Source organism: Ipomoea triloba, chromosome 3 (genome assembly GCF_003576645.1).
Source record: "Ipomoea triloba cultivar NCNSP0323 chromosome 3, ASM357664v1".
NCBI classification, from domain to species: domain Eukaryota; kingdom Viridiplantae; phylum Streptophyta; class Magnoliopsida; order Solanales; family Convolvulaceae; genus Ipomoea; species Ipomoea triloba.
The window spans coordinates 7853000-7924250 of NC_044918.1; the positions used below are offsets into that span (position 1 = coordinate 7853000).

Below are 71251 nucleotides of genomic sequence, written 5' to 3' on the forward strand. Positions count from 1 at the left end.
GTGAAACAGGGCTAGCTCTCAGCTATCTTTAAATTTATCAACCAATTGAGCTATGTCAAATCTGGCTTAATATTTGGTGTAAGACAAGGCACTATAAAATGGACTATTGTATTTAATGTCTAAATATATCAATCATAGATAGGTCAGACTATTGAGTTTTTTGGAGATTTAAAGAAGCAGAATACATGTATTGTACATTAATTATAATAGAAGAAAATGCCTTGGGAGTAGCATGCATCATAATTCATAAGGCAATGCAATGGGCTTTCCATTTCTGGCCTCATTTGCACTGCATTTCATTTTTCCTTTCTTCCCAAGAAATATGTCTGTGTCTGCACTTCACAGCATAGCTCCTTCCAAGGATTTTTCACTTCTTGCATTACAAAACCGGAAATAAACTGCCCGGTTCAAAAGGTAAGATAGTTGAAATACAATATACGCCTGTCATCACTCACCAATCGCTCGTTTCGATTTTATCTTCAGGTTCTCGTTTGGCAGACTGCAAAATTCTAGAGAATCCTGCATTATATACAAAGTGCGCCCATATCAGGTAATTCAGCATCAGATTGATTGGAACCTGCAACATTGGCAGCTCTACCTTTCTTTCCTTGCTTTTTGTCTTTCCGCCCTTTTCCATATTCAACTGCTTGATTGCTGACAGGGGAATATAATTTGCATGAGAATAAGAAAATAAAGCCTTTCAAGGGGCTTTGAATATTTCCCCAATTACATGTTTCTTCTGTCTTAATTTAGGCACGAGTTTGCCTTTCATGTTTTGTAAGTTGTATTAAATAGAGAATACAGAAAGAAACCTTTTCAGGAATTATATACGAAAGAGAAGTATTCGCTAGCTTACACTGCCAATCTTGCAGAAGACTTCCCAGCAACAGAACCACAACAAGACTTATATTTCTTTTTTGAACCGCAGGGGCAGGCCTTATTTCGTGAAACTTTCTATAGGAGCAAAATACACGGGTTGTGCAAATGTCAGGGAAATTCAGCGGTCAAACATTTTCAGGTTACCTAGTAGAATGCACAAGCGTAATAATTTACCTTTTCATCAAGCTGTGAGCTGCAATTATCATGAGTCCCTTCTATATCATTGTTAGCTGAATCATGTGCACGAGTATTGTCCTCAGGTTGTACAATGCCGTCATTGCAGTTCCCCTTGGAGTCACCTGAGTACACTAAAACCAGTGTAAGAAAATTGAGTTGTGCCGAAAAAATAATATAAAGAGCAACATAAATTATATGGTAACTAGATTACACGGACACGTGCACACAAAAAGGAAGAGTGGGGTTCAGAGAGAGAGAGTAGAATGAAACAGAGTTGTATGCTCATGGATTAAATGGAAATGCATTAAAGTAGATGAAAGAGAAACATGATAAGACAGCATCATTTAAACAATGAAAACGTACTGACCAGCCATTACCATGAGAACAGTTTGCTAAACAAGTGGATTCATTGTTTATAGACAAGTGAATTTCAGATCCTTGTTCTGCTATAAGAAATTCAATTGCAGCATCCACATCACCACCTACTTGTAGTAGAACCTTGAACAAGATACATATACAAAAGGGGAAAGAGGGGGACAAGTCATTTCATAGAATTCTAAAACCAAAAGACTATTTTGGCAAATGGTCTATATACAATATATAAAGTATCACCTGTTCAACTTTTACTGTGTCTTCACACCCACTTCCAGACATAACCATTTTAACAGATCCAGGATGCACCACATTCCTACCAGCTTCTGCTTTATGCTTGGTGGAAACATTTACAGTTTGACTGGATTTTGCTGAAAGATCAGCATCAGCCTTTATATAAGTTAAAGTTATTAGACTTCTTGCAAATAGCTATCCAAAAGTGCATCACAATAATCCTACTATTCCACAAACTAAGAATAGAAAAAAAATAAAAGGATATAAAACCTTGATGATTATAGGCCTAGCTGGTCCACTACATGAGTCTTCTTTCAATCTAACACTATTATAATGCTCCCCGTCATGATAAGAACTGCAAATACATCGGGAGAGAGAATAAAAGTTATACAACATAAAAACAATGCTCAAGGACAGAAGAGTTTTGGAGATGTCACCACCAGAATTGCTAGCATCCTGTCTCTATTTGTTATTTGACTTATTTCTCAATAATACACAAAGTGTTGCCTTAACTATAAACTATAATTTTTGTACATGTATATAATTAAAGAAATAAACACATAGACCAAGAATGGATGTTACTCATTGTTCAGCCAAGCATAGAATTTATCACATAATCCTTCATAGAATACAAATGATTCAATGAAGAATGGCAACAAGGAAGAGATTTATATATATATTTTAATTAAATCATTTCAACCACTAAATCTGACACAATGTCAATTAGTGCGCATCAATTGGTTCATCTTCACAAGGTATTAGCATTATGAAACCACTGAAAGTTATCTATTATGTCTTGTCACTTGATGTAAAGTCAGTATCTGTACATTTGCTTCTATGAAAAACTAACACTGTCCACTGTCCAATCATATACTATTACAGTCTGGTTTATCACCTAATTCTAAATTATAACACCACACAACTATTCATTGAGCCCCTTTAATCTATATTGAACGATTAAACAAAGCAAGTGAAGTATTAATATCTGGAATAAGTACTTACAGATGGATCATCTGAGCTTCACAATTGTCAAAATTTCGTATGTACCAGCGAGGAAACATATGCTGTAAATAAAATTAAAAGAAAGGAACATATGGTTTACCAATCAATCTTTAGTCTTTTGAGAAGAAGTCTAAAAGTTGTTATCAAATTCCTTATAGGGTTTGTTCTCAAAAAAAAAAATTCCTTATAGGGCACCCTTTAACTGTCTGCAAACAAAGATAAAAATGAAGGTCACTTACTCGGTGGATGCAAATGTTACTGTGAGTAACAAGAGAAGTAGCTTGCAGTTCCATGTGTCCTGCCCATGTACCATCCTTTTCCATAGATTCACAATATTCATCAAATGGTACCTCATCTTCAATAAATGGCTCAAACATTTCACGATTCTTCTGTTAAAAATATAGCCCCAACAATCAGATTTTGATTATGAGTACCATCCATAGCTGTGGAGGCTATCAAATATGTCCGAACAGCAAAGACTAGAAATTTCAAGATTATAGTCCTTTTGTATCTGAAAAAAAAATATTGACAAATGTACCCTGATGTATTGCACAACCATACTCCTGTATTTCTCGTGCTTGTCCTCATCACCTTCCAATTGATCAGCTACAGCTCTGCAATGTGAGACAAGAACACCTCACAAAATTAGTACAATCACAAGTCCGGAAGTTTTCGCAAAAGAACAAAGCAAAAAAAGATATGCTACCAGCAAAATTTTCACACGTATTAACATTCACGTTCTAAAAACTAAGGAAAAGGGATCACATAACTACATGAGATAGCAAAAGAATCACAGACCTGAAGAAACAATTACCATCTGCTGTCACTTGAATAATTTTCAAGCCCAAAGCGTCGAGCTGAGCCCGAAATTCAGAGATATCAGCCTGTTTTCCGTGCTTCTTAATCTGTTCTAACCAATGCATCAATCAAAGCACATAGACAAAACATTCGAGCATCAGTCAATAAATATCCTAAAACACCGAACGTTAGCAAATCAATAGTCTAGGATTTGATACAACTCATGTATCTGCATAAATTCTTCTCGGTCCTATTCAGAAACTTTAACAAAAAAATATATTCGAGGGGGAGAAAAAGAAACTGGAACGATAAGAAAAGAATGAAAACGGATCATACATGGTTTTGTTTGTTATTAGGTTTGGACTTTTGATTCCTTGTCTTAGCCATGCTTCTGTAGCCGCTCCTGCAAAATATCGGCTCAATCAGTAATTTCACCTCTCCCCGTCCGGCGAGCTGACGTTTTGCGCGGCGACTGGAGTTTCCCGTCTCACCTAATCCTCCTAACAAGGAAAGTGAGGGACGAGCTGAGTAATTGAATTGCTGGGCCTGTAAAACTCCAAAATTGGGCCTCTTACATGCAACATCCCAATCTAATCAGCAATTTATATCATCACTATTAGGACTCTATATGTTTGAGTCACATTAGAATTATCAATCCTAGCCTAGTTGAGACTTCTTCGGTATATATACTTCTATTCTTTGTCATTGTAATTGTCGAACTCTATTGAATACAGATATACAGTTCTCATCTGGTATCAGCTAGCCAGGTTCCTTTCCTCATGGCTGACGGATCTGTTAATTCCTCCGAACGGACCGTCTCAGACGCTACCCTCTCGACCTTGGTGTCCTCGGGTGTTTCGTCTCTTCCCACCGCTCATCACTTCGTTAGTATTAAACTAACGAACGCGAATTTTTTATTTTGGTGGACTCAAATTGTTCCGTTTCTACGTGGTCATGATCTGATTGGATTTGTCGATGGCTCGTATCCACCGCCCACTCCGCTTCTGCCGTCCGCCGCCGTGCCTGGCTCTAGTGCGGCTGTGCCTCCTCCCCAACCGAATCCCGCGTATGCAGCTTGGGTCAAGCAGGATCAAGCCGTGCTCAGTATGCTTGTTGCTTCTTTCTCGACGGAGGTGATGCATCTGGCGGTTGGGAAGCCTACTTCGAAGGCAGTTTGGGAGTCGGTTGAGCAAGCTCTCGCCTCTTCCTCGCGAGCACGGACACTGCACCTTCTCAGTCAGCTGCATGGTCTTCAATAAGGAGATTCCTCCATAGCGGATTACATTGCTTGGGCACAGGTGGTGGTGGAAGATCTCGCCCTCGCCGGTCGGACTGTTTCGCTCGATGAGCAAAATTTATACGTATTCCGGGGTCTTAGGCCGGAATACCACTCTATCACGTCGTCTCTCTCTGTTCTTGGACGGCCGGTGTCGCTGCAAGAGCTGGCTAGTCATCTGGGCTCTCATGAATTCGTCACCGGTCACGGCTATGGCGGAGCAGCTCCGGTTCCCGCTGCTTTTGCGACTCAACGCGGTGGTGGTCGTCGGCAGTGGCGTGGTGGCCAGCAGCAGTTGGCTGGCAGTGGGCAGTTCAGGCCTGGCGACGGCGGGTCTGGTTCGAACCATGGTGGTGGACAGCGTGGCTCTCGCGGCACTCGCGGTGGTTGGGCGTGGGGCCGTGGTGGATGCGGTGGTGGCTGGCAACCGCGGTGTCAGCTGTGCAGTGGTTATGGTCACACGGCTCCTTCCTGTTATTCGTTTATTAATTCTCGCCCTCAGGCTAACATAATTTATCCTGAAGGTGTTCCCGATGTTCAGTCTGATTCGCACTTGTGGATTCCCGACACCGGTGCTACGAATCAAGCTACTCCGGATATTGCAGCCTTGTCCACTTCCGAGGACTATAGCGGTGGTGATACATTGCGTGTTGGTGATGGTAAGGGATTACCTATTAGTCGTGTAGGTCATGCATCTTTCGTTACCCCGTCTAGAGTTTTTAAGATTTCTGATATTTTACATGTTCCTGAGCTTTCTTGAGATAACAATGTCTTTTTTGAGTTTCATCCTTCTTTCTTTGTTGTGAAGGATATCACCACCAAGGCGACTCTTCTGTGCGGCAGTAGTTCAGGAGGGTTGTATACACTGCCTATTCCTTCGTCGCAGTCTGGTCCCCGAGCCTATGTCTCTTCTCGTGCTTCTTCATTGGTGTGGCATGATCGTTTAGGACATCCGCATCAAAGGGTCTTAAGTAGTATTCTTCCTTTGTGTTCAGTCGATAGTTCAAATAAATTAAGTCGTTGTACTTCTAGTTTATGTTCTGCTTGTCAGTTGGAAAAATCTGCCCGTTTTCCCTTACCTCGTGTTGAAACTGTTAGTTCGAATGTTCTTGATTTAATTTATACTGATATTTGGGGACCAACTCCTGTGTTGTCTTCTAATGGTTATCGATATTTCTTACTGTTTGTGGATGATCATTCTCGGTATACATGGTTCTTTCCAATGAAATTAAAATCAGATCTATATGTTATTTTTGATCAGTTTCGTGCCTTAGTTGAGCGCTCGTTCAATCGTAAGATTAAGGCTATCCAGTCTAATTTAGGGGCTGAATATAGGAAGTTGCATTCTCGGTTTGTCCAGTTAGGTATTAATCATAGGCAGTCTTGTGCCTACACTCATGAGCAAAACGGTCGAGTTGAACGCAAGCACAGACATATTGTTGAGACTGGTCTCACACTTATGGCTCGTGCTTCTGTTCCATCTCGTTTTTGGGATTATGCTTTTGAGACTGCTGTGTACTTGATAAATAAATTGCCTTCCTCTGTTCTTCGCAATTTCAGTCCCCATCATGTTCTACATAAGTCTCCTCCGTCTTATTCTTTTCTTCGAATTTTTGGTTGTCTCTGTTATCCTCATCTGCGTCCTTATAATCGACACAAAATGTCTTACATGTCTACTCCGTGTGTCTTTCTTGGTTATCCTGAGTTATTTAGGGGGTATGGATGCATGGATTTACAGACTAACAAGATATATGTTTGTAGACATGTGAAGTTTGATGAACAGGTTTTCCCTTTTGATCGCTCTGCTTTGGCACCATCACTGCCTGTTCCACCTCATCCTTGGGTTGAATCTGTGCTGAGTGAACCACCTGTTGCTACTGCCCCACCGGCTGATCCTGAGCTCCCTATTACTACATCTGTCCCTGCTCGGCGGCGTGGACGGCCACGTGGGCGGTCTGTCAGACCAACTGTCAGGACTCATGCGATGGCTACCAGAAGTCGGTCTGTAGCACCTCATACTGCTTTGTCTGCTCAGGTCAGTTCATCAGATCCCACGTGCTATACTCAGACTGTCAAGTTTCCTCAGTGGCGTGAAGCCATGGATCAAGAATTCAATGATCTTCTCCATAATCACACTTGGATTCTTGTTCCACCACGATCAGGTATGAATGTAATTGGGTGTAAGTAGGTTTTTTGTACCAAACGAAAAGCTGATGGATCTATAGAGAGACACAAGGCTCGGTTGGTGGCCAAGGGGTTTAATCAGGTGCCTGGTCAAGACTTTTTTGATACATTTAGTCCTGTTGTGAAACCAACCACGGTCAGATTACTTTTAAGTTTGGCTATTTCTTCTGGTTGGGTTATCCGACAATTGGATGTTCATAATGCTTTCTTGAATGGTCACCTAACTGAAACTGTTTACATGCGCCAACCACCTGGTTATAGATGCTCAATTACCTAATCATGTCTGTTTATTGAAGCGGTCTTTATATGGCTTAAAACAAGCCCCCCATGCTTGGTTTAATCGTTTGCATGCGTTTTTACTCTCTGTGGGGTTTGTATCATCCAAGACAGATGTGTCCTTATTCTTTTTCTCTCAGGATGCTGCTTGTCTTTACTTACTGGTTTATGTGGATGACATACTTGTCATTGGGAATGATCCCAAGCTTATGACTGACTTATTGGCAAAGTTATCTGTTACTTTCAAGATAAGAGATCTTGGTGAACCAGGTTTCTTCCTTGGAATCGAGATGTTGAAGCAGGGCACTGGTGTTCTTCTTTCTCAGCAGGCAGTATATGTCTGACATATTAAAGCGTGCGGGTATGGCTGAATGCAAGCCACTGGCCACACCCGTCTCTACTACACGATCTACCTCTTCAGTTCTTGATGCAGATCCATTTGATGATCCAATCCGGTACAGGAGTCTGGCTGGGGCATTACAATACCTCACGGTCACTCGGCCTGACTTGTCTTTTGCAGTCAATCAGTTATGTCAGCACATGCATTCACCTGCAATGACACACTGGGAGCAACTTAAACGTGTCCTACGGTATGTTAAAGGAACTCTATCTTATGGCCTGCGTATAAATCTGTCATCCTCCAAGGAACTGCATGCCTTCTCCGATTCTGATTGGGCTGGTTGTCCTACTGATCGGAAGTCTACTAGCGGGTATGCTGTGTTTCTAGGCACCAATCTTGTGTCATGGCTGTGTAAGAAGCAGAGGACAGTTGCTAGATCTTCTACAGAGGCAGAATACAAAGCTCTAGCAGATGTGTGTGCTGAAGTTACGTGGATTGTGTCCCTCCTGCGTGAAATCAAGATACCTGACATTCCTGTTCCACGGCTATGGTGTGATAATCTTGGTGCTACATACATGTGTGCGAATCTCATCTTTCATGCTCGCACTAAACATGTTGAAATTGATTATCACTTCGTCAGAGATAAAGTAGCTAATGGAGACATTCTTGTCAATTTTATTTCTACTAAGGATCAACTTGCAGATATATTTACCAAGGCTCTCCCAGGTCATCGGTTTTCCTTTCTCAGAGACAAGCTTCAGGTGTCTAGCCCATCCTGAGCTTGAGGGGGAGTATTAGGACTCTATATGTTTGAGTCACATTAGAATTATCAATCCTAGCCTAGTTGAGACTTCTCTTGTATATATACTTCTATTCTTTGTCACTGTAATTGTCGAACTCTATTGAATACAGATATACAGTTCTCATCATCGACACATAGCATTATGAATCCTAGGTCAAAATGACGATGTACAAACTTCATACTTACAAGATATAAAATTTCATAACATAAGACACAAAAAATCACCATACAAGTCACATACACATATTATATATTTACTCTTTTTTTTCAAATCTAGTTTAGGTATATAATTTGTGTTTATAGGCACAGAATTTCATAACACAAGACACAAAAATCTACTATACTAGTAAGAGCCAAAGAAAGTTAGGCTTATAATGGGTAGAAAAAATGACAGGTCAAATTATTAAATCAAATGGATTGTTCAGCTTGTTTAGATTAATATTTTTCTTTGAGATTTCCTAATTTATCCTTAATTATCTTATTTTCCATTAAATATTTTCTTCTCCGTCCGTTAACTTTTAACTTACTCATTAATTTATATAAGAAAGGTCTTAGGTTCGAACCTCATCAATCTTGACAACAAATTTCTATAAGAAAGGTCTTAACTTTTAACTTTTTAATTTACCCATTAGGGAGGATTTATTGACAAAGAAGACATTCAAATAACGCAATAAATTGATTTAAAACTCATTATTAAAAATGTCAGTGTAGGACAATAGAACATTGTGACATACTTGATGCACTGAAAAGATGCTAAAACTACATTGTTGGAATCAATCTTTCAAATTCAAAAAATGAAGAAATTTAAAAAATAGTTGTTGTTGCAGCATTAATTAATCTTGTATGTAAAATACTTATTGTGCATTCTTTAAATATATTAGAACTAATATAAATTTACAATTCATTTCATTTTCTACAATCAACCTGCTTGGATTAAAGACAAAATCAACATCAATCATGACAACAAAAATAATTGGTATATAGGATGTAACCAATATTTAAAAATGTTTATGTACAAAGTGACAAACTATTTAACTGCATGCATTGTGATGAAAAGGTAACAGTGGTACTTCAATATTAGTATCAAATCAACAAAAAAAAATTACACAAAAAAAAAAAAAAACATACACACACAGAGACACATGCATACACAAAATCAAGTACTACACTCATTCATACTAATTACAAAAATATGAACTTCAAAATAAGCATGTGCAAAATGGATGTACAAACTGTTGATGAAACTAGACATATTGCAACATTAGTATTCGGATTACCTGCAAAGTTATTGTTGTTACTATCAAATAAACAAGTTATGAAACTAGAACAAAATGTACTACTCATTAACCTTCTACAAATATAATAAATATTAATATTTTGTTCAATACTTTCACATGAGAATGTAAGACACACATCTCACAGGCTCACAACACATGAAACTATTGCATGATCAAGAGTTCATAGTACAACTAAGATCTCAGTCATATATACAAACACGAGACAAATCCACAACTTCCTACATCATAATCTCATTGCATGACGATGCCCTCTATACTACCACAATAACTCAATTGCACATGACACATTACCAAATAACAATAAATAATTTTTTTTTTTTAAAAACAAGTACTAAAGATAAAGACAAAGACAATACTACTTGAAAGAGAATTAAAAAGACTTAAAGAAATTCAAATGAAAAAGTAGTATTTATTTATATTATCATTTTTAGACTAAGTATTTATATTAGCGTTTTTACAAAGTTGCAAACATTTATTTTAGTGACAATTATAATCAATCTCTCATATATTATCTTGCATTCATAAACTTTGAATTACCGATTTAAATAAACAAATTCAACATTCAATTACATATACATAAACATCTCCTATATAATCTTCCATTGATATACTTTGAAATACTTATTTAAAAATAAATATTGGGCATTATCTCATTCGTGCAATGCGCGTGAAAAACTAGTTTATAACATAAGACACAATTACTAATTTATTTCAGATACATAATTTATACTCTTAAAAATACATAATTTCATAACACAAGACACAAAAACTCACAACATTAGACACATACACATGCACCAGGGTCCACAGTGCATTGTGAACCCTGGTCCATGGTATAAGGATTGAATCTAATCTTTATGGCAAATTGCTGTGTAGATCATGATAAAAAAAATAGTGTTGTTTCTTTTACGAAAAGAAACGACACCTGTTGAGTTTAACTTGACAGTAATAATGTTACAAGAGTATATTCAGATAAGTAATTGTGATGTAGCAATAGTTTTAGTACAAAATATTTGTGTGTCCCCCAGTCTATAACAGGTCTACTATTTATACTATGGGTGCAGCGACTTTTCTGGAGTGTAACGGACTCATAATGGTGAGCCTACATTAAGTGTCGGGCAATAACAATAGGGAGCCGTTGGAGTAATTTCTCTGTCAATGTGTCGTGTCGGTGTAACCGGCGACCGTTTGACTTCCATGCGTCTGCTCGTATGCCTGTGGTTCGAGTCGAGTATTTACCCAATCACCCTGTCATAACTAATTCTATTTTATGACATATTCAGTTTTATTTTATATACACTGTGGTTTAGTTACAACTTCATTTGACAATATACACTCAATATGTGAGATCTGTTATTGAATTTCATTTCATACACACTGTAATTTTATTATAACACACTAAAGTATAACTCTAATTCAACTACGGTTTTATTGCACAATATACACTTAAATATGTGTGATGGATACCCCCGACCGGGGTACTCGACCTGAAGAACCATGGTATCTGGAGCCCGCCGACTAACTAGTTTTACCCAACTTGTGGTCCGGGTCGAAGGACCCATAGTGACCCGTTGGTGGTGGTAGTCGGGAAGCGGTGCCCGACTAGGTGCGCCCTGAAAGGCAGCAAATGTGCGAAATCTAACATTTATGGCGGATCTTTGGGAATTCTTTCCTATTCTAGATTTGGCAAGTATTTATGGCAGTTCTTGTAACTTAATTAAGTAACTTTTCTAATGTCATATTTGGCAAGGCTAATCGTTGTTTCTTTACCAAGGCCCATTATTCTTGTATAAATACTCCCTAGGGTCACATTGTTAAGGGTTCTGATTTAATGCAAGCATAATTATTCTCTCCAATTATTCTTGTGTTATTTCTCATTATTTTCTCTAAGTTTTGCGGTAGTGTTGGCCAGCCGAACGATTATAGCACAACCGCAAACCCAACAATGTGAAATATGTTATTCAATTTCATTTTATATGCATTGTAGTTTAATTACAACAACACTAAAGTATCATTTTAATTCAACTACGTACAGTTTCATTCGACGATATGCACTCAATATGTGAAACTTTTTATTCAGTTTCACTTTATACACATTGCAGTTTCATTACAACACAACTAAAATATGATTTTAATTCAATTACAGTTTCATTTGATAATATACACTCATGGTGAATCTTAATCCAAAATATAACGATTGTTGTTTTCACAAGACACTAAGATAGATAGATAGTATCGAATACAATCATGTATGATATATTTAATATGGAGTATAATTTTATTGCACTATATTACCCAACACTCCAATCATTAATTAATGATTCGATAACTACATCATTGACATATAATCTAGCCACATCAACATATTTAATAGTTTAACAAAATATATATAGTATTATAAGTGCCCTGAAAACGAGTAGATGAAGTAAATTCAAGATATGCTTCAATTAGCATGCATTTCCCCAAATGATTATACATAATTACTTTTAGAACAAAGCTTATGAAATTAATCTTGATTAGTTGACTAGTTAAGCTGTGCAAAGGATTTTTAAATTATAATTATCAGTATGTAAATGGTGGTTTCAGTTGGATTACCTAGAGATTAGTATGGTAATTGTAGATTACCTACATCGTATTCCTTGGTAGAGCCGGAGTCAACAAATTAATAAATGAGAATTAAAGATACCTTAGGTTGTCGTGTTGACAAAATGTGAATTGTGACATGCAACATCAAAAAGATAAAAGGCACTAAATGATAGGCTGTCCCACCATGTGAAAACCAATTTCGTATCCACTCCTATAAAGAAGTGCCATAATGTTGGGAACATTATGCCCTACAGTGTTGTTTTTTCTTTTTTAACCTTTTTAAATTTTTATCCTTGTAAATAATACTCGATACAATAAATATATTAATTTAGTTGTACTTTGTACTATGAGTACCATAATTATACAATATATTATTGAATTATTGATATTTGTAAAAAAAATCTCTACTTTTTCTTTTCAATTATAATGTGTAAAAAAAGTCAAAGTTTCATTTTGTTCATATTGTTTAACTAGTTTTTTCTACGCGCTTTGCGCGAAGACTTGTGCCTAATATTTAAACCCAATTAGTAAATCATTTTGAAATAAATATAATGCGTTTTTTTTAGTTGTCGAAGTTTCATAGATATTTGAGTAAAATTTTTGTTGTGTATGTATTTGAAATTAACACAAGAAATTCAAATTCATTGTGATGAATATATTCCACTGTAATTTTAAGGGTACTCAACGTTGTATTACAACTTTTTTTTCTTTGAAAATGAATAAAATTTGTTTAAATGTAGTCTTATTCTAATTAGAGATAATTCATATATGGATATACATAATACTTGATTTCAAATATCTCAATTCAACAACTTTCACAAATTAATATCTAAACATCTTGTCTCAATTCAACTGCAAATACATTATGCTGTTGAACATTTATAATATTAAAATAATAGTGTATACCTATATATATATATATAATATTTATTTATAATTGTAGAATTCATATTAATATTATTGAAGTAAGAATTATAGAAATAATAAATTTCTAAATATAACTATGGTAATATTTAATTAAAATCTAAATGAATTCAAACTTACCATTGAAAAATGTAAGAAAAAATATCGTGTGTGCATGTGCATGGTAACTATAATGTGAAAAGATAACAGAAATTATAACGGTAGGGACATTTTTGTCCAAAAAATTATGTAGTACAACTTTTATAGCATAAGGTACAATAAAACTTAACGGAAAAAACGGACATAAACCAGGGGTATAACTTGGATTAAAATTTATTATGTTTTTAGATATTAATATCAGAAATTAATATAAGCGGTCTTACTTTTACTAAGGTCCTATTTGATAACATAGTTAGTTTATCTGTTAATTTTGACTTATTTGATCATTATTAACTGTTTGACTTGATTAAATAGTTAATATGAATGTTTGATTAATTAGTTTTTTTTTTATAACAGCTTATTACTCTAAAATTCTAAAATTCAAAAAGCTAATCAAAATAGTTTTTTCGATCAGTCTTTTTAAGAAAACCATCTTGCATGTAATCACCTATCAACTAATTTATCAAATATCTTTTTATAATCAGCTAATATTATCAATTAGTCAAACCTACTAACCCATTTAGCTAACAGTTATTTACCTCCCCTAAATCTTCAATTTATGTCGCTATCAATATACAATAATACCGGAGTGATGATACATGATTTTTGACTAAACAAAGCTGCATATTATAGATGGTCCCTCATTACCAATTTGCTCGTGATTACATCACTATTTTATTATTACTCCGTATTTTTTTTTGGAAAAAGTGTCAAATAGGCCACTGAACTTATCGCTTTTGTGCAATTGGGCCATTGAACTTAAAAAGTGTGCAATTGAACCATCAAACAAGCAAAATTTGTGCAATTGGACCATTTTTACAAAATTTTTTAATTCAATTTAAGTTAAAAATATTTCAATATTGACTCCTAACTAGTATGGTAGAAGAAAATGCCACTCTTAATACATATATGTTAGTAATATACTTGGATTTTACCAGAAAATTTTTGTAAAAATGGTCCAATTGCACAAATTTTGTTTGTTTGATGGTTGAATTGCACACTTTTTAAGTTCAATGGACCAATTACACAAAAACGATAAGTTCAGTGGCCTATTTGACACTTTTTCCTATTTTTTTTGGGCAAGGCTATGTTTGATAGAGCGGTGAATTTAATGTCATTGAAGCAATGAGTTATTGAACCCTTACCCTTTTGATTGAAATTTCTTCAATAGACTGATCTAGAAATTATAATGACATATGAACTTCCATTTGAACAGCAGTGGACTGTCACTCTCCTAAAAATCAATTGTTTCAAAATCCAGTCAGTAATTTAGTATGTGCTATTGTACTATGTTGAATTGAGTTTATCCAAACGAGACATCGATAAATATAATGATGTTGTTGAAACGTATAGCTAACTGTTATAACAGCCCAACCTGCTTTGATTTTGTCCATAATTGTTGGCTTTAACAATTTCAAGATTTCATTTTTAGACGAAAAAAACATGAATGATGAATAAAATAATGGCGTAAAAAAGTAAAGTAGTTGCTGGGTGAGTGAGGTAAAGGAACACGAAAATTGGCATCTTCTGCTCCCTCTCTCTCTCTCTCTCTCTCTCTCTCTCAGTTACACTCATCTTTTGCTTTCCCTATCTGCTTCATCATGCGACACTTCTTTTACTAATAAACTTAATAATTAAGGGATTTAAGGCTGCTCCTATAAATACTATGAGTATGTCGTAGAATCTTTTCTCATTTTGGGATTTAATCTGTGTGTCTTCGAGGACTACGATGCTGCCGGGTTTCGCGGCGGAGCGCATTCTCGGCATGAAGAATCGCCGGAGAATCAACGGCGGCGGCGGAGGAGGAGCTCAAGGTCCCTCTTCAAAAGGGTACCTTCTTCTCCTATCATTTATTCTCTCAGATGTCTTCTTCATCGCCCCATCTGCCGCCTGCTTTAACGGCAATTGCCAGGTAACCGTACATTTTTGTTTTTCAGATTTTGCTGTGAGGATTTTAGCTGAAACTTTCTTGATTTTTTTTTTTTTGATTTTTTGCAGCTTCTTGATTCTTGTGCTTCGGCCACGGACTGTGGGGCTGGGCTTTACTGCGGGAATTGCCCGGTAATGGGAAAGAATCAACCTTTTTGCATAAGAGGACAAGCCACTGTACCCACTTCCATTGTGAGTTCTTTCCCTTCACTGTTGCAGTGTTTTCTTTGATTTTTTTCTTGGTTTTTCTGGAAATGACAGTAATGGGATTTGCCCATTTCCTGCAATTTGCATGGCAATGGTGATTGGGGCAGATCAGTGGGTTACCCTTCAACAAGTACTCATGGCTGGTGACCCATAATGCCTTTTCTATAGTTGATGCTCCATTGCTGACAGGATCTCAGAGAATTACTTTCTATAATCAAGAAGACACTGTTACTAACCAGTTAAGGGTATGTGATATTGTGATTTTGGCATTTTACTTAAATTTATCCTGCTGTTTTTGCATAGTCCCACAAGATGATATAAGTATGATGTTTGGAGTTGAATTGATTTGGGTGTTACTGATTTGATGGGTGATTCCAGAATGGAGTGAGGGGATTCATGCTGGATATGTATGATTTCGAGAATGATATCTGGCTCTGCCACTCGCTTCGTGGGCAATGTTACAACTTCACAGCTTTTGTAATATGCTCTCGAATCTCGATCTCTTTCTTGTGTTATGATTTAGCGTCGGGTTGTTCTTGATCAATTTGTGTAATTTAACTGATGGGTTTTCTCAGGAGCCAGCGGTTAACACGCTTAAAGAAATAGAAGCTTTTTTGTCTGCCAATCCTTCTGAGATAGTCACGATTATAATTGAGGATTATGTACATAGCCCTAAAGGTTTGACAAGAGTGTTCAGTGATGCTGGGTTGGACAAGTATTGGTTTCCCGTGTCTAAGATGCCAAAAAAGGGCGAAGATTGGCTGACTGTAAATGATATGGTTGAGAAAAATTATCGCTTGCTGGTTTTCACTTCTGATTCTTCAAAGGAGGCGGCTGAAGGAATTGCTTACCAGTGGAGATACATGGTGGAAAATGATCGTAAGTGCTAACACGAATGTCTCATTTCCGTGATTCTATGTGTATGTATTGTGCTTAATCATATAGCGATGCTCCTCAGCTGGAGATCCCGGGGTGGTGCCTGGCTCATGCTCCAATAGAAAGGAATCAAAGCCTCTTAATTCGAGAAGTGCCTCGCTCTTTCTAATGAATTACTTCCCTACAATTCCTGCTCAAAATGAAGTTTGCAAAGAACATTCTACTCCACTAGCTGATATGGTTGGCACTTGTTATAAAGCAGCCGGGAATTTGATGCCAAATTTTGTGGCAGTGAACTTTTACATGGTAAAGAAATTCACACCGTTCTGTTTAATGGCTAAGAGTATATAACATACTGAAAAATGAAAACAACGCTTTTACCTCTCACACAATCTATTCTAATTGACGAAAAAAAACTACAGAGGAGCGATGGAGGGGGTGTTTTTGATGATTTGGATCGAATGAATGGTCAGTCTTTGTGCGGCTGCACTACAATAACTGCTTGCCAGGTTCGTGGTTCCTGAACAAATTTTCAGAAACGAAAGCATATATAGTTACTATTTGGAAACTTTTTGTGCCACTAGAATACTACTAACGAATACTAATTTCATTTCACCTTTATTACTTGTTGCATCTTTTGGAATGCCAACCTTTGTTAGTGCGGGAATGTTTTGTTAGATGTTTGTACAAAGGACCGAGTATTTCTCTGAAAGAGCATTAAATTACTCATTAATTCTCATTCCACCTTTATTACTTTGCTGCATCGTTTGGAACAACCTTTGCTAGTGCAGGATTGTTTTGTTAGATGTTTGAACAAAGTACTTATGTGAAAGAATATTAAGATTACTTGTTAATTGTCGTTTGGCAGGCAGGAGAACATTTTGGAGTTTGCAAGAATGTTGCTGCGTCTAATAGAACTCCAGGGACAACTGACCCTGCAGGAAGCTTTTCTGGGTCTGTGCAATTGACAGGGTCTGCTTCAGCCATCAAAGTCGGAAGTATATTTTACGCGTTCTTTCTATTCTGGCCCGTGTTGTTGTTTCTCGTATGATTAGCGGGAAGTGATCGAGTTCTATGGTAGGATGTGTTGCTGCATTGTTGAGTGCTGGTTAGGGCTTCACTGTGTAAAGTTTTGAGTCAGAAAGGTACTCATTTTGGCCTGTTAAAACTAGAAAACATTCCACCTTAGAATGTTAAAGGCAAAAGTCTAGGCAATCAGTGTTATAGTTTAGCAGAGATGGCTACAGCCTACAAGTAAACTGTACTCAACATTATCCAGATTTGTGTTTATAAAACCCCCATGATTTTTCATTTCTTCAGAAATCTTTTTGGATGACGAGGAAAATCCGCAACCACTACTTGAAGGTGTGCACTCAATAAACCCTGCCCTAACTCTAACCAACAAAAGATCACAAGGAGGTGAACCAGTTTAGGTTGTCCATAACTGATTGGCTCAAACAAAGAAAATCAATAGGTCGCTCCTCACTAGGAGTCGAACTTGGAACTTGAGAGTGTGCACTAAGTAAATTCCGCCTTGTGACCCTAACCAGTAAAGGACCATAAGAAGGTAACCAATCTAGACTGTTGAACTTGGAATTTTGTGGTTATTAAGCCGACCAACTTAATTAGGGTTGTCCCTTCAAAAGTCTTCTTTGTGATTGGATGTGGATGTGCTTTCTATATCATAAATATATATTTTGTGTATACTCCAGCACAAGAAAACTTCAGTTTCAGAGATGATGTTAGGCCATGCTTCCTGAAATGGATTGCCAATAGAGATTTCATTTCAGAAATATAACAGAAACCCAAGGTCTGAATTTGCAAATATTTACATCACACAGGGCTGCATCTGTTTGCTTACACATTTTATTGGAATTAGGGGATACCAATAGAACAAAGAAATGGAGAAACAATCTGTACAAATTAATTGAAAATATCATACTTGAAGCATCAATCAATCTTATATGCACAGAATGGGTAGGAACTTTGATCACTGCTGATAGGCAGGTTAAAAGACAAGTGAGAGCCTGTCAATGCTTGGCATCAATCCTTTGGGTTCTATCTGAAGAGCTGGGCTTATGGTAAGCAAAACAATGAAGCAATCCACAGATACCCTCATCCCCCGAACATTAATCGATTCAAGCTTGCGACATTTATTTACAAGTGCTATGAGTCCACTCTCAGTTACATGGCGACAACCCCATAGACCAATAGTCTGCAAATTTAAACACGTGAAAAGAACGGGATCAGTTGCTACGAAAGGGAAAGATTTTATGAACCAACAACCTTGAGTTTGAACATAAGGTTAGTGAAGAGAATGCAACACAAATTGCTGGAATAGGGCATTTAAACCGTGGCCATTACCAAAATTTTCCGAGTTAACTTTAAGAAATGATAGTGGGAATTCACCTTCAAGTGCGGGCAGCTGTCTGCAATGGCGAACAAGGATGTGTCTGTTATAAATGTACCACCAATATTCAGATGTTGTAGAGAGCGAGCTCCCGAGATCTGTTGAAGGAAACACACAGACGAGTAAAACCAGGCACAATATACTTTGAAGCTTGAGAATGTCTAGATGACCTAAACTCAGAAGATTCGTAACACATAACAACAAAGCAGAACCAAAGATGCAGCCATCCTCTTCGTTTTACAACAAGTTTTCATTTTTCAAGACATATTTACCTAGTCGAAAAGCTAAAATCAGAGCGATCTTATTAGCATTAGGAATTTATGCATCCTTGGAACAATAGAGGTCTGCCATTCAAGGAACTGCATTTTGCAGTAATCATAGTTTTCTTCATGGGGAATTCATCCAAGACAAGAACTTACCAGTTGAACAACACCTGTGTCTGTGATCCCCGTCGATCCCCACAGAGACACCGACGACAGATTGCTAATACATTTCGCCATAGACAATTGATACAGCCCGTGATCTGTTATCTGGCAACCCCAACAGCTCCTTGAACTGAAAGAAAAAAAAAAAATCAGAAACACTACAAAACAACAACATTTCTGATCACTCCACAATCTTCAACCACCATTACCCACCAGTAACTAATAATACAATTTAGAACAACATATCTGCTAATCAAGGTTCATATTTTTAAAGGGCAACCCAGCTAAGAACCTATGATAACTTTAATTGAGACTAATAATTTGTCAGAATATGATAAAAACATCATCGTACAAGAAGTATTGATTGCTGGAAAATGCAGGAGAGAGAAAGATGGGATTTTTACATATCAAGTTCTTTAAGACTGTAAGCATGGAGAACAAGGCGAGTGGCGGAATCATCATCCACTTTCCAGCCGGAAAAGCTCAGTCTTTGTCTCCTCGCCAACGATTCTTGAACTCCCTGCCTCCATTTCCGGCTAACACTGCTCGCCCTGTAAATGCCAAAAACAGTCAAATTGGGTCAACATCAACACAAAACAAAACAAACCAACAAACCAAAAAAAAAAAAGGAAATTAAAAGGGAGAAGCAAGAAAGATTACTGAGCCAAATCTTTGAAGCAGGTGAGAAGAGTTAATATATGAGCCAAGAGGTCAATGGGGAGGCGATCAATCTCCGCCTCTTCCCCGTCTCCCCTTCCTCCAACTCGTCTCCTCATGGTTTCTCTCGCAAAAAAAAAAGAATCAAAGATTGAACCAATTCAGGGAGCTAAATTAAACATAGAATATAATTGTTAAAGAATCGTGGAGAAATATAATGGAGGTTTCAAATGCAGAGAGATATAGAAAGAGAGAGGAGAGAGAAGATGATGATGGGGGGGAAGAAGAATTCAGAAAGTGTGGTCATATTTTCGTCATGTTATATACATATGATGTTTTTGAACGTATCTCCAAAACCAGGTAACGAGGTTGCTTTTAGAATCTTCCGACTGAATCTGCGGACTACGATTCTCATCTCTTTTAAGCTTTTACGTTTTACTACGAGCGTTGATTTTGATTGGCTAATGACGTTTTAATGTGCCTTTTCTTGTTTTGGATGGTTTCCGGCATCCCACGTGGCGTCTGCTGTCTCTCCCACCCTTCCTTTACTTTTATTCATTTTATTTTAGGTAATTAGATCGGTGTACAGGTTACATACTGTCAACATTATGATAGAGAGAATGATGTTACAGCATTAATGATCAGAGTAGAAGGTAGGAATTGTATAAGGAATGTTTACAAATACAACAAAGATCGAGAGATGGAGCTTATTAGAAAATCAAATTGCTCTGCTCAATGTATTTATAGAATTATGAGCAACTTTTTTAATTTTAGCATTTTGGAGCAATAAACTATTAAAAAAACTAATTAATCAAACACTTATATTGGATGTTTAACCAAGTCAAACAGTTAATAGTAGTCAAATAAGTCAAAATTAGTTGATAAGCTAAGTATGCTACCAAACATGGCCTATACCTATAATCCGAATACTAGTTAAGCTTTTGATGTTTTCTTGGTCTCGAGAGATGAGTTTTTAGCGCTCCGCTCTGGCGAATGCAGTTAGAAGTGATCCCTAGTATGATTTTTATCGTCTACTTCCTTGTGCTAACAATTCTCGCATCATATGAAGTGGAGACTAGTGATGGGGCTATAGGGAAACCCTAATATATTTGATCTATAATTTGAATATCGATGATTTGTTTCCAGTCTCGGTATTTTCATGATTCTTAGTCTTGACATATATGTTGATTATTCAATTAGACTTCAGCATATGAGTTCTGACAAATCTGGTCAAGAAAGATCCTTAATGCTAATTTCTTACGAATTGTATTATACCATCAATTGGAGTTTCCTAACCTCATATGGTCGAACTCTTATATTATAACTAAGTGGCGTAGATCATAATTCGTATGTTTATGATCTTTTTACGTCATCAATTGTACTGAGCTGCAAGACATTAATCTAGAATAATCAATTGATGGAGTCCTTATACGAAATTCAAGTAACCTGCAGCATGACCACATTTGCAAGCAGGTTATTATGAGTGGTAAATCAAACAGCTTGATAAGTGACATTCAAGTGGGACAAATAACTACAATGGCATAGAGCATCCCCAATATAGGATTGTTTATGGTTTTTGGTACACTAAAAATTTGATGGATTGGTTTTAAACTAATGTGGATGGATGGTTTTTTGGATTGGGTTCTCTTACAAATTTGAATTTTTGTCCAATTTTTTTAAAAGAAAAGTAAAGTAGTGATACGCAACCAACACGCGCACGCTGGGAGTGTTTCAGAGTGGCTGCCAATTGATTCTTTTACTCTTTTTTTTTTAATATTTTTTTAGCTTTTGTGGTTGTTGCTAGCACATCAACGGCTACAATTGTATTTTTTTATAAAATTATTTTTATTTAAATTTTTTTATTAACTTTTTTTTAGTTTATATAATAAAAATGTAGACATGTAGTATATAAAATTAATTTATATATTATGTTTATTAGTAGTTTAATTTTAATTTTATAATTATCATTTTAATTAAATGTAGGTATGTTAAAACATTTATAATTATAAATTATTTAAATTTTGATATGTTTAATTTAAATATAATAAAAATAATAATTGTAATTATAATTTTTATAATAATAAATAATGAAATAATCAAAATATAGTGGAGTAAATGGTGGATCCACAAAAAATTGAGAAAAACTTAAAACTAATGGGAAGAAAGATTTTTGAAATTGAGTGAGATAGTGAATGATGAAATAGATGTTAGAGCTCACAAAAGACTAGGGCTCTGTTTGAGAGCTTATTTAGGAGCTTATAGCTTATTTTAAGCTACTAATAAGCTATAATTTCTGTTTGGTTATGTTCCTAAAATAAGCTAGTAGCTTACCCAATTAAAACCTTTTTGGCTAAACATTTTTGGCTTTTTCTCGTCAATATGTTTGGTTGTAATTTCAATTTGACATTTGTGTTTGAACATTAATTTTTGTATGAACTAATCTTATGAATTATAAATATTTTATTTTACTTTATATGTTTTCAAATATACGTTCTTACTTTATATTTTATTAAAATATATTGATTTCACTATTTTATATTTTAATATATAAACAAACCTATTTAAATTTAAAACAATTTAAATTGTATGAAGATGTCATTTTTAGTCTTTTTACATTTATTACCTTATCAAAAAGCTAATTTTACCAAACAGTTTTAAGCATAACAGCTAGCTTAACCGCTTTTCAGTTTTCAGCTACTTTTCATCTTTCAGCTACCATTTCAGCTAGGTTTGCCAAACATAGTCTAGGAAAAAACCTCAAGTATTGATGATGCCCTTATGAATGAAAATTGCGGAACAAATAGCTTCTTCCCATATAGGTACATTAAAAATTAGAGTTAATTCCCTTTTTGGTCTTAGATTTATAAGTGTCAGTCCATGTTTAGTCTTTTTTTTATCAGAGCATCCATATTTGGTTTTAGTATTAATGTGTCATAACTATTTTTGGTCTTTTATCAATAAAACAGTTTTAATGCGATTAAATACAGGGGTGGAGGCTGTTAACTAATCCCCACTCGTTGGCAGCGCAGTTATTGAAGGTGAGGTATTATCCGAAGGGAGAGTTTCTGGATGCATGCATTGGGTCCAATCCGAGCTATAGTTGGAGGTCGATTCTTGCCAGGCAGGAAGTTCTTCGACGTGGATGTTTCAAAAGGATTGGCAATGGTAGAAATACGTTTGTTTGGAATCAACCATGGCTCCCTGTTTGAATAATGATGAGAACTTAAAGGCCAGTGATCTACTCAACCCTGTGACAAATGATTGGAATGGTGAGATGCTCAATGAAATTTTTATTCAGCGTGATGTTGATCTTATTTTAAGAATTCCTCCTGCTGTGCAGTTTGAAGACAAGTGGTGTTGGAGGGATGATGTTAGAGGCATGTATACTGTGAAAGCTGGGTACCGGTTGTTAGCAGTGTCTCATGATCAAAGTCTGGTTTCTCCGGGTGCATGGAGTGGTATTTGGGGTCTGAAAATTCCTCCTAATATTATCAACTTTCTATGGAGGTGTTTTAACCTTGTTGTTCCTACTAAGGTGGCACTTTCTTGCCGGGGAGTGGATGTGGATGTAGTTTGCCCTCTGTGTAGTAATTCTCCAGAATCATTGAAACACCTTATGCATGTGTGACTGCATCCAAGTTCAATCATTATGGTCTGGTTTTGTGAACTGCCCCATGCCTGGTTATGAGATGGAGTTTACTGCATGGCTATCCGAAATTTTATCTAAAGGGAGTAGGTTAACTCAATTGCGATGCGTTGCATTATGCTGGAGTATTTGCGATGTGGGGTAATAAGCCTTGGAACTCTACTGATATTAAGAATGAATCTGTTGGGCTAGTTCATGCATGGCAGGAGACTGCTGATATGGCGCACCAAGGTAATAGCAGTATGACTTATACGCATAATTTGATGTCAATTCCTGATGACGGAGTGAAATTGTTTGTAGATGCTGCTGTATTCCCAGACGACGGTCGGGCTTTCTTTGGTGTTGTAATCACAAGTAAAGATGGTCAATTCCTTGGTGCTAAGAATGGTTCGATTAGAAGCTTGGGTAATGCTCATTTCGCGAAAGCTACGGTTATAAAGGAGGCTCTGTAAGAGGTTTTCTCAAGGTCTACCTCTTTACGGATTGCCAATCAGTTTGCAAGCTTATTAATGGAGCTACTATGGACTACTCCTATGCATGAAGTGTGATTGATGAATGCAGAGATTATAGTAGACACTTTGAACAAGTGTCCTTTATGTTTATTCCTAGATCAGTGAATAAGTTGGCTCATGTGGTTGCTAGAGCTGCTCGTTCGCAATCTGATCATTTAGTTTGGATTTATTCTATTCCGAATTGTATTGAACATTTAATTTAATAAAGTCTAAGTTTTCCTTTCAAAAAAAAAAAATACAAAGGCATTTCGGTCTTCATCAATTATGAATTTTTTTTTCAAAAAAAATAAACATAAAATTATATTGGGGTCAACTCACTTTGTATAAAAATGACAAAAAATGTTTTGGTATTTAACGATATTTTAACCATTTTGTTGACGAAAGACAAAAAAATTGATCATGCTACAATAATATGTACTCAAACCAAATGTGGATGTTCTAATAAAAAAGAACTAAAAGTGTTGTCACCCATAAATTTAGGACAAAAAATGAAATTAACTCTTGAAAATTATAAACATGCTACAAATTTGGTCAAATATTTAGGCTATAATACCCACATTCATATAACACAAATTATAAACATGTTACAAATTTGGTCAAATCTATTTCGGCTATAAATATCCACATTCATATAACACAAATTTTGTCGTTAGTCACATGTTATCATTGTTCAATGCTAAGCGTATTCAATTTGGTAACTTAATTGTAATTTTCTTATAAGAAGAAAAATTGATTTGATTTTTATTTCTTTATTTATATTATGAGTTAATTTCATTTTTAGTTTTAGATTTATAAGTGGCGGTCCACTTTAAGTATTTTTTTCATCGGAACATCTACTTTTGGTCATATTATTATTATTATTATTATGGCATGCCTATTTTTTGTCATTTATCAACAAAAAAATTTAAATATCGTTAAATATAACTGCATCTCCGTCTTCAATTATGAATTTTTTTTAAAAAAAAAACATAAAAAATATAGTGGGTCAACTTACTTTGTATAAAAAAAAAGAAGATCAAAATGTCTTTGTATTTAACGACATTTCCATGATTTTACATTTGCGTACCCGATTTATAGTGGGCACGGACCCGATAAAACCATCATTTATCTATTGGAGTAATTTCACAATTTTGGCGTCTATCCCTTTTGTCCATCCATTGGAAGGGGTAACTTTTGGCTGAGAATGGCTTGCGTACCTACTGCATGATTTCTCAACCATTGGGGTGTGGTATATGCTTCCACCCTCTGACTCATTGATGGGTCGGGGGATTTCCTAGGGATTTTATTCCTCGCAGCCCTTTTAGACCCTTGATCTTGAAGGGATAGAGGGGCTTTCCTAGCCCTCGTGCTACACTCGGCTCAAGACCTTGTGCCTAGGTTTCTAGGGAACAAAGTTGTGAGATTCCGTCTTGGGGGCCCGCTTATGATGTTGGCGACCCCGTGATGCGTAGGGTCGACCTCCACCTCCGGACGGGGTAGAGTGGGCTCACTTGTCTCCCTTACTAGTCCCTCTGCGGGCGACATTGTCTAGTGCACTCCGGTTCCATGAGGGAGGGAGCATGACCCGCCTTCTCAAATCCTACACACCATTTTCAGCCCCATGAGGGTTCGACGAATATTCACTCTGAGATCTGGCCATTTTTTACGTATTCTGGGCTTAAATGGAACTGGTAAAGACTAGGAAAGTACACTTTTTGTAATGATCTCCACGGATAACGCCAATGATGGTTTTATGGTAAACCCGATCCCATTTATCATCAACAACAACAATAATAATTTAGTATTAATGAATTTATGTAATAAATATAATGTATTATATAAATGTATATATTTAATTGAATACATTTTTAAATATAAATAAATAAATATAAATAAATAAATAAATAAATAAATAAATAAATAAATATATATATATATATATATATATATATATATATATATATATATATATATATATAAAAGCATGCGTAGTAAAGGGTATTTTTGACATTATACTACAAAAGCTATTCCCCCGAATGTTAGGGGATAGCTAATTCCCGAGAATGTTATTTCAAAAAATAAAACGTCAAGAAAAACAATAGAATAAATCTATTCACATGAATGAATGAATGATTGACCTATTTCATGAACCAAATAACTACAAAATAACTCAATAAAGAAAATTAGAAACTAAAAAAATAAAAAATAAAATAAAAAATATTACGGGCTTTACCAGGGCAGCCCAAAGTGAATTCAAGTCACCTTGTCTGGGCCGCCCAAAGTGTATTAAGGTTACATAGTCTGATCATTACAATGAATAGCTAGGGAACCTTTCATTGCTCTCAAAGGCTAAATATAGGTCACAGACGCACAGTTTAGTTTAGTTTTTTTTTTTTTTTTTTTTTTTTTTTTTGGGGAGGGTGGTGGGTGGTGGTCCTGAAATGAGTGGTTGAGTTGTTAGAACATTATTCTCGTATCAGAAAGTCATGAGTTTAATTTTTGTCAATTTTTTGATCAAACCCATCACACATGATCTTTCTAATAAGGTTTACCTCTCTGACTCTCCAATGTGATTGACAAGCTATTACATAAAAACAAAATTTATCAAATATATTCAAATAGTGTTTGCGAATTTCTCCTGAAAATTACAATTTATCTCATTGAACATAAATTTAACCAAACAGGCCACAAAAAATGACGTATAATTCATTGGAATTTACTCCTTGGAATATGCACGTAAGTTGCACTATATTCCCTACTTACCTTCATGCCAAGCCAATGGGCAATGGCTAGCGACAAGTTTGTTGATATTAAAAAAAAAAAAAAATAACATGCTTAGAGCCACTAAATCAAATCAAATAAATAAAAAATCACAAGTTCGATTCTTGTCAACACTCTTTTGGTTGAACAAATCACACAAGAGAGCACAATTAAGCTCATCGCACAGTAGACAAGCATGCATTAATTATTTTAAGTAAATGGCAACATATAAATAAATTTTAAAGATATATCAATCCATCGATATTTGTGTACATTTGTTCATGGAATTATACATTGAAAATACACCAATTTGGGAATTTCTAAAGAATATGCCCAATATTGTTCAAGAAATCAATGACTTTTTTTTTTTTTTTTTTTTTAAGGTAGATGGCAAGGAAATAAAAATTATTAAAAAGTGTTATATAAATTAACAAATTGAATGACTTTTTACTCCTATAATCTTAATATCGAGAGATCGTGGTGAGTAATTATTGAAATAAAAAATACATTAATTTCTTTGTGAACATTCCAAATTGAAGAACATTAATCGTGCTAAATAAGATCTCAAATTGCTTTTACAGGACTTGAATTGGCGTGCTCGAAGGTTTATGACTCTTACCGTTGAGACGTGACAAACGGTAGCCAGTAAGAATTGGAATGGAAAAATAGGAAATTACGACCTTGAATTTTGAATGAATGAATTCCACAAAACTTGCGAAATGGGTTTGACGACCATTTAGATTTTAGTATATCTTTTTGAAGTCATAGTCAGAATTGGATCCTCGGCTACAAAGTGCACAGATCACGAACTGGATAACATCGAATCAAATTCTAGTAATTTGCGTATGTTTTCTTCTTCTTTATTTGTAAATAATTTCTTTTCTTTTTAGTACTACTGAGTAGTTACGATGCAGTATTTGTTCATAACAACTTTCTTCATCTAATAAAACACAAAGAATCAATATCGCTTTCATCGAAGTTCGAACTCATCCCTTCCATATGGGAGTGTAACCGAGTATCACTAGACCACAAGTCTTAGCAAATAATTTATCTAATACCATATAAATCAATTAACTGGCCTATTTTTATTGATTTGTGTAAAAAAAACCAATAAAGACAATATAATCCCGTAGGGTAACCCAGTGGGGTAGCTCAAGTGGCAAGTGAGCTCTCTTTGTGGGGAGGAATTTCGGGAGAACCCGGGTTCAATTCCCACAAGTGACGATTCTCCCTGGGCCAGCTCCCTCGGACCGTTAAACCGTTAAACGGATGGAGAGAAAGACCCTGTAAATTTACCAAAAAAAAAAAAAAAAGATAATCCCGCAGGGTATGATGATGAGTCAAATTTAAAATCTTATAGTTACTAAATTAATTGTTCGATCAACGGTAGCGAATTGTTCTTTACTTATTTACATAATTGTCACCGCGCGATTTTTTTTTTTAAGAATACATTACTGTTTTTATAAGAACAGTAGCTAAATATCAGTGTTTTATGTATTTTTTGTACTATTGAATTTAGCTAGGGTAATTTTTTCTTTTTAATACTATATACTATTAAAGGGGTACCACATCCCATAAATATTGGGACATGTACTTGAGTTTGATTAATGAATGAGCATCATTAATTGATTGACTTTATTGTATGTTAATTAGGTAAAATCAAATCAATTAATATAAATATTCAACAAATAGGTGCAGGTAAACGACATGATCATAGTTCGATTTTGATTTATGGTTTCATGTTTGAAGGAACTTGCGTTTCGGTTTAACCTCTAATTTTTAATTTTATTTTTAAAATTGTTATTTATTCTTATTTTTGAGATTATACAAGTTTAATTTCTTAAGAGTTGTTTAGATTTTTTTTTTGTCAAAAAAAAAAAAAAGAAAAAAAGGAAAAAGAGTTGTTTAGATTTTAAAACAACTTTAAAATTAAACATTTAAGATTTGAAGTTAAACAAAAAATAATAATAGTTTTATACTTGCACTTCATTTAAAACTTTTATTTATTTATTTATTTTGTTTGAAACAATAACCAATTGTTTCAGTTCTTATATTTTAAAAATGGAATAAGGGTCAAATTAGTCACTGAACGTAACGCGATAGTGCAATCAGGCCACTGGACCTAAAAAACGTGCAATTATCCCACTCAACAGTACAAATGCCTCCAATTTCACCAAGTAGTCGGTTTCCAATCCTTCTTTCCGGTTGAGTGCTGACTTGGCTCATTACATGACATTAGTAGGTAGCTTTATTTATTTTCCTTATTTTTTTTGTTACTTTCAGTGTGTACTTCATTTATTTTCCTTATTTTTGGTTATTTCTAGGGTGTAAGCGAAACGACGGATTCTCAAATCGAAAAAAAATAAATCCCAAATCGATTCAATCAAAAATTACCAAACCTTCCTCTTGCTTCAATCAGAAATCCCCAATGCCTTTCAAAGAAGTAGTAAATGATGAATCACATACCATGATGGTATAATTTCAAGAAATAAGTAAAAAAAATTGATTACCTTACCGCTAAAGGCTATGCCGGAGGAGGCTACGACACAGATCTGAATCACAATATTTTCTTGCTTGGTAAAGGGCTGCTTCATGAAGTCATATTTTTCAAGAAACTTTGTCCAAGTCTTGACAAAGAAGAAGCCCAGCAAGCAGCATAGACAATTAGAGAAGGGATAATTCGAGTGGTGAGGTTGAGCTTCATGACTATGAAAGTGAAGAGAACGCCCAAGACGAAGATGAGGCAGAAAGCCCTAAAAGTCAGCTGATTCCACCACGAAGGCACCTCTTTCGACTCGAAAATCTTCTCCACACACTCCGACGACGGTGTTGAGAAGCTCCCTATTAATGGTGCTTAGAATCCGAACATAGTAATTGGAACCAGTGGAGGAGCCGACGAAAGAGTTGTTCTGGTTGATCATCTCCATAAACTGCCCAATTACAAGCGGCACCGACTGGATCCGCTTAAGTTTCTCCTGCGCTTGGAGGTGCTCCTGCCTCAGGTTCTTCAGTTCATCCTTGACGTATTCCTCTTGTATCTCGATGAATTCCAACTGCCTCTGCAGCGATTCAGTCGCGCGTAGAGATGGAACGACACGTCCTGATTGGACGCGTCGGTTCGGGTTGCCGGAACCTCCAAATAAGGCTTGGGAATAGGGTTAGGATCCAAAACCATGGCGTCGCCATTGTTGGAGCTCCTTATCGGCAGAAGAATCGGGAGCTTGCAAAGAAGACAATGGAGTAGGAAACAAGAAAAGTTATGGCAGACTCCGAATATGTGGGTGTAGTTTACCAAACTTGGAGTTTTCAATTTGACCGATGGAGGACACAAGTGTGGATAAAGATGAGAGCGTGGTGTGGGTCAGGGAAAGTAGGACAGCTGCTGCTTACTAATGCCATGTCATTAGCCAACTCAGCGCTCAACCGGAAAGAAACGGTGGAAACCGGCTAGCAGGTGAATTCGGAGGCATTTATGCTGTTGAGTGGGTTAATTGCACATTTTTTAGGTTCAGTGGCCTGATTGCACTATCCCGTTACGTTCAGTGGCCAATTTGGCCCTTATTCCTTTAAAAATCGAACTCAATTGTATTGCTCCAAATTTAATTATGATGTGTCTTTATTTAGATCGAATTGTAGTCATTCATAGGTGCATGCTTGAAAATGGTTCCTTTTCAATGTTATTCACTTATTTTAAAATTAAAAATGTTTTTTACCATTCTTAAAGTTTCCCCTCTTCATGTAGCTTATAATTATTAGGTGCCTATGTCTCCAGGGTAATTGTATGATGGGTTAGCAGCTGCATTAAAAACCCTCTTCTAGCAACATGTGGAGATTGAACACCACTACATTTGATATGAGATGACCTCTATAAATTTGATTTAGAGTTGGGTTGGGCTCATTCGGCTCCGTATGCACATAAGGATACAATATGACGTATGTTTAAAGTTAGATAGACTCAATTTATCAAAATTTTTGAGGGGCATTATTCTTCTGAAATAGGCAATCATATCAAACACAACAAATTTTAATGTGGATCAATGGATCATGCATAAAAACTAAAAAAACACATTTACACAAATAGTGAAAATAGATTTACAAAATATCATATTTCTAAGTAAAGGGATGAATGTGCCGACTAAGTCCAGCTATACTTTACAAAGAAATAAAATATTTAACAAATAATAAATCTCATGTCTAGCATAGGAAATTCAATTAATTTGTACATGCTCAAATAATGAATCATATGTATACAAGTAGTGAACTTTATAGATATAAATAATGAACTTTTAAGTTGTTTCCAAACTATTTTGTACACATTTAAATAATGAACATTGCGTATAAAAATAATGTACTTTATGCGTATAAATAATATACACTTATGTATAAAAATAAATCAAATAATACACCCTTATCTATAGAACTAGTATTTTGTACGCGCGATGCGCGAAACATGCCCAATATTAAAACATTAATAAATACAAATAATTAAAATTTATAATTCCAATTATATATACACAAATAATATATGTATTTTATAAACACACGTATATGATTTACCATTCATAGAAATTTAATTAAAATATAATTAATCATTAAATTAATTATATAATGATTTTAATAAAACTAGTATTTTCACCCGTGCGGTGCACGGAATGAATTTGTTATAATATATTAAGAATATTTGGATCGATATATAATTATATAAATTATAACATCAAATATTATATAGTGCAATTGAAGATATGTTTTGGATCGATTATGTTTTATGATATTATCCTTGTTTGAATTCCAGCAAATAATTGCTTAATTAATAGCTAATGTGTAGATGTACGCATGCGATGCTGGAACTTTAGAGATTTTATATATCATTGTTTAGAATTTTTATAAATTGGGCAAATATTCTCGTTCTCTAGTAACTCAGTTATAAGAATCAATTGCTATGATTTAACTCATATGTATAGAAGATATATTTTTGTGTATATATATAGCAAATTTTCCATCTTGGAAAAAAACTTAATATCACCGGTTGTATTTACACATTATTGAAAACCTCTTTGTAGACAATATTGGTAGTAGTAACACAATCTTGTCCATCCTCGTCTAGAACTAATTAACACTTTCAGGCTATTAGGATGGGTGACTCGTGAGAAAGCCATGTACAATTGACCATGATTAAAAACTGATTTTTTCAGCAATAACCCAACGTGAGTTAGTGTTCGGCCATGGCTTTTGTTGATAGTCATGGCATATGCAAGCATCAATGAGAATTATTTATGTTGGAACTTGAAGGGCAGTCTCGTATAAGAAAGAGTAAGAGACATTAGAGGGATAAGAACTTTGGTTCTTTCATGTGTCCCATTAACTATTATTGCTTCAACAATGTGATCTGCCAATCTTGTGATGATGAGTCGCGTACTGTTATAAAGACCAAGAGAATGGTCTATCTTCCGCAATAACATAATAGGTGCACTGACCTTTAAATAATGTCAATGAATGATTAAGAAAATCATACAATCTCAAATTATTTAAAAATTTAGGAGTATGTACTTCTAATCGATTTTCATCGTCTGGTTCTGCCTTACACAAAGAGTTACAACTTAAATATGTTCGTCCTTTTGCAATATTCATGCCGCACATGTACTGATTAATTTGATCAACGACATCTAAAGTCGGCGAGCGGATCACTGACCTTCCAGCTACTCATCAAGCGTGTCATATATGAGCTTGAAATTTTAAAAAATTACTTTTAATGTAATCAAAGCATTGAGTCATAACAATATTGACACTGAAATTTAATTTTATAATCTACATGTATATATTCTGTGATTTTTTTCAATGTAAAACATATTGATTTTACCAATCACTAAATTTCAAAATGTTTCAAATTCCAGGTATATATAAGTAAAACTCACATCTAAAGCCTAATTTTTTTGTCAATATTTCATACATATAAAACAAGTTTCTGACTATTGTGAGGAGTTAGTAACCTTGAGTGTAACATACAACATAAAGTATTGTGTGATAGTGGGTAGTAACTTTGAGGTAAGACCATTCAAGCATATAAGCGTGTTTCGAGCTTGTTTCTATGCTCTCAAAATTCAAATAATCATAATGCATGGCATCAGGTAATAAACAAAAATATATCAGAACATATGAATCATATATCTAAATTGTTAATCCAAACTTCACTCCAGATTACCAAATGAAGTGTATAGCTTTTTGGAATGATGGTCATCCAAACTGTTGAAATGCGATGTCCATAACTGTTGATTGGCAGACTACTCATGCTTCATAATTCCTCTAAGTATCCATTTCTTATGATATTATGATTTATAACATATAAGAATCGACAAATAAACTATAGTATGAGTCTTCATTGCATGCAACAATTATCACAAAAATTCAGTGTTCTAAAATAAGTGGATCTATTTCACAAAAACTCAGTGTTCTAACATAGGTAAGAATATATTTTATTAGGAATTGTATTACTATATTTAATGTACAATTATATTACGAATATGAATTGTATTACCATATTTTACAATATTACGCAAACATTAATAATATATGAGTGCTTTGGGCGGGAAGTGAAAGTTGAGGATATTGTTTTTGTTAATAATATAGATAGATATGTACAATTGTATTATAAATAGGAATTATATTACCATATACGCAAATCTTAATAGTATAGGAGTGTTTTAGGCGTGAAGTTAAAGTTGATGATATTGTTTTTATTAATAGTATAGATAGATGATAATTAAAGAATAGGAAAAATATATGATATATAATTATACATAGGTGTATGGTAATAATAATGATAGAGTTAAAACGTAACGGTGTTATAATGGTGTAAGGGTAGTTTTGTATAACAAGAATGTAATAGGGACAATTTTGTCTAATAACATTAAAGTGTAAAACATTTAAAGTAAAATGTATATATTTATTAGCATACAAAAAGAGGGACATAAATTAAGGATATAACCTTGATTGTGTGACTTATTAGGTTCTTAAAAATACATAACATATGTACATAAATAATGTACCCTATGCTAAAACTTTATGGTCTAATGGCACCAAAGTGTACACTCATTTAGAAAGTTGTAAGTTCGAGCGTTAAATATTAGATTGTTACTCAATACAATTAATTTACCCTATCTTTCAAAAAAAAAATGTACCGTATAAATGATTTCATAGAAAATGGGCCCACCAGAACCCGCTCTGCAAGTGTTGAATTCCGTCACCACTGACCAAGGTTGGTTCTGCTTCTGGAATCTGGACCTCTGGTAATTTTTTTAAATTTCTATTATTATTGATTTATTGTTAATGTATTAACTCTTAATGAATAATTGAATATGATTATATGAATATAATATTTTCAGATTTGTTTGTGATTTGTGAATACTGTTTATGATGTGTGAATATTGCCTTTCCTATTGTGTATTGTCTAGTAAACACACACAGAGACAGATACTTTAGTTTTGGCTTTTGGTTTGGGTGTCTTTAAATGTTTAAAATGGTGATTAAGGACCACTCTCCAGCTTCCTCGACCTTGCATTTCATGTTCTTGTCGTTTTGGTCCCAGCTCGGCACAATATAAATTTAATCACTGCGAATACGCAAACAATAAAAACATCCATAGATTGTGGTATATACTCCTGCAAAATCTTTGTTCTTAACGGTCCTATAAATCTCTGGAACCTGGTTCCTCAAGGATTTCCGTTTCATTCACCTCTCCATAGAATATAGGTAATAGAATAGTTTATACATACGCGGACAACGCTCTTTGTGTGTGTGTATATAGAGCCGGATTGGGAATTGGAAGCCCTAGGATTTCGTTAGAACAGACATGGCAGCTGTATCTAATGGGCCGAAGAAGGAGCGCAAGTGTGAGGGGCATAACATCGCCGGACCGACCAATCCGATGGTGACTCCTCTCCTGACGGACCTCTATCAGTTCACCATGGCCTATGCTTACTGGAAAGCTGGCAAGCACAATGAGCGAGCCGTGTGAGTCGCTAATTTCCACTTTTTTTGTTATGTTTTCCCTGTGATTTTCTTAATTGTTGTATGCACATAATGTGTTCGATGCAATGACTACATTAGGCTTTGTTGATTATGGAATATTTGATCTGGAGAGTAGTTTTATTAATGTTAATCCTTGCGGTTTTGCTCATTTCTGTATTCATATGCGCATCTTAAACATCTTGTCAGCTGCTATCATGCATTTATGTATGTACTGAAATGTTTTGCATACCAGGAGATCATTTTCTAAATAATTAAAATTCCCTTCCAGCCTTCCAGGCATGATTACAAGTTTATAAAATTTGTCTTATGCAGTTATGCTTACAGGAGCATTTGTACTTGGACTAGTATTGTTAGATAAGAATATCACTCTTCCTAGATCATTGATTCAATGCATCTGCTATGCATTCATTTTTTATTGTACTCCGTATATCAATATAGTTAACTTCATTTGATTCTGTTATTTTTATCTTTATTGTATGGCACTAATCTCTTATTAGTAATATCTTGTAGCTTTGACTTGTATTTCCGGAAGAATCCATTTGGTGGTGAATATACAATTTTTGCTGGGTTGGAAGAGTGCATAAAGCTCATCGCTAATTTTAAATTTAGAGAGGATGATATTGCTTTTCTCCGGCAGTCATTGCCATCATCATGTGAGGTGAGTTACCACAGACAAGTGAATATGTATATGTATCATCTTTATTTTTGTTATAAGCATTATCATTATACAAGGCCATCTATGGACAAAATTTAGCTTCTTAGGAAACATTTTAATCGCGTCTAAGAAACTTGTGCCTGCATTCTAGAGATAATTAACATGGCAAAAGTTCCAAGAATGAGTGAAGACAGTTCTATTTATGTCGAATTTATGAGATGAGTTGAGGAGGTGGCTAGGTTATACATTGGCAAATTGTGCTTTATGTTTGACTATGCTCTTTACTAATATATGCTTCTCAATGGACTCTAGGATGGATTCTTTGAGTACCTACGGAGCATTGACTGTTCTGATGTTGAAATATATTCCATATCTGAAGGATCTGTTGTCTTTCCTAAGGTACCCTTAATGAGGGTTGAAGGACCAGTTGCTGTGAGTATCTCTTTAAACGGCAGTTCTCATTGTTTAATCTCTTTTTCAGTTCTTGTTATAATGTTTTCTTTATCCTTTCCAGGTGGCTCAACTGTTGGAAACTCCTTTTGTAAATCTTATAAATTATGCTTCATTAGTTACTACCAACGCTGCAAGACATCGCTTTGTTGCTGGGAAGGAAAAATTACTTCTTGAATTTGGACTCCGACGAGCGCAGGTTACTTATTTTGTATTAAAAAAAATTCACCTATGTCATTTATACTTAAAGATTCTTGGATCTTTCTTATAATAGGGTCCTGACGGTGGTATAGGGGCGTCAAAGTATTGCTATATGGGAGGATTTGATGCTACAAGGTAAATCCTGTTAGATATTTGTTTAATTTAATGGGCTGTTATGGGTACATATCAATTAAGTGCATCGTCTGGCCCCCTATTGTATTTTTACTTGATACTTCAACTATTATATAGGTGTTCTTGAAGAATTCTTTCAATATTTCTACCCATACCGCTCCGGTCTTCACAGCATCAAATTTGTGTAATTTGTGTGAATTTGCAGGATATGTCCAAATTCTGCCTAATACCATGTTTACCTTAGAACCAGTTGTACATTCAACTTTGTCACCTCTTTGGCTCTCCCTATACAACTCTAGTGAATCAATCATTTGAAAGCATGTTTGATAATTTTGAACAATTTAATGAAGAATGAATGAAAACAGATTTTAGTTGATATCATATTTCCTTGTGTTCATATTTGGAATTTAGGTGCACTGATCAATTTCTAATACTCTATTTAAAAAATGTTACAGTAATGTGGCTGCTGGAAAGATATTTGGAATTCCGCTTCGTGGAACACATTCCCATGCCTTTGTTAGCTCATTTATGGTATATGTAACCCCAAACAATATATGCTAGATGTTGGCCTTGAAGTATCAGTTAGAACTCCCATCACTATCAGATCCTCGATTACATTGAGTTTGATGTTGAATATCAACTAGTAATCTCTTAGGATCTACATTGTTATTGTTAGTTGTTTATTCTGTCTGTCTTCTGTAATTTAAGACATCGTTATCATCCATGCCTTTTTTAATGGAGCCCAAGCCACTTTAATATGCCCCAGTATTGAGATGTGTGGATTTACTGTCTTTTCTTGCATGATTTATTATGTATCTTACTTGTTCCAGTGATTGCAGAGCACAGATGAGATAGTTGAGAAGTCACTTCATAGGAGTGATGGCTCCAGTGTCTGCGATGACTTTGTTAGTCTGGTGCAAGCATGGCTTAATAAATTGAAGGTGCTGGCAATTGCACAAACTGCTTGATTTGTTTGTTTTATATTGGATTGGTTGACATACTACATATTTCATTAATTTTTGCATCATTCTCCATTTTCAGATTTACTTGTCATAATATATTCATTGATTGATGAGAGCCATGCTATTATTTTATGGTTCAGCTGTCCCATGTGTTCAGTAATTTCCAAGCATGAGTTCTGATTGACATTTTTGTGCTCTGATCTCTGCATATATGTGAAACGCTTAGTGCTAGTAACTAATTGATACAATACAAGTCTTGACATCTTATCTGGCATACAAATAACTATGCTTTCCAAACCATTACCACGTGTTTCAACAATGACATACTTTCACCTGGTAGTTTATTCTCTCTGTTTTCTTTATTCCCCATGGCAGTATATTTCATTTTTTTATATCAACATTTGATTATAGTTCTACAATCAACAGATGAAATGCATCTGTTTTGCTCCTCCAAATTTGCAAATTGTAATGAAAAGATTGGGTGCTTATCCTTTTATAATTAATACACAGATATATCATTTGTTTGATGAGTCTACTTGATTTTTCAGTGGTCAAACTTACTAGGTGGAATTTTTGGCGAGACAAATCAGAGTGAATTAGCAGCTTTCACATCATATGCACTGGCATTTCCTGGCAGTTTTTTGGCCCTTGTGGACACTTATGATGTAAGTAATATTGAATGCTTAATTGGCCCTAGATTCCATCCCCCCCCCNATGTTGAAATATATTCCATATCTGAAGGATCTGTTGTCTTTCCTAAGGTACCCTTAATGAGGGTTGAAGGACCAGTTGCTGTGAGTATCTCTTTAAACGGCAGTTCTCATTGTTTAATCTCTTTTTCAGTTCTTGTTATAATGTTTTCTTTATCCTTTCCAGGTGGCTCAACTGTTGGAAACTCCTTTTGTAAATCTTATAAATTATGCTTCATTAGTTACTACCAACGCTGCAAGACATCGCTTTGTTGCTGGGAAGGAAAAATTACTTCTTGAATTTGGACTCCGACGAGCGCAGGTTACTTATTTTGTATTAAAAAAAATTCACCTATGTCATTTATACTTAAAGATTCTTGGATCTTTCTTATAATAGGGTCCTGACGGTGGTATAGGGGCGTCAAAGTATTGCTATATGGGAGGATTTGATGCTACAAGGTAAATCCTGTTAGATATTTGTTTAATTTAATGGGCTGTTATGGGTACATATCAATTAAGTGCATCGTCTGGCCCCCTATTGTATTTTTACTTGATACTTCAACTATTATATAGGTGTTCTTGAAGAATTCTTTCAATATTTCTACCCATACCGCTCCGGTCTTCACAGCATCAAATTTGTGTAATTTGTGTGAATTTGCAGGATATGTCCAAATTCTGCCTAATACCATGTTTACCTTAGAACCAGTTGTACATTCAACTTTGTCACCTCTTTGGCTCTCCCTATACAACTCTAGTGAATCAATCATTTGAAAGCATGTTTGATAATTTTGAACAATTTAATGAAGAATGAATGAAAACAGATTTTAGTTGATATCATATTTCCTTGTGTTCATATTTGGAATTTAGGTGCACTGATCAATTTCTAATACTCTATTTAAAAAATGTTACAGTAATGTGGCTGCTGGAAAGATATTTGGAATTCCGCTTCGTGGAACACATTCCCATGCCTTTGTTAGCTCATTTATGGTATATGTAACCCCAAACAATATATGCTAGATGTTGGCCTTGAAGTATCAGTTAGAACTCCCATCACTATCAGATCCTCGATTACATTGAGTTTGATGTTGAATATCAACTAGTAATCTCTTAGGATCTACATTGTTATTGTTAGTTGTTTATTCTGTCTGTCTTCTGTAATTTAAGACATCGTTATCATCCATGCCTTTTTTAATGGAGCCCAAGCCACTTTAATATGCCCCAGTATTGAGATGTGTGGATTTACTGTCTTTTCTTGCATGATTTATTATGTATCTTACTTGTTCCAGTGATTGCAGAGCACAGATGAGATAGTTGAGAAGTCACTTCATAGGAGTGATGGCTCCAGTGTCTGCGATGACTTTGTTAGTCTGGTGCAAGCATGGCTTAATAAATTGAAGGTGCTGGCAATTGCACAAACTGCTTGATTTGTTTGTTTTATATTGGATTGGTTGACATACTACATATTTCATTAATTTTTGCATCATTCTCCATTTTCAGATTTACTTGTCATAATATATTCATTGATTGATGAGAGCCATGCTATTATTTTATGGTTCAGCTGTCCCATGTGTTCAGTAATTTCCAAGCATGAGTTCTGATTGACATTTTTGTGCTCTGATCTCTGCATATATGTGAAACGCTTAGTGCTAGTAACTAATTGATACAATACAAGTCTTGACATCTTATCTGGCATACAAATAACTATGCTTTCCAAACCATTACCACGTGTTTCAACAATGACATACTTTCACCTGGTAGTTTATTCTCTCTGTTTTCTTTATTCCCCATGGCAGTATATTTCATTTTTTTATATCAACATTTGATTATAGTTCTACAATCAACAGATGAAATGCATCTGTTTTGCTCCTCCAAATTTGCAAATTGTAATGAAAAGATTGGGTGCTTATCCTTTTATAATTAATACACAGATATATCATTTGTTTGATGAGTCTACTTGATTTTTCAGTGGTCAAACTTACTAGGTGGAATTTTTGGCGAGACAAATCAGAGTGAATTAGCAGCTTTCACATCATATGCACTGGCATTTCCTGGCAGTTTTTTGGCCCTTGTGGACACTTATGATGTAAGTAATATTGAATGCTTAATTGGCCCTAGATTCCATCCCCCCCCCCTCCCCCCCCCCTCATCTCCCTTCTCTCTTCCAAAGTTGGTCTATTGTTTAACACTTAAATCTGCTTTACCAGGTTATTAGAAGTGGCGTTCCGAATTTTTGTGCTGTTGCTCTTGCACTTAATGATTTGGGGTGAGTTCAAAATATTCAATTGCTTATTCGCTTTACATTATATGAGAAAATTTATGTGAAAAATGTATTCCCTGCCGGTGAAGATGTAATGAAGTTTGATAAGAACACACACACACAAAAATTGTGACATGGGTGTTCAATTGATAAAACTGTGTTCTCCAAATTCACATTGTTTTTTTTGGGTTGAAAGAAAGAAATCAGTTCATTAATTTGACTTGTCCGGAGCGATAACATCAAAGAGGAGGAAATGGAATGGTGAACCATTCCAAACAACCTGACTTTGTAACAACCTCCTTTGCTAACAAATGGGCTGCTGCGTTCGCAGATTGTTTAGCAAATAAAAAGCTAATATTAGAAAAGTGTTTAGCTATTTCTTGAATATCTCTAACGATTAAATCAAAAGTAGTAGCAGAATTATGGAAGTATGGAACAGCAGGCCTTGATGGACTTTGAGAGCGTCTATTTCAACTTCCACATAATCCACACCATTTCTTTTCGAGCCAACTTAGTGCCTCTCTCATACTGATAGCTTCCGCTTCTGCCATTGTGAAAACACCTCTGCAAGGAATTTGCATTGCAGCAATAAAGCTCCCATCAGAGTTGCGTAGAATACAACCAAATCCCATCCTTTTGTTTTATATATTCACAACTGTGTCCACGTTCAGCTTCTTCCAACCCTCAATGTTCTGAGCATTAACCCGGCTGTTGTTAACTGGGCACTCATTAGCTTGTCTCCAATTTTCCAGAAACCTTCTAGCATCGCCCACAATTCACATTGTTTATTAGTGCAGTTGTTTTGTTTCTTGTATTGTTTGCAGGTATAAAGCTATAGGTATTAGACTGGATTCTGGTGATCTTGCATATCAGTCTTGTGAAGCCAGGAAATTCTTTTGTGCTATTGAAAAAGAGTTTGGAGTGCCTGGTTTTGGAAAGATGAGCATTACAGCGAGCAATGACCTTAATGAGGAAACATTGGATGCTTTGAATAAACAGGTAAAAGGATCAGGAGCATGACAGATATTGCAAGCGTTCTTTCTTTATATGGTCACTAAGAAACTAAAGTACATCTAAATCATATCTAATTATTTATCTATGATGATCTATTCACAGGGTCATGAGGTTGATGCATTTGGTATTGGAACCCATTTGGTCACATGCTATGCTCAAGCAGCTCTAGGGGTTGTCTTCAAGTTAGTTGAAATAAATAATCAGCCTCGAATTAAGCTTTCTGAAGATGTTACCAAGGTTTGTTTAAGAAGTGCTCTTTATCTTGTTGCTTTTGTGGTTCCATACGAAGGCTCATTGTGTTTTTGGTTCTAGGTTTCAATTCCTTGCAAAAAACGGTGTTATAGATTGTATGGGAAGGAAGGTTACCCTCTTGTGGACATAATGACAGGGGAAAATGAACCCCCTCCAAAGGTAAGCCATGAAATTATTTGTATCCACACTGCCTGTCTAGCAACATAACTACTTGATAATTGATCAGATCTTCTCATCTATGACTTCGATTTTACAGGTTGGAGAACGCATTCTGTGCCGACATCCATTTAGTGAATCCAAAAGAGCATATGTGGTACCTCAGCGTGTTGAGGAACTTTTAAAGTGTTACTGGCCTGGTTCTTCAGGTGAGCTTAAATTACGGTTGGCATTTTGGAAAGGGCCGAAAGGCTTAAGCTGAAAGTTCAAAAGATGCATTTTATTCCTTCCCCTGCCTACTACAAGAGCATGTCATGATATCTTGCCAAGTTTAAAATGGTTTTCTGGGTATAATTATAAAGTGCTATACTTCCTCTTATAATGTAAACATTGCAAATGACCTATCAATTCCGAGGAGCCCTGTGATTATAATGAAAAATCATATTCCCCTCCCCTGGTAAAATTGACGGTGCTTTCTGATTTTGAAGATAAAACAAGAGAGGTTTTACCACCCCTTAAGCAGATCAGAGAACGTTGCATTGAGCACCTGAGTCAAATGCGCCCTGATCACATGAGATGGCTGAACCCAACACCTTACAAGGTATAATATAAATTATGCAAACATGTATACAATGAAATAGAACATAGTATTACATTGTAAGCTGATTGGACTTTTTCTTTCTAAACTATCAACTGATCAGGTCAGTGTTAGTGCAAAGTTGTATGATTTCATTCATTTCTTGTGGCTCAACGAAGCGCCTGTTGGAGAGTTGCAGTGATCATCAAGGTAGACATGTCAGTGAAGCTAATAAAACATCTGAAGCTCTACAGGAGCATTGAAGATTGAATCATGTTTGAGGGTATACTTGTTTTCTTTCAATAATCATGTATATTTTCCTTTTTCCATATTTTTTTCTGCAATCATTCAATAGATACACGAAGCAATTTGTTTTCAGTTTTCAGTCAAGACATTAAAAGGTTTGTTATCCCATTATAGTTCCAAAACTTGCGTACGTTTTGTGGTGTATTCGTCACATTGTTATTGTATAATCTTAATTTTACCTTGTGACTCAAGCTGACAAATGACCAGAAGCGAGTAAATCAACCTTAGGTTCTGCTGAAAGTCGAACTTATAACCCTCTGATAAAGCGATTAGTTTCATTTCATGTTGCTAACCAAATGCTAGCATGCTTAGGATGCCAAGAAAATGCACATTTCATTGTTCAGCAGAACAGAGACCATGGCTGACAAATTATTCTGTGGACTTGGGTTCACCATACAAGGTGGATCCGAGTTTAAAATACACAATTTACATACTGAATATTTACAATTTATATACTAAGGGTGTATTTGGTTCGCACATGAGAATCAGAATGGGTATCAAATACTTCATAATGATAATGAATTTTGGTGAAAGTATTTTGCATGTTTGGTAGTAAAGTGGAATGTGAATGATTATTTAATAGTTGTGGAAGAGTAGGAAGGGAAATGAAACCCTTATTTTATTAGAGATGTGTTTTGCAATTAATGGGGTAATAAAAACCAATAGTAGTGTTCTAAAAACTTGTTAATCAAACAATAACAATGACTTTGATACCCATTTCTGATGGTTAAACTTGTCAACCCAACACACCCTAAATGTTCATAATTTACATACTACATGTTTACAATTCAATTTGTGAACACATAATATATAAATTGTAAAAATTTAGTATGTAAATTGTGTATTTCAGACTTAAGTCAACCTTACAAGGTGAGTATAGCTGTCCAGGGAAGTTGTATCAATGTCACAAACGATGCTTTCATAGTAATACGCACAGTAATACAAAGAATAACATTATACATTGTAGTGTCTCGGGGGATGGCAATTGGCAAACCTCTACAAGTGAACACGAAAAATGGGTTCAAAAAAATATGGTAATAATTAAACCAACCAACCAATGAAGATGGAGTGGTCTGCTTATCTTAGAATAGCTGCTAGTGTCTTTGGATGTTTCTTTTACTGCTGTAGGTGTCAATTGTGCCGGTGGTGGAGGTGATAGCTTAGGTACTTCACATTTGGTAGATGAATCATTTATCTGGCAATAAATGAGAAAATAAATGTATATATAAATTAGAAGGAAAAAGCCCGTGAACAAAGAAAAACATGCCATGAATTCAAGGAGGCATTTAGTAGTGAAATGAACATCGAGAGATTTGGTAGAGCCCCTATTGATTATCTGAATTGAAAGGCACATTCTGTTTCAACTAAAAACCTAAGGGAAACATTAGATCAAACATGGCGGGATAATAGTATTTTTCACTGTTTTTTTCTTTTAATGTTTCCTGAGTTGAATATACTAATAACACCCGTATGAGAAATTTGGCACTCCATATTTTTTATGGACTTTCGTTGCTTGAGCAAAAAGACATTAAATCAAACACGATGGGATACTAGTTTTGTTATACACTAACAATTGTGTGTGTGTGTGTATTTTATCCAGTTGAAGTAGTAATATAAGCAAACCTTGCAATAGGCAATGCTGTCACAATTACAAGTCAAACGGCCATTGGCGTGATCCACAGCTTCCGATGCTCCACCAGCATCATTGCTCTGCAACAAGAAGCCGACAACATGAGGCACTAGCCATTCAAAACTTCCGAGTTATCCCAAAAAAAAAGCAAATCGAAATGAATCTGGAGAAATGAGAATACACTCTGTATCTCTACCTGGTAAAAGTCAACTGCAATGAAATTTGGCCAACGCTTGCCAGATGCTTCGTAGCAAGTATTTGTCATACTAAGCAATGGAGCAGAATTATCTGCACATGCCGCTGTCATGTTGGGATTGTCTGGGAAGTAATTCTGCAGAACCAACGAGATTGTTTTTGTATTCATCGGAGAAGATTCTGAACGGCTTGGACAGGATCCGGATTTTAAACCACCATTTCCATCTGTTAATGCATACAAATATCATATGGAACATTTAGTACCGAGAGGAGCTTAACCTGATCGCTAGGGAATTCATCAAGTACCTTTAAACAGGAAGGATAAATGTAGAATTTCGGATTCAAGAAATGCAAGAATAAGCATATACTAAGAAATGAGAAATTTATCCCTACATGTTCAATTGAATAAATGAAACTCACACTGGTTTTCCACTACGTATCTCCATTCGTAAGCAATCCCCTCAGAAGCTTCTTTAGATTTTTTAGAGGTAAAGACCACCAGACGCTGATTCTGCTTGATCATATCATCCACTATAGGCCAATCTTCACCATTTTTTGGCATTCGAGAAACTGGAAACCAGTACTTATTAAGGCCAGATGCTTTGAAAACCTTTGTTAATCCTTGTGGAGATGCCACATAGTCCTCAATGAAAATGGTGACAATTTCAGAGGGGTTTGCTTCAAGAAATACTTGAATCTCTTTCAATGCATTAATTGCCGGTTGCTAGAAGAAACCAAAGAGGGGGAAAAATAAACCAAAGTTTGCATTCAATCAAATATGACGACAACTACATTTGCTAGGCACTCTTTTGCTAAATAAATGATACAGATAATAGAGATCCATCAACGCACTTACAAATGATGTAAGATTAAAACACTTCCCACCAAAGGAGTGACACAACCAGATATCATTGTTGAAGTCGTACATATCAAGCATGAGCCCTCGAACGCCATTCTATAATAGAGAAATAAAATCCTTTATTCATGGAATTGCATTGCGCTTCAGAATAGGGGAAGCTACATACTAAAAGTTTCATGATAACAAGTAACATAACAGAACTCATTGCCTCACTAATCGGTGATCTAAGCCGATTACTGATCCTGAAATTGTCAGGATTCATTTGTGCCAAACAATGATAATTAAACAAATTGGATTTTTGAGCCTAAAGAAGACAGCTTCGAGTTCTAACATCATAATCATACGTTGAAATTTATGTTTTGTGTTTTTACAAGTCCATGAATCCAGAGGAGGGATCAGAATAACTTCAAAATATCTCTTTTGGCTCCTAAAGTTGGTCTTAAGTCTTAACTCAGAACTTTAGGACTTGCTTAGTGCCAAAGAATCCATCTTTTATTCTTTCCACACAGAAAAGAAAAAAGATGACAACTGTACTGTGATAAAAGCCAATCTCATGGAATCCAATTGAAATAACAGCATTAACAAAGATATTATTATTATACTTAAATACTAAATTAAACTTTAAGCTTTTGCTCACAAAAGGCGAAATCCCTCGCCCCAAGAGCCCCACACCCTAGACTGGACTGACAAGATTGTGGAGGAATAAGTCACAGTGACTTAGCAGCCCAATAATTCGGAGGAATTAAACTTTAAGCCTGTAATTACAATTTGTTGGATAACAGCAAGTGGATAGAGTGGTTAGGTGAAAGAAAATGCTTACATGTTACTCTGTCAACCAAAATTAGTTGCATTGTCATTTCCATGAACCATACCAATCAATTACTTCAATTTCCAAAAACTGATGATTTTGCTAATTAAGGAGAATAAAGAAAAAGAAAATAATAAGTTCAATTCCCTACGAAAGCAGCCTATTAGCTATATTGATTTGAGCTGTTCAGCTATGAACAACCTCTTGTGGGGTTTACCCGTGCACAACTTTGATAGTTGCTGTGAGTTTCCCTAGTTAGTCCTCACTCAAAAAAAAAAAAAAAAGTTGGAAGGATTAAAGGACAGACCTTAAGCTGAGCAGTGATGGAATCTTGTTGATTGGTAGGAGCAAAAATATCAGAGCCGGTGGCGGATTTGGAGCCGGAAATAGCGAATGAGTTGTGGGTGGTCAGCCATGAGTATTTGTTGAACGGCAATCCTTTGATCTTTTCTCATCCCAGACCAACAAAATTGAAGTTAATTTCCCACAAAAATGAAGAAAATTTTAAAAAAATTCACTAGTTTACTAAATCACCTTAGTGGTGGGAATGGTGGGCTGATGACGAGTGCATCGGGGCCGCGTATTTCCGTTCGCCGGACACGTGGAACAGAGCAAGCCGGCATCGCAGTTATTTCCTGAAGTTGAACACGTTTCTCCGATCTAATCAGACAAGAAATAAACAGAAACCTTTACCCGATTCGAAGGTAGTTTAACGTAAGAAATACTAATAATAAACAGACAGATGATAATGAAGAGAGAAAGAAACAGACTGTAAGGGAAGAAGACTGGCGGAAAAGAGAAGCGGCAATGAAGAAGAACAGGATTAGCTTGAAGGCTCTAGAAATGGCGGTTCCCTGCAAATTCTGAAAGGGGAAAGAAATGGAAGTTTGTGTCATTATAACGCTGAGGAGAAGTTAGATGAATGGGGAAGAAAAGGCGCGAGATTTGCATGCCTCCATCTTCGCACTGCGCTTCCTTCTTCAATTCTTTCCTGCCAAATGCTACTGGCAACTGGGAAATAGTGATTTCTCCCTTCTCTCTGTCTTTATGAATTTTTCTTGAAAAATACTAACACCGGGTTTGGTTCAAGAAATAAATTTATAGAAAATATACTCAATCTGTCCCATTTAATCTGTGTTACTTAATATTTTCTTTAATATTTTTTTATTTTTAAATTTAATTTTTTGTGTTTAATAGTATTTTTAGTGTAGTTTCTAAATATATAAATTTTGTATATTAATACTAAACCTAATATTATGAAAAATTATATTAAAAATAATTTCAATCAAGTTTCGTTAACTGAACCAAACGCATAAAATGGACGGAGGGAGTAATAAATAGTTTTTCTTGAAAAATTCTTGCACCAGATTTGGTTCAAGAAATAAATTTTAAGGGACCATAGGAGATATAATAAATAGTTTTTCTTGAAAAATACTTATCCCAGGTTTTGGTTCAAGAAATAAATTTTAAGGGACCATAGGAAATATAATAAATAGTTTTTCTTGAAAAATTCTTGCATAAGATTTGGTTCAAGAAATAAATTTTAAGGGACCATAGGAAATATAATAAATAGTTTTTCTTGAAAAATACTTACACCAGGTTTTGGTTCAAGAAATAAATTTGAAGGGAGCATAGGAAATATAATAAATAAAGAATATAATAGAAATTGTATTCTATTGTTTGATTCATTGAAGGAAATCAAAGAATAGACTTTAGTGATTGCATTCCAATGTTTGATTGGTTAAAGGAATAGAAATGAAATATGTTTTAAAAGACATAAATACCCTTATAAAAATTTATAATAATAATAATAATAATGATAATAATAACAAATATGATATTTTTATTAAGAGGTTATCATTAGGTGTACTAATATTAAAAAGATAAATTACTTGCACTATTAAGTGAAAATGGTTTCATTTTTAAGTGATTTTATTTTCATACTTGCACCCGTTACTTACACTTTTAACACATGTTAATTACATCAAAGTTTGAATTATTTACGAAAATGTCACTGCGTCTTTTTTTAAAAAAAAAAAATTATATCTGATCCATTAAATCTGGACACGTCGACGACTGCGATTGGTTCTCAGTTCCATTTTGGACATTGGTTCTCACTTGAGCCCCCCTCCCCCGCCCTCCCCTTCCCCAGTCCCCACACACGTGTGTGTATGTGTAAAGAGTAATACAAAAATTATTCCTGAGAACATGAGAATAGCTTTTGTGAGCATGTGTGTGAGAGGCAGAGAGAGTTTGACAGAGAGAGATATACATAATAATAATAATAATAATAATAATAATAATAATAATAATAATGAGAAAGAATAGGTTGAGATTGTTACAAATAATATTAAGTAGTAGACATTATTATTTGTAATGGACATATTTATGTCCCTATTTATGTTTTCCGTTATAGATGTATATCTAAAAACATAATAAGTGTGAATTAAGGTTATACCCTTCATTTATGTCAGTTTTTTCCGTTAAGTTTTGTTATACATTACGCTATAAAAGTTGTACTTTACAATATATTAGACAAACATACCTCTACCGTTATAACTTCTGTTATCTTTTCCACTATTGTTACCATGCATATGCATCCACTATATATTTTCTTATTTTCTTCAATAATAATAATATATACACATTATATATTAGAGTTATGTGTTAGTTATTTTCTAAAATATAAATATAAAACTTATAAAAATATTTTACATTATTATTATTATTATTTACAATAATTTAAATATTTAAAATTTAAATAAATTTAAATTTTTAATATAAAACATTAACATTGTGCACCTATTTTTTGCGCATCGCGCATAAGAAAAACTAGTATATTATATATGTGTGAACCTATTTGTAGAAAAGTGGTTGTTTTAATGAAATTATGGCTCTCATTTTCTCTATTCTTGTTGTATCTAATTTCTATATCTACTCTCTATTGCATAGCAATTCACCTGTTAGGAGCTAACATGCCAACAGACACAATATACAACTTCTAACATGTGATCAACACGCTCAACCTCCAACCCTAGTGAACGGTAATTTTATGAGTTTTCTATCCCTTTTTATTTCAGGATGACTAAAAATTTTGTTTCAATATGCTCGGTTTCCGCATATAATTTATGCATATTATGAACATGTGTACAATTTTCTGCATATATACATCTATGGAATTGTATGGCATCAAGCACCTTTTAAGTGAATATACATGCAATTTATATTGGTCATTTTTCTGGACTATTGGTATATGATGCTATATACAAATATGATCGTCTCTGTATGTAGATCACCATCAATATATTCTTACCTTCATACACAACACACTACACAATTTTAAATGCGTGTGTATGTGTGTGTATATATATATATATATATATATATATATATATATATATATATTCCACCCAAAAAATAAAATTTTTGTCAAATTTCTTTGGAAACTATGCAATTTTTTTTTTCAAAAATTCATTTTTTTTCGAAAATTCAGCAGAAAAAATGAAAGGGTTTTTTAAAGCATTATGGACTTGTTTTAAATTTTGGACTTTTTACTCCAAAGTACTGATTTTGTGCCCAATCTTTATTCCCTTCAAATATTAAAGTCTTTATTCCAAATAACTTTGTTAATTGAGCCAATTCTTTTCTTCTATAAAATAAAACCTATTCTTGTTGGATTAATTAATTTGGGTCTATTATTCCTCCCAAATTATATTATATTCAAGATTTCAGTGACGTGGAATAATAAAATATTCTCAATTAGCCTTTAAGCATGGACTCCGGGTAAGGACTTTGACGAGTCAAGTAGGGATCTTAATATTATTATTGTTGTGGTAGCCAATAGTGATGGTATTAGACTCAATTAATTCTCAGGTTCATAATTGTGGGCTTGCCTTTGAGTCAAGCTTAGGATTGATGTTGCTATTGGATTGATAAGCTTCAAGAGGTAATCTTCCATGTTACACTAAAACCTACTTTCACTCTTGAATATATGAATATTATTTGGTGTTGTGGAAACTTGTGGATTATACTTGGTTTTGCCCTGATTTGTTGATTTGGTGAGCCTATCTTGTGATTCTTGAGTTGCATTCATTATCCTTGAACCTTGATTTGTTTGGGTGTTGATATTATGGATTCCATGTATTGCTTGGCTTCTGGAAGTGTATATTCTGATCTTGATCTGAGTACTGGAATGGTTTATTGATCATCGTTTCGTGTCTAGTTGGGTTCTGTGTAATCTGGGTGGGGAGTTGTTCTTGCGGAAGAGAGGGGCGGTATAATGTGTCCCGCCAATCCCTTCCTCATGAACATAACGGTGTAGTGCGGCGGTGAGGTGCGATCCGTGGATCCCCTCAGTGGCTTTCGTGCGGATCAGGGTGGCGGACTATAGCGTTCTGCCATTCCGTTCCGTTAGTTCAATTCTGGTTCTGTTCCAGTGATGGTTTGATGGTCTATTGACTTTGTTGTTTCACCTTCGATTCTAGAATATGTCCTGAGTATGCTATTGAGTATCCTACCTTGATTGTTGAGTATTTATTCATGATCATTAGTCAGTTCTTTTGAATTATTGAGCTAGTATTGTTGGGTAATTCCTTGGCTATTGTTCTGAGCATGTGCTGTGTCTATGTTCTGAATCTGTGTACTGTGAGTGTGGGTTATTCCTTTGGAAGTGACTATCTTGATTCCTCATGAGTAATTCTTTGGCTTCTTGAGTCTTGTGTACCCTTTGAGGAATGGTTATTTGAGCTAAGGCTCTACAGGTGGTTATTATTATGAGAGGAGTTGTTTGGGCTTGTATGCCTCTGTGTTGGTTGGGCTTGTGTGCCTCTGTGTTGGTTGGGCTTGTGTGCCTCTATGGTAATGGGCTTGATGCCTCTGTGGTAATGGGCTTTATGCCTATGTGGTTGAGCTTCTTGCCTCTGAGGCGTGGTATTGGTATCGTGGTTTGGTGGTAATGGTTTGGTATTATGGTTTGGCGCTTGTGGTTTGGATCTTATCCTTTGTATCTTGGTTTGGGGTCACTCTGAGGGAGTGATGTGAGATTGTGATGGGTTGGTTTCACTTGTGGTTATTCTGTTGAACTTGTACTTTGACTAAGTGTTATTGTAGAACTGTTGTATTATGGATACGTTCCTTGGTATCGGATTCACTTGGAAGCTATCTTTGGTTTGTGATTTATTCAGCTTGTTGTTGTTGAGTCATCTGATTTTAAATAAAGAACAGTTTCGTTGGCGTGTATATTCTATACGCGTGTGTAAAACCTATTTACAACCTATGCTATACTATGTATTTCTCACGAGTGTGAGTGGTTGATTACTTAGCATTCCTTTGCTAATGTTTCTAACTGTTTTTCTAGGTATGGAGTAGATTGAGCCGTGAGAGTGCTAGTGATAGATCTACTTCGCCCTATGCTTAGTCTAGTGATCTGTTGGTTGGTTAGACATTTTCAAGCCCGCGCGCCTTAAGACTCTGATTATGTATTGACTTATACAGTTATGTTTACTTTTGATGGATTAGTTGTGGATTTTTGGCCTTAGCATCTAGGTGCTGACTTACCTAGATGTGGCATGGCACCCTCTGAGTACTAGATTTGCTTCCGCTTTATTCTGTCTTGGTTATGAGATTTGCCAGCTTTTATATTAAGTATTTGCCTATCTCAGCGTGAAAATTTAGGGGTGTCACACTCCATGTCTAGCACGGGCGAACTAGATCCCCGAGCTCCACCACATGATCGATCTAGTCAGACTAATCTTAGTTATTGTTGCTCTTGGCCGACGGGGTCCAGTAGTGGGGGAACCACCACCTCCGGCACTCGGCTATGCCCCAATACCTCCAGGAGGCGCTCAACTACTTTTGTTATAGTTGGGTGGGGTTCCTTCGCCTTAGCTAGTTGGAGATCAATTGACAGTCCTGCGGACAATTGGGAATTGTCTCCTTGAGGATCAAGTTCTTGATTTCTTTAAGATAGTTGGGAGGAATTTTTAGACTATGCATAAGAGTTGGGTCTGCTCAAAGTGTCGCGTAGGTCCCTTGTGGATCGCCTCGAACAAGCACCTATCCGAGGCGTGACTGCCATAATTCATGACTAAGCTTGTGATTGGATTAGAGGAATGAATATAAAGTTTTCGTATCGATCTCCACAAATGAAGCCAATGTTGATTATATGACTTTTGGATAGTCAACGGCTTGCCAACACCACTATTAATAAAAACAAGTATATGATAATGTAGAGAGGGAGTAATTATTTTTATTATGGAAAATTATATCCGTTTTACCCCTTGGGAAGGAATATTTATACAAAAAGGAACATAGAGTCCTCAAAATAATCTATAATCCTCAGACGCTCCGTTCTTACCCGCTACTGAAAGGAGGGTCCGACCAACTAGAAAGTGACTTGATAGCCGCGCCTTATAGGGGTGGAAATAGGCAAGGTCGGGCCGAACTTTAGAAAATTAGGCATGGGCTTGTTATGAAAATCTAAAGCCTAGGCCTAGGCTTGAGCCTGTATATAGGCCTTTTGTTAGGCTCAAGCCTGAGCCTACAATTGGCTTGGCCTGATCTGAAACCTTTTTAAAAGCATGTTTAATATTTAGGCCATTAAAAAGGCTTCAAATTAAGCCCTACTTTGAGTGGCCTACATGTTAAGACTTTTTTTTTTTAAAAAATAAATATATCTAAATAATTTAAGAACTATACCTAATACATAATTACATAAGTATATCACCACAATGCAAACATAATAACATTAAAATATAAAATAAAGAAAAATAAAACAAGTCACGACTTTAGCATACTCGTTAACTTGTTTAGAAATAAATCAATTGTATTATTATTTGTTATCCTATATAATCTCATAAATAATAAACAATCAACTAACATAATTAGGTTGCGACATTTCATTAAATATTATGACAGTAAGAACATTTAATAAAAAAATAAACAAGGAATAAGGGTCAAATTGACCACTGAACGAAACCTAAAAATGCAATTGGGCCATTGAACCAAAAAAAATTGCAATCAGGTCATTGAACAAGTAAAATCTTTGCAATTTCACCGGCTAGCCGGTAAACTCCTTCTCCAGCCGGTTGTGTAGTGACGTGGACTCCTAGGTAGCATTTTTTTTCATTTCCATTCGTGAACCTCATATTTTTGCACTTGTTCTTCTGACTGTTCATGTTCTGGGTTTCTTCTCCTGCAACCATCCACCTCTGCGACTGTCTCTCATCTGGAGTCTACTAGGTCCTGGTGGTTCACAACAGAGCTCCCCGGCATCTACTCGCCGGTAGCCTGCCGGCAGGGTGTTGGTGCTTGCTGTTAGGGTCCTCTTTCTTATATAGTTTCATCATTCATTCACTTCTTTGACCAGCTTTTTCATTGGGAGGGGGGAGCTATTCCTCCGGCGGTGGTTCTCTCTCCGGCTAGTCTGGTATCCACCGTGGAAGCGGTCTTTTTGTCTTGGTGGACTGGTCAACAAGAGAAAATCACGTCTTGTAGCTCTGGTTTAGAGGATAATCGGTGGATATTGCCGACTAGTATTTTGGAAGGGATCATCGCCTCTACCCTGTTGTTTTCTTTTCCTACTTTTTTTCTTCCTTTCCTCTCAAGAATTTTTGACTCTGAATATGTTTATGTTTGGTGCCCAGAACGTGAGCTCCGAAGCTTGACCTCCATTGTGCACCGCCCAGTACAGTAGTTAACAACAGATCGAATTAATTACTTGAAGAAAACAAATCACATTAACAGATAATTGAAATGGGCTGAGAGTTGGATCTGTAAATTGCTTGGCCAATGCAATACCAGAGGTCTTCATCGAAAGAGGCGGCAGTGAGGATGAGTTGAGGGAAGTTGGTGGCGGCGCTGATCGGACCACTCAACGAAATGCCTTTTCCGACGTTGGCGACTTCGTGCAGCGCATCCAACCACCAGTTGTATGCATTAATTCCGAGGCGGGGTGGCGTTCACAAGTTGGGAGATCTTCTCGTCGAGCGTGAGGCCATAGACGAGATCACTGACTCGGAGGCAGATGGAGACATCTGACTGGCAGAAGCCCAAGGTTTTGGTCTGTGGGAGAATGGGGCGGAGCCGAGTGGGCGAAGCCATGGAGTCTCATGGTCCACGACTAGCGAGTGAGAAGATGAAGATGAACGAAGACAACGAAACTAATTTAAGGAAAATAAACAAAGACAATTACTAATGCCATGTAATCAGCCTAGTCAGTAGTCAACCGGAAGGAAGGGCTAGGAACTGGCTACCAGGTAAAATTGGAGGCATTTGGACCGTTGAATGGTGTAATTGCATGTTTTTTGAGTTCAATGGTCTGATTGCACTATTGCGTTACCTAAGAATACTTACAACAAGATTAGCAGCAATGTTTATAGTTGAATCATAATTTAGAATGAGATTTTGGAGGTAGAGGGTTAGAGTTCGGTAATTATATATACTTGGGGTTATATTGTAAATATAAAAATACATATTAGGTCTAAAGTAGAATATATATATATATATATATATATATATATATATATATATATACACGACAGACCTGTTTAGTTTAATATGCTTTTGAAATTGACTCAAGTCTGACCTTTTTACTAAACGAGTTTGGCCTAACTAGACTTTAATTAGGCCCAGGTATTTAATAGGCTTTTGAAATTGACTCAAGCCTGACCTTTTTACTAAATGAGTTTGGCATAACTAGGCTTTAATTAGGTCCAGATATAGGTCCCTACAAGGGATCTGACTCTCTGGCATATTCCCACCACTAGCGCCTTATTATCCATCCATCAATTACTATTACTCATAATATTCTTATTGCAATACAACGCTCATTACTCAATTTTCTGTACTCATAAACAGTATAGTAAATATATTTCCCTGAAGATTTTAGTATAGTTGTATCAACCCATGCAAACCATTATTTAATAATTTAAAAAGACTAAGGTATATGTTACGACTTACCAACAAATTAAAAAAATCCTCAAAGAAAAAAGGAAAAAATGTTAAATTGACCACTTAACTTACCATTTTAATATGACTGAGCAATTAAACTTATAAAATGTACCACCAAACCATAAAACATAAAAACAAATAAAATATGTGCAATTGAGACATGGTAAATACCCAACACCCTTCCATAACTCCCAAATAACTAACCCTTAATTACCCATTAGTTACCAAATTTATTACCTATTTATCACTCATTTATTACCTATAAATTACCCATAAATTTCATTTAATGTCCATAAATTGCCACTAACATGTACAACGCAACTACTAGTCTTCTATTATAAAATAGGAAAGTAAACCAAGGACCTTGTAGTCTAGTGGCATCAAACCCTTCCCTTTATACGGGAGGTGGTGGGTTCGAGCCTCAATGTAGGCACAATAGGTTGAGAAAGTAGTTATGAACAGATACTGCATTCTAGTACGAAGTACTAAAATTCAAAGAGGGAGGATGATCTCTCTGCAGAAAATAGCTCCATCAACAAAAAAGACGATGACACTACATGTATGTACGAATTACTTACAAAAAAGAATGAATTGTATTTTCAAATTACTTATATTTNTACACGACAGACCTGTTTAGTTTAATATGCTTTTGAAATTGACTCAAGTCTGACCTTTTTACTAAACGAGTTTGGCCTAACTAGACTTTAATTAGGCCCAGGTATTTAATAGGCTTTTGAAATTGACTCAAGCCTGACCTTTTTACTAAATGAGTTTGGCATAACTAGGCTTTAATTAGGTCCAGATATAGGTCCCTACAAGGGATCTGACTCTCTGGCATATTCCCACCACTAGCGCCTTATTATCCATCCATCAATTACTATTACTCATAATATTCTTATTGCAATACAACGCTCATTACTCAATTTTCTGTACTCATAAACAGTATAGTAAATATATTTCCCTGAAGATTTTAGTATAGTTGTATCAACCCATGCAAACCATTATTTAATAATTTAAAAAGACTAAGGTATATGTTACGACTTACCAACAAATTAAAAAAATCCTCAAAGAAAAAAGGAAAAAATGTTAAATTGACCACTTAACTTACCATTTTAATATGACTGAGCAATTAAACTTATAAAATGTACCACCAAACCATAAAACATAAAAACAAATAAAATATGTGCAATTGAGACATGGTAAATACCCAACACCCTTCCATAACTCCCAAATAACTAACCCTTAATTACCCATTAGTTACCAAATTTATTACCTATTTATCACTCATTTATTACCTATAAATTACCCATAAATTTCATTTAATGTCCATAAATTGCCACTAACATGTACAACGCAACTACTAGTCTTCTATTATAAAATAGGAAAGTAAACCAAGGACCTTGTAGTCTAGTGGCATCAAACCCTTCCCTTTATACGGGAGGTGGTGGGTTCGAGCCTCAATGTAGGCACAATAGGTTGAGAAAGTAGTTATGAACAGATACTGCATTCTAGTACGAAGTACTAAAATTCAAAGAGGGAGGATGATCTCTCTGCAGAAAATAGCTCCATCAACAAAAAAGACGATGACACTACATGTATGTACGAATTACTTAACAAAAAAGACGATGACACTACATGTATGTACGAATTACTTACCAAAAAAGACGATGACACTACATGTATGTACGAATTACTTACAAAAAAGAATGAATTGTATTTTCAAATTACTTATATTTTTGTTGATTCAATCGGTTATGGAAGTACTAAAATTCAAAGAGGGAGGATGATCTCTCTGCAGAAAATAGCTCCATCAACAAAAAAGACGATGACACTACATGTATGTACGAATTACTTAACAAAAAAGACGATGACACTACATGTATGTACGAATTACTTACCAAAAAAGACGATGACACTACATGTATGTACGAATTACTTACTTACAAAAAAGAATGAATTGTATTTTCAAATTACTTATATTTTTGTTGATTCAATCGGTTATGGTAGGTTGCCCGCTGAGTGACTATCCCGGGTCATGAAACCAACAGAGACATTTTTTTTTTAATTTCTTTCGATGCAATTTGAGTTATAAATTAAACATTTCAATCTTTCTTTCCAACTTTATTAAAAAAAAAAAAAAACGACTCTTAGTGCCTATCATGTAAGAAATATGATCGAATTCTACCAAAAAAATTTGAAAAATGTCTTAATTTCACATATTTTCTTTGTTTGATGATTCAATTGCACATTTTTTAAGTTCAAACCCAATTACACAAAGTTTTTTTCACTTTTGGTCCTATGACTTTAGTGCTTCCGTCAATTTAGGTACACGACTTTCATTCATGACATAAGTAGTGCTTGACTTTGATTTTTTTTTCACTTTTAGTCCTTGACTTTGATTTGTTTTCCACTTTTAGTCTTATTGGCCATCCGAGCGACAACTTTTAATTGGAATCAACAAACTATTGTGCCATTAAAGGTAAAAGTGTCTTTTGATAAAGCCCTAAATATATTTATAAATAAAATCAGAGAAAAAAATAGGAAAAAGAAACGTTATTTGCTTGATTTGCATCGCTTTTTAAGCGACAACTTTTAATAAGAATCAACAAATTGTTGTGCCATTAAGGGTAAAATTGTCTATTCATAAATTCCTAAATACATTAAACGTTATTTACCCTTAATGACACAACAGTTTGTTGATTTCGATTAAAAGTTGTCGCTCAGATGGCCGAAAGGACTAAAAGAGGAAAAAAAATCAAAGTCAAGGATTAAAAGTGGCAAAAAAAATTAAAGTCAAGCACTACTTATGTCAGGAATGAAAGTCGTGTACCTAAATTGACGGAGGCACTAAAGTCATAGGACCAAAAGTAGAAAAAACTCCAATTACACATAAGCAATAAGTTCAGTGAATTATTTGACACTTTTTTCAACAAAAAGAATAATATTAAAGTAATTATTAGTATGAGTTTTTTGCATTTTTAGTCCCACGACTATGGTGGCACTTGTAGGATTGGTCCATGACTTTCAAACTTTGCAATTTTGGTCCATGACTATTGTTTTTTTTTTTTGCAAAAATGGTCCTTCCGGCACCGGAAAACAAAAATCGGCGAATTTTCCAGCAATTTTTCGCCGGAAAAAAAAATTGACATATTTTCCATCAATTTATCGCCGGAAAAAATTTCTCCTTTCAAGTAAGATTAAAACTGAAATTTCTAAAAAATTAATGTATTTTACTTTTTATTCAAAATTGACATTTCTAAAAAAATTTCCTTTATGTTGGCAGATGTTACTACTGCGCAAAATTATTCAAATATTATTTTTACTTTTTAGTTTAAATTTAATCATAATAATATTATTTTTTGTTGATCTTGAATTTGTATTAATAATTTTAAATTTGTACTTAATTGGCTAAAAAGTAAATATAATTTAAATTTAAACGAAAAAGTAAAAATAATTTTGAATTTATATTTAATTTACTAAGATTAACTTGGCTACACATGCTTTTAGAAATGAATTAGTTTTAAATTTAATTAGTTTACCAAAATGAAAAAATAATTAAATTGACTAAATATGTTTTTAGAAATGAATTTGTTTTAACTTAAATTAATTGTTTAGAAATGTCAATTTTAATCTTACTTGAAAGGAGAATTTTTTCCCGGCGAGAAATTGACGGAAAATATGTCAATTTTTTTTCCGGCGAAAAATTGCCGGAAAATTCGTCGGTTTTTGTTTTCCGGCGTCGGAAGGACTATTTTTGCAAAAAAAACAATAGTCATGGACCAAAATTGAAAAGTTTGAAAGTCGTGGACCAATCCTACAAGTGCCATTATAGTCGTGGGACTAAAAATGCAAAAAACTCTTATTAGTATCTACTTAAAAGTAAATTAGAGTTTAAAAAGTAATTAAATTATGTTTAATTATATTAGTGAGAATCAGAATTTGTTTGAATGACTCACCAAAAAAAAAAAAAAAGAATTTGTCTGAATGTAATAAAACGAGGTCCTCCAATAAAATAGACAGGCCAAGGACAAAAAACAAGTCAAAATTAAAGATCCAATTCATCGGATCTAATTAATTCCTTAAACATATCACTCCAAGAATAAGGTAAGGCAGAGAGGCGGAAAGTGTTTGGGAGTTGTTGTTGTTGTTGTTGAACGTGGCACAAAACAACCAAAAAAAAAAAACATGAAACATTAAGATGGCTCCATTTGTAAAAATTGTCTTCTCATGAAGCCTTGCCATGCAAACCACAAAGTACTCGTCCTAGCATTTCACCACCAGCTACTTCTACCTATACCTTCCCGCCATTGCCCACTACATATATAGATAGCCATATTTTGCCGTCTTACACCGCCGCTCTTCCATGGAGGGGCGGGTGGGCTCACCGGCCGGGGGCGATGGCCGGAAAGGTGACCCTCCGTTGACATCCTTAACATTTTCGCTGCCCGTCCAACCGGGGAAGGATCCCGAGACCTACGTCATCCAAATCCCCCGTGACCAAGTTTACCGTGTCCCGCCCCCGGAAAACGCCAAAATCGTCGAGAGTTACCAGGGAATGCAGTCCAATAAAAAGGATACACGGCTTCGCAAATGTTGCTTTTGGTTCCTGGTCCCTCTGGCAGTCTTAGGGATTTTGATAGGCATCATCGTCGGCACTATCAACGGCCTATACACCCCTAAATCCCCAAAATTCTCCATGGCCACGATCCAATTCAAGAAATCCCCACGACACCCTAATTTCCATGTCTCGTTGCTAGTTCATAACACCAACCAGAGAATGAAGGTTTCGTTCGGGGACGGAGGTAAATCGTCGCTGGTTTTCAAGAACCGTGAGATCGGAAAGGGGAAATATCCCACGGTTTCCGTTAAACCAAAGGAAACAACGGCCGTTGATTTGAAGATGGCCGCGAAACTTTCGGGCGATTTACACAAGGAGCTCAACGGTCGCCGGAAAAAATCGATGGCGTTGAAGATCAGTGTGCCGATGGAGATTTCGAGTTGGGCTAAGGGGAAGAAGAAAGACGTAAGTATTAAGTGTGTTTTCAAGGTGGGTTCATTGGCAAAGAGCGCGGATTTATCGGAAGAATGTGAAACAGATTTTTAATTTTTACGTCACTGCAGCCATATATGATGATTTTATTCATTATCCCGGCACTTAGCTTGCCTCTCCCCCTTTTTGATTTTTTCTTTTCTCTTTTCTTCCCGTTTTCACATTTTTGAATTCTTTATTCTTTTGACATCCATCTGGATATAAAATATATATTTTTGAAACCTGGATATAGCATGCATGTGATGACTAGAAACTTATTACTTCAGATGAGGTGAGATATATATATATATATATATATATATATATATATATATGCAGAATGGAATTGAATCATAGCCCAGAATATGAGGAATCCTTGATGTTACGTGTACGTATTGCATGTCTGAGGACATTATTTCTTCGGTTCCCTCTTTCACCTCATTCCCACTTGATCTGATAGAGGGGAGTGAGAACTATACCTTAAATCTTACTGAGAATTACATGTTTATGCTATTACACTATGAGCTCTTTTGGTGGCAGATGATCATGATTTGATACATGTGATGCGATTAGGATCGTCGAGTCTTTCGCTCAGTGTTGACAAAAATCAAATTTGTGAAACTATCAGAATAAGAATCATTCTCTACTCACTCAATCATCTTGAAAAACTCTAACTTATTAAAATATTTAGTCTTAAGACACATCATACTTGAAAAAAAAAAAAAACGCTCCATATTTAAAATTTTTGACATATTTACAATGAGTAACGCTAGGCGCCCCTCTACTTTTCATCGCATCTTTTTACCACTTAAGTTGGAAAAAACTAAATCAATTTTTTCACCCATGAAAATGCTTTGATTGTTCAACATTCTGTTATGCCCGGCCTTTAATTGAGTAATATCAAAGAGAGATTCTCAGAATATATATTAGGGGTGAGCAATACCTAAGGAATCTGAAGAACTCGTCTAACCCAAAATACAACTATCCAATGATGGAGATCTGTACTCGTATTACAAATATCCTCTCGTATAATAAACGAATCTTGATTTACAAATATCCTCTTGTATAATAAACGAATTGAATCTTGATTTTTAAATATCAGGTGAGGGTTTAAAATGTTAAATCCAAAATATGGGTTAGGGTTTAGGGTTACACACACGCATACACACACATATATAGTGCAAAGTAGTTTGCATGTGAGTCTAAGAAACATGTGACTTTTTCTTTGAGAAATCATATCTTAAATTATTGCCTTAAAAATCCTCACTCTGGATATATTAAGCAGCCCCTTCTCACCTTCCAACCTGTCCCTCTTCTGTTGTAACTGAGAGTAGCGAAGACAGCACTAAAAGGGTGTTGGGAACGTGGGTGTTTGATCAAGAACTAATCAGGAGAACTTTAGTTGAAAATTGAAATGATTATTGTGGATGAACTACCTTTTAGGTTTGTTGAGGGCCAGGGTTTTAGGAAGTTTGTTTCTATTTCCTGCCATGGGTTTAAAATCCATTGAAATGGACTGTTAGTAGGGACATATTCAAGATTTTTCTGATGACATAACAAATTTAAAGAAGGTTTTTACGAGTAGTAGTCAAAAGGTCAGTATCGCTATGATTGTAGCAAAAATGAGTGATTGTGAGTGTACATTTGTGAAATGTCATCCTCAGGGGATTGAGGTTTATGGCACACAATATGCAATCACAACTAGGCACTAGCTAAAGAAAATCAACAAGAAGCTAAGCAAACAACAATTTTAAAGAAATAGTAAGACTAACACATATACACAAAATAAAGAAATAGGACTCAATCTAGGGAGCATTATCTTCTAGATGCATAACACAACTTAAGGATTGAAGAAAAATATTCACACAACCAAGGAATTGAGGTGATGCACGTAAGAATCCTAATCTATAAGTCACTCTCGTGATAAATAAATAAAGATTAGAACACAAAGCATCTTAACCCCCCCCCTCCCCCCCGCCCCCCAATTTCCCCTATTTTCATAGGAAAAATCGAATTTATGCAAGGAGTGGCTTGAAATATTACCCAACTCTCATTGAGGCCAAGAATCCTTCAAAGCATGCTAATGAATGTTGTACACCAAGCATTAACAATATACAAACACAAATCCTTCATAAACTCAAGAACCCTAGGTAGGCAAACATCTCCTTTATGCAATAATCAAGGATATCTCATCAATAAAAACAATATAACCCTAACTCTAGCCCATAAACTAACTACTCATGATTAAATAGCATAAAGAACACAAAAAAATCAATGTAAAGCATAAACATTGCAAGATACAGAGATAAAAGGGAAAGGAAAACTTATGTATTGAAATAGATGGTAAATCTCGAAATCCAAGTGTTGAATCCTTGATTACAAGCTTCAAATATGTTTAGAAACCTAAATATAAGCTTAATCTAACATGGAAATATGAAAGGAAGTGAAAGGGAGTGTCCTGGGTCCAACCATGGTCAAAACCAAGTTGAAAATTCTCAAAACGAGCTTAAATATAAATAGAGCAGGAGTCACACGGCCACCTACACGAGCCATGTAAGTGGCCATGTGCCAACTCTCTAGAAATTGCATTTCTCACTGTGTAAGCATAATTCTTTGCAACTGCTTTAACTTATAGGCTATTTTCACCCCAAAAACCATTTTATTGGCCTTTGTAGTCTTCAATAAAGTTGTATCCCTTCAAGTTGGCTTTCCAATGGTGCAAGAGTCATCTCATTTGGACATTTCTAGGCTGAGATATGGTCAAAATATCCAACAGTGACAGATTTGGACGAAATCTGTAAGTTTGGACGATTGTGACCCCTTTGGCTTCTTTTTTAAGCTTTAATGTCTTCATAAGAGTTTTAGCCATTTGAGCCTTCTTTCCAATGGAACAAAAATCACTCAATTTGGATATTTTTAGGCCGAGATACGTCCAAATACCGAACAGTGACCGATCTATGCGAGAATTTCAGCTTTTTGGCACTTGTTCCACTTTTTCTTTGGTTTGTCCATATGATCAAAACCATTGAAAATATCACTTTTAGGCTCCCTTGTAAGTGTTGCATCCATCTCCATAGCTTCTCCTTAACTCTCATTGACTCTTTAATAAAATTTTTCCCAACCGGCTAACCCATTTGTCTTCTTCAATAAAATTTTTTCCCAATTTGATTCATCCTCGATCTTTGTCGACGATCAACGATTGTTCTTTTATTTCCCGGTTTGGGCCCATTGTCGGTTGTAACTTGTAAGTTTTATTCTATTTGTAATGTGTTCTGTCTTTATTTTCTCTGTAGCATTGCACACAGGCAACACAACACACCTATAAGGCATTAGGGATTTAGGGCTATAAATCTATAATTAATCCTCTAATGAGTAATGCAAATATGTAATGGGATAATGGTTTTTGTGATTTCTGTAGTTCTAGAATATATATATTTTAAATTATAATTACCCTGAGTTACTGAGTTCTATCTAATCTATTCTATTAACAAGGATAGAAAGTGAAAGAAGAAAAGAACAAAAAATCATAAAATTAAACCTACTTGAGATCTTCAATGTCAAGAAAGATTGAATGGTTTGGCAATTTTGTGTATTAAGAAGGATATGCTAGACAATGTTAATTTTGATGCAATTATCGATGATTTTGCATCGACTAAAGCACGTAGAAATTTTTTGTCATGATTACTTTGTATTTAAAAAATGTTAGAAAATTTTCTAATCGTATTTCATGTTATTTGATACTAGTATTTTCGCCCGTGCGTTGCACGGAATGGATTTGTTATAATATTTTAAAAATATTTAGATTGATATACAATTATATATATTATAAAATCGAATATTATATAGCGCAATTGATGAAATTGGTTGGATCGATTATGTTTTTTGATGTTTTCCTTGCTTGAATTAGAACAAATAATTGTCCATTTGTCCGTGCGATGCACGGATAATTTTTTTTATTATATATTTAGATAATAAAAATAAATATGCAATTATAAAAAAATTCTAATATTGAACGTGTATATTTATTTGATTTTAAAGTTATTACAAAAGTATTACTCAATTAATTGAATAATATATGACTTGTTTGTTTACAATTATCTTAAAAAGATCGATATTAATATGACTTATGTAATTATATTATTACTAAAATAAATATGGGAAAAAGGAGAAATAATTTAATTATAATTATTATAAAAATAAATTTAATGGCCAATGTTTAGTTTAATTACCATAATAATTATTAGACAATTATTATTAGTCAATTACATTAATATATGTGCAATTATAGTTTTATGCCTTAAGTATATTCATTTTCACCATATCGCATTTAGTTTTTTCTTCATCCTCCATATTTGAATGAATTAATTCTAATTATTATATGTGTAATTAATTTTTTTAAAGTTTAAATAATTTAAAATTTTCAAAAAAAATAGTGTAATTAATTTTTTTATAAAAATTTTAAATAATTTTTAGTCAATTGTAATATTCTTTTCCTTTTCCAATTTCCCTAATTTCCGTTTATTTTTTCATTACGGTCTTTTTATATTTTCAATCAATTAGTAAAATCAGTTTTCTTTTTCATTTTATCTTTACTATTGTTTGGGCGGGAATTTCACAAAGGATGGTTTTATTTTTATTAATAGTATTAATAGTAACACAAATATAGAAGTATATATAAGTATTTGAATTATTATTATTATTATTGGTGTAAATAATAATTAATAAATTATTTTTTCTTATAAAATTACGTAGAATTTTCAAAGAATTTTTTATTTATTACGCAAAATTTATTTTCATTATTCTCACAATTATAATGGTTTAATTATTCTGAGAATTTGGCAAATAAATTTTTTTTACCAATTAAACTTTATTAATTTTTTTTACCAATTAATTAATAATATTAGTTTGTGCGGGGAAGTTGAATATGAGGATTTTACTTTTATTAATAGTATTGATATTGATACGTGAATATAGAAACAATATTACCAATTAATAGATATTAGTAAATTTTCATTTTACATTTTCTTACTAAATAAGCTTTATTAATTATTTGACCAATAAAATATTTAATTAATTGACTACAAAAGTTTGGGAGGAAAAATAAAATAGGAGGATTTGACTTTTATATATCAACTTAGGGTAACGATCGAGATCCCCTAGCATATATATATATCAATTGCTTATATTATCAATTGCTTATCTTAGTTCGTAATCCCCTAGCGTATAAAATTGAATAATGGCTAAAAATATAATAAACATCCAAATACTCTTGATTTCCATTTCAGTTTTCTACTATATATACGGAAATAAAAAAAATGTAAACAAAATATGTACCCTCTATATGGAAGTTGGTCAAAATAGAGGATGATTATTACGTAATATATAAATATTTATTATAATATATTAGTAAATATATTCTTACCGTATACAGTAAATAGTAAAAAAAAAAAAAGGATCAACTTACCATGAATATCAATTACCGTATATGTTAATATTATATTTTTTTGAAAAAGATTCTTGCCATGAGTATCAATTAGTGTATATGTAAATTATTATATATTAAATAGTAGTATTTTAAATTAGGTAAAATATTATTAATTAGTACAACTGGATAAGCGTGTGTAATATTTATATTATATTTACATAATAACGTGAATTTGGAAAGTATATATTACTATAATTTACGTTATAACCATGAGAATTACAGTATAATTTATGTCCACAATGAGAATTAGGTATAATTTGTGAAATTAGAAACAATATTATCAATGAATAGATATTAGTTAATTTTTATATAACATTTTCTTACCAATTATCTATACTATTAAAATTGAAGAGTATGCTTTTATTTTTATTAATAGAAAAGAAATAGATAGATTAATAATTAATAATAAGAGAATATAATTAATAGAATAATTATTTTATTATTGTATACTAAATTTATTAAATATTAAAATTTATAAAATTATTAAATATTAAATATATTTCCTCAAAATTAAGTTTCATTCCTTATCCTATTTTATTTATTGCTATTTTTAATAGACACCATTTAAGAATGAATATATTCTATATTTATTGTTCCATTTCATTACAAAAAATAAAATTATGTCATTTAATGTACTTATTATTACCTGCTCTATCCCATTGTATTTTTTTTTTTTTTTGAAAAATGCATTGTTCAATTTAATTATTTTTCTTTAACAGGAATATCAAGTCATATATACTAAAAGTTATGTACTGTTTTGAAAATTGGGAGGCAATATTTACACTACTAATAATTTAAGGGTGGCATTAATAATTGGCATATTATGGAGGACATATATTACAATTTTCATTATTATTATATATTAAATATTAGTATTTATGAATATAATTAATCAATTATAAGATTATTAAATATTACATCAATTTGAATTTGGCTAATGGTCGTGAGCCCGTATATATCAATTGCTTATATTAGTTCGTGATTCCCTAGCGTATAGAATTGAATAATGGCTTAAAATAGAATAAGTATCCAAATACTTTTGATTTTCATTCATGTTTTCTACCATATATACGAAAATAAAAAAAATGTAATAATATATAAAAGAATTTTATTTTTATACATTATATATATATATATATATATATTCCTATGCTTGGATCACAGTAGATTTTCCCTTGGGAATCTTCCCTAAGTATGTTCTTGTTGGCAAATTTAAATTTTGTCCAGTTGAAGTTTTCCGCAAGTATCTTGGCCCTAGCCTGATCAAGTNTGTCAATTTTCATAAAACATTATAATATATTTACAGAATATATACAAATAGATAACAATTAAAGGCCAAATTCACTTCTAGTATTTGTATTTTTTTTTGAGTACTATTAACCCTGTTTTTTCTAGTATTTGTTTAATAATTGAATTTATAATAAAACAAACTACAATACAATAACCACTTCCAGCAACTTCATTTCATCAATTCTTTAAGAAAGATATGTAATTGCAAGAACGTACCATTGTAGTTTAATTTGAAACAAACTAACATTAATATTTAGTGAAAATTTTTTATATTTTCATTACAATTCAGAATGGCACACAAGCCAATACTTCACCAGGTTTCTTAATAAAGACTATTAGGATGTGAAGTAAGCAGATGCTAATAATATGTCAATGGTGTACATACAAGAGTCAAATAACTCAAATCTCATTGATATATAATTCCTCAATTTAAAACTTCAAAGGAATTATTTTTTCAACTAACATAGTCAAACTTAGTTTAACAATCAGTATGACACTTGCTCAAACAGAATAGCTATAGAATGTATTCCAACTTATTATAGAACTGTTTTGCTCATTGGAATAGAAGTTGTCCAAATAGAATGTACATACCGATGCTCCTTCCCTTCAACTCCATAATCAAAATTTAGCAACTGCTCCGTCCACAACATCCTTCTCCAGGCATTCCTTCATGGCATCTAAATGTGAAATCTGAACACTTCTTTGGATCAATTTTAGCACCTTCTCCCCGGCATCATTATGTTTCACCGTCCTCTACGTACGTACCCTTCTTAAGGCTCTCAGAAACCCTAAAAATAAAGTGTATAAATAGGACTCTACAGCGTTTTGCAAACAATAGAATTCTTGCTTTATTTTTTTTTCCATCTTTAAGGCAAAATATTCCTTACAAAATCTGCAGGAATAATAGGTGAATGGAATTTGCCATATTACCATGATTATAATATTACCATAATAACCAATTATATTTAATCTAATTCTATCATAATAAATTCTATAAATTCTATCTTAATAATTATAATCAATTATAATTAATATTATTCTATCATAATAATTATCATAGCACTAAAATGCCCCTACGTTTGGGCGGGAAATTTTGGAGGAGGATATTGTTTTTATATATAGTATAGATTATTATTTTTCAGTATTATTAAATTTAAATTTTAGTTTTTTCATATAGGGTCCATTTTTTTTAATTTCGCTCAGTGCCTCCAAAATGTTTGGACCGGCCCTGCTAGCTCCTTTCGCAGTGCATCTAACATTGTTGGTTGAATGTGATAGATAAGTGTGATTTGTTCTCATTAGCATTCTGTTTTCACTTGATCTTTCCCAAACACGTAAAGTGATGGAATGGTTATTTTTATCTAGTTATGTGAAGTTGAGCAATTATATTTTTGCTATGACGATCAGTGCAAGATGCTATGGATTAATAACACTTGCAAAAATAACATTGGGTCATCTAAAAGCCCAGACCAAAACGGAAGGAACAACTATCCCCCTAGTCATGTAGTGGGCTTTGTCTAATTGAAGATTAATACGGTTGTTATGCCATGAACTCGGGTCCACCTTGCAAGGTGGATTCAGGTCTATATTCACAAATTTTAGAACTCTATATTTATAATTTTAGAGCTCTATATTCATAATTACATAACTCTATATTTACAATTTCATAACTCTATATTCAACCGTATAACACAATTTTTGAATCCATATAACAAAATTGTGAATATCGAGTTCAAAAATTATGAATATTGAGTAATGTAATTTTGTATATTGATATCTAAAATTGTAAATATAGAGTTTTAAAATTGTGATATAAACCCGGATCCGTAGTATAATTTACTAGATTAATAAGCTTCAACTTCGAAGACTAATAATGGAATTGGGCCTAATTAAAGTGTGAAGAGCATGACAAGTGAGTAGCTCATTGCTTTCGCAATCGTTATATATATAAAAAAAGAATATCACTATAGGCCCTGAGCATGTCTGTCCAGGCTGAGCCCATTGCACAGGGTCCCCAAGGGGGCCCAACTACAAAAAAAAAAAAAAAGTATATATTTATACTATACAGCAGTAGCAACCTATTCTATAGTGTGTATATATATTTATATATATAATAGAGATCAAATGCGGTGAATGTGTTCAGGTGAAAGATGCAGTAGAATGATAGTCATTGATCTCGTTAAAATCTATCGTCCAGATTAAACACAAATTTAAAAATAGCGCGGTAGCATTTTAGTCTTTTTGCATTTAGGTTATCAAACTTAAGAGGCGTGGTTTCTGTGTTTAAGGTGCGTCTGTTCTTCAGTTGATGAGAACTTACGATGCGTTTTTGTTGAAACTTAAGGTGTGTCGATCTAAAGCTTTAGGTGCATGATTTTCTTTCTTAAGGTGCGTGGTTTGTGTGCTTAAGGTGCTTCAGTTGTTGAAACTTAAGGTGCGTCGTTCTAAAGCTTTAAGTGCATTGTTTTACTTCTTAAGGTGCGTAATTTTCCTTCTTAAGGTGCGTCAGTTGTTGAAACTTAAGGTGTGCCATTTTAAAACTTTAAGTGCGTGGCTTGTGTTCTTAAGTTGCTTTGTTTGTGTGCTTAAGATGCGTGATTTGTGTACTTAAGGTGCGCCATTTTAATGCGTAATGTTAGGTGCGTTAATTCTACGCTTAAGGTGCGTCCTTTTGTGTTATCCACACTTCCGCACAGGAAGTGATCTTCGCACCTGATCTAGTGTGTGTGTGTGTATATATATATATATATATATAGTCAAGATCAGGTGCGGCCGTGCGGTTCACACCACTCAATGTTACGAAATACACCACTCAATGTTAAGAAACACACCACACAAATATGCACTAATATGCATTGTGGTGTGTTTCTTAACATTGAGTGGTATATTTCGTAACATTGAGTGGTGTGTGAACCAAAATCTATACATACATACATATATATATATATATGTGTGTGTGTGTGTGCGGTTTCAAATGTGAACCAATGCTGTCATGTATGTGAACTCTTTACCATTGTGCACCGTTGATCTTTTTTGATCTTGTGGTTTATAATTTTTTTGACATGGTAAATATATATCACTGCACCAATGTACCTACACCACTGTACTACTACATCGGATGCACCATTGCATCACTCCAATCATCTCATCCGTCAAATATCTCATCTAAACGGTGCTTTGGGGTTCACAGGTTTACATGATAACACTAGTTCACACTTGAAACAAACCCTATCTATTACGAAGTATAAGATATTATTATTATTTATAAATTTATTTTTAAACCACGAAATATTTTGAGTAGGTCTTAACTTTACTCTATCTGTTAGTACTTGATTCGCTCAATTAAAGAATAAATTGCTAATGATGTTGATTCAATGATCATTCAAAGAAGTCATATGGTGTGAACAGATACCAATGATGCATTATAGAACCACATAACTCGTTTCCATCAACTGCCCACAATAATTTAATGCCATCTTCATCACATGCTCCCCAATTCCATGTGGTTGTGAACCAACTTTTTCCCATATTTCTACAAAGAATCCATTTAAAACTAATAAAGTCTAGATACTGTCAATCTGTCTGGGCATATAATTAATGTAATGTCAACAGAAAAAAAAAGAGAAGAAAACACACACATTTATGGCATTGAGATAATAAATTCAAAGTCGGAAGGCAAAGCAGCATGCAGGCAATATAATTGATTGAGATCAGAAGGGCAGAAGCAATTGAAAAGGCTCGACCCTCAAGGCGGGGACCGATTCCCCAGCATGAAGACACACGTAGTAGTTGTAATCTATTGAAAGTATTGTGTCGTTCGTAGACACGTATGTTAGACAGGACCATGATGTCCGACATATATATAAAATATTTGTGATTGGCAGAGAGGTGAGCGATGACCGAGCTGTTGGCTAATGGCTATGAGTTGTCACGACGATACACATTTCTTGAATTGCCTCGTTATTAAGGAAGGCATGGGTTGGTGGGGAAAAGAGAAACACGAGGACAACCCTTTTTATATCACACTATTCTATTATTATTATTTTGATTAACAAATGATAATAACAGAAAATAACTATATATAACTATGTTCTCGAAAAGGAAAAAACTATTTGTATTTTTGATAACTTAAGTCTCAAATTTCATTTAATATCAAATTGTACATTTTTACGCCCAAAAATTCCAACCTCAATCTCATTATGAACCAAGAAAATTGAATTATATATTAATATTTTAAATTCTAATTACAACGAGTATCAATAAAGAGTGGGTACAAGATCTCTGGATAGTCAATAAAGTGTAGGTATGGGTACAAGTGTGGCTATGGGTACGAGCCTGATCTTCAATGGAGGGGATTTATGGAGATTTATTTTACAAGTATTTTATTTTCAGGATGTTTACATGATGATTCCATGATTTTCATGATAGCTCCTATTTATACTTGTAGGATAGGATCGAATGGCCCGCATGAGTAGCTCATCTGGTCACTGGGATGAAGTTTGTGAGGAAAGACCAGTGATTGAATCTCACCAGCGGCAGTGTGGGGCAACCTCTTTGAGAGGGGGACTAGGGGGACTTTTGTGCGCAGTGAAAATTCAGTTGAGTTATCATAATTTACATTATTGGTAACCCTGTCCATTTGA

General features: G+C 34.5%; 6 protein-coding genes across 12 annotated transcripts; 3 read left to right on the forward strand and 3 right to left on the reverse strand.

Moving 5' to 3' along the window:
• Positions 1-79: 79 nt before the first annotated feature.
• On the reverse strand, positions 80-4011 carry LOC116011871 (OVARIAN TUMOR DOMAIN-containing deubiquitinating enzyme 7). 4 transcript variants are annotated; one of them, XM_031251287.1, is made up of 12 exons: positions 3799-4011; positions 3463-3569; positions 3203-3278; positions 2904-3053; positions 2665-2726; positions 1933-2017; positions 1669-1818; positions 1434-1554; positions 1054-1187; positions 857-954; positions 599-654; positions 80-519 (listed from the first exon to the last, which is right to left on the reverse strand). In XM_031251287.1, exons 1-12 carry the CDS (start codon positions 3847-3849, stop codon positions 452-454), a joined length of 1158 nt encoding a protein of 385 aa, XP_031107147.1. In that variant the 5' UTR covers positions 3850-4011; the 3' UTR covers positions 80-451. The 4 variants fall into 4 exon arrangements, with proteins under 4 accessions (XP_031107147.1, XP_031107146.1, XP_031107149.1 ...); XM_031251286.1 differs by having other exon boundaries at positions 80-654; XM_031251289.1 differs by having other exon boundaries at positions 80-654; positions 1054-1178; positions 3799-4010.
• Positions 4012-14771: 10760 nt separating this feature from the next.
• LOC116011734 (PI-PLC X domain-containing protein At5g67130) lies at positions 14772-17617 on the forward strand. Its single transcript, XM_031251138.1, has 8 exons — positions 14772-15198; positions 15285-15407; positions 15530-15667; positions 15801-15899; positions 15998-16301; positions 16381-16604; positions 16721-16807; positions 17167-17617. Exons 1-8 carry the CDS (start codon positions 15016-15018, stop codon positions 17347-17349), a joined length of 1341 nt encoding a protein of 446 aa, XP_031106998.1. The 5' UTR covers positions 14772-15015; the 3' UTR covers positions 17350-17617.
• A 443-nt stretch (positions 17618-18060) lies between these two features.
• Positions 18061-20129, reverse strand: LOC116012294 (F-box protein At5g67140). The gene is made up of 5 exons (XM_031251806.1): positions 19794-20129; positions 19538-19684; positions 19128-19263; positions 18708-18806; positions 18061-18513 (listed from the first exon to the last, which is right to left on the reverse strand). The coding sequence occupies exons 1-5, from the start codon at positions 19907-19909 to the stop codon at positions 18307-18309; spliced, it is 705 nt and encodes a 234-aa protein (XP_031107666.1). The 5' UTR covers positions 19910-20129; the 3' UTR covers positions 18061-18306.
• A 14004-nt stretch (positions 20130-34133) lies between these two features.
• Positions 34134-42554, forward strand: LOC116012583 (nicotinate phosphoribosyltransferase 2-like). Of its 3 annotated transcripts, none has more exons than XM_031252156.1 (16): positions 34134-34694; positions 35223-35370; positions 35680-35781; positions 37889-37906; positions 37989-38123; positions 38199-38260; positions 38713-38788; positions 39097-39198; positions 39768-39884; positions 40006-40064; positions 40883-41057; positions 41175-41309; positions 41385-41483; positions 41581-41689; positions 41969-42081; positions 42182-42554. In XM_031252156.1, exons 1-16 carry the CDS (start codon positions 34534-34536, stop codon positions 42257-42259), a joined length of 1689 nt encoding a protein of 562 aa, XP_031108016.1. In that variant the 5' UTR covers positions 34134-34533; the 3' UTR covers positions 42260-42554. The 3 variants fall into 3 exon arrangements, with proteins under 3 accessions (XP_031108016.1, XP_031108015.1, XP_031108014.1); XM_031252155.1 differs by having other exon boundaries at positions 35680-35727; positions 37835-37906; XM_031252154.1 differs by lacking the exons at positions 37889-37906; positions 37989-38123; positions 38199-38260; ... (1 more) ...; positions 39097-39198; positions 39768-39884 and adding exons at positions 35882-36016; positions 36092-36153; positions 36606-36681; positions 36990-37091; positions 37661-37777 and having other exon boundaries at positions 35680-35799.
• A 620-nt stretch (positions 42555-43174) lies between these two features.
• Positions 43175-46925, reverse strand: LOC116012584 (PI-PLC X domain-containing protein At5g67130-like). 2 transcript variants are annotated; one of them, XM_031252158.1, is made up of 9 exons: positions 46809-46925; positions 46626-46718; positions 46390-46515; positions 46163-46300; positions 45045-45143; positions 44609-44912; positions 44190-44413; positions 43987-44073; positions 43175-43558 (listed from the first exon to the last, which is right to left on the reverse strand). In XM_031252158.1, the coding sequence occupies exons 1-9, from the start codon at positions 46812-46814 to the stop codon at positions 43385-43387; spliced, it is 1251 nt and encodes a 416-aa protein (XP_031108018.1). In that variant the 5' UTR covers positions 46815-46925; the 3' UTR covers positions 43175-43384. The 2 variants fall into 2 exon arrangements, with proteins under 2 accessions (XP_031108018.1, XP_031108017.1); XM_031252157.1 differs by having other exon boundaries at positions 46626-46877.
• Positions 46926-58927: 12002 nt separating this feature from the next.
• On the forward strand, positions 58928-60077 carry LOC116014517 (NDR1/HIN1-like protein 13). Its single transcript, XM_031254589.1, has one exon. The coding sequence runs from the start codon at positions 59168-59170 to the stop codon at positions 59906-59908; it is 741 nt and encodes a 246-aa protein (XP_031110449.1). The 5' UTR covers positions 58928-59167; the 3' UTR covers positions 59909-60077.
• The last annotated feature ends 11174 nt before the right edge of the window (positions 60078-71251 follow it).

Excerpts from the sequence above, each read along its gene's own strand:
- LOC116014517 (XM_031254589.1), top strand. The coding sequence starts at position 59,168 with ATGGAGGGGCGGGTGGGCTCACCGGCCGGGGGCGATGGCCGGAAAGGT.
- LOC116011871 (XM_031251286.1), bottom strand. The coding sequence starts at position 3,849 with ATGGCTAAGACAAGGAATCAAAAGTCCAAACCTAATAACAAACAAAAC. Across the intron at positions 3,279-3,462 it reads GATGGTAATTGTTTCTTCAG|AGCTGTAGCTGATCAATTGG; the intron begins GTCTGTGATTCT and ends CTCACATTGCAG. Across the intron at positions 1,555-1,668 it reads ACACAGTAAAAGTTGAACAG|GTTCTACTACAAGTAGGTGG; the intron begins GTGATACTTTAT and ends ATCTTGTTCAAG.
- LOC116012294 (XM_031251806.1), bottom strand. The coding sequence starts at position 19,909 with ATGAGGAGACGAGTTGGAGGAAGGGGAGACGGGGAAGAGGCGGAGATT. Across the intron at positions 19,685-19,793 it reads TGCTTCAAAGATTTGGCTCA|GGCGAGCAGTGTTAGCCGGA; the intron begins GTAATCTTTCTT and ends TGGCATTTACAG. Across the intron at positions 19,264-19,537 it reads AGTCTTAAAGAACTTGATAT|TTCAAGGAGCTGTTGGGGTT; the intron begins GTAAAAATCCCA and ends TTTTTCTTTCAG.
- LOC116011734 (XM_031251138.1), top strand. The coding sequence starts at position 15,016 with ATGCTGCCGGGTTTCGCGGCGGAGCGCATTCTCGGCATGAAGAATCGC. Across the intron at positions 15,199-15,284 it reads GCTTTAACGGCAATTGCCAG|CTTCTTGATTCTTGTGCTTC; the intron begins GTAACCGTACAT and ends GATTTTTTGCAG. Across the intron at positions 15,668-15,800 it reads CTGTTACTAACCAGTTAAGG|AATGGAGTGAGGGGATTCAT; the intron begins GTATGTGATATT and ends GGGTGATTCCAG.
- LOC116012583 (XM_031252154.1), top strand. The coding sequence starts at position 34,534 with ATGGCAGCTGTATCTAATGGGCCGAAGAAGGAGCGCAAGTGTGAGGGG. Across the intron at positions 37,092-37,660 it reads CATGGCTTAATAAATTGAAG|TGGTCAAACTTACTAGGTGG; the intron begins GTGCTGGCAATT and ends TTGATTTTTCAG. Across the intron at positions 41,310-41,384 it reads TTTCTGAAGATGTTACCAAG|GTTTCAATTCCTTGCAAAAA; the intron begins GTTTGTTTAAGA and ends TTTTGGTTCTAG.
- LOC116012584 (XM_031252157.1), bottom strand. The coding sequence starts at position 46,751 with ATGACACAAACTTCCATTTCTTTCCCCTTTCAGAATTTGCAGGGAACC. Across the intron at positions 44,414-44,608 it reads ATACGTAGTGGAAAACCAGT|ATGGAAATGGTGGTTTAAAA; the intron begins GTGAGTTTCATT and ends ATGCATTAACAG. Across the intron at positions 44,074-44,189 it reads TTGCAGTTGACTTTTACCAG|AGCAATGATGCTGGTGGAGC; the intron begins GTAGAGATACAG and ends TTCTTGTTGCAG.